The sequence below is a fragment of the Antennarius striatus genome, chromosome 8, assembly GCF_040054535.1.
Source record: "Antennarius striatus isolate MH-2024 chromosome 8, ASM4005453v1, whole genome shotgun sequence".
NCBI lineage: Eukaryota > Metazoa > Chordata > Actinopteri > Lophiiformes > Antennariidae > Antennarius > Antennarius striatus.
This window is the reverse complement of record NC_090783.1, coordinates 19,079,694-19,151,782: the sequence shown is the minus strand read 5'-3', so window position 1 is coordinate 19,151,782 and position 72,089 is coordinate 19,079,694. Positions and strand designations below refer to the sequence as shown.

The following is a 72,089-nucleotide window of genomic DNA, read 5'->3' as shown; positions in this document are numbered from 1 at the left end:
CTCCTCTATTTCTACTACATCAATGATTTTAATTGACATAGAAATCACAGAAGACTTCCAAAGGCCAAGTTGTTTGTAAAGCCCATTTTTATTGTGGATAAGAGTGCTCAGTGATATAATCTATTTGTTGTTGGGGAAACATACAATTCAGCTTGATATATATTGCAAATATTATGTGTGTAAATTCAGGAGTATTCTATATTGTTTTGATGTTTTTCTAATGTTCTGTATAAAAGAAATTTTAATGGTGCAAAATAAGGGACTGTTTTCAGCTTACTACCACCTGTAACACTACCGCTCGATGTGCTTGTTGATTTATTTCTTGTCTTTTGGCTGCAACACAAGAGCCTTCCTATTAGATCAATAATTTTATGTCTAGGAAGCCACTGCAAGAGATGAAGAACAAGGGTTTACTCCAAAACAAACAATTCCCTCAAGTAGAAAGACATTTAGATAAAGATCCCATGATGTAATTAAAAAACTGATGAGGACAGATGTTTTCATAGTAAAAGAACAAAGCTGGTATCGCTAGGAGGTGTCAGCTCACCTCCGGAGCACTGCCGAGGCGCCCTTGAGCGAGGCGCCCTTGAGCAAGGCGCCGTCCCCTCTCGCAAGCTGCTCATTTGGGCGCTCCACAAAGGGGCTGCCCGCCACTCTACCTTTCATTGCATGCTTACAGGCCCCCTTGTGTGTGGTTGTGTGTATTACAGGGGCCTGTACACACTAACATGAATGCGTGTGATTGACTAACAAAGAAAACTAGAGTGTGCATTCTTAATTTCCCTTTGGGGATTATAACAGTGTATAAAAAAATTTAAAAATAAAATAAAATATGGCCACTGACAAACCAGTTTGTTCAAATATCGCCCTCTCGCACTCATTTAGTTTAGATGAGAAATGACAGAATATTGGCTGGACCTCCACCCAATTTTATTTTGTTTTTTTGTTATGCAAAAATATTGAGAATGCAAAAAGTGTACGGGTCTACAACAATTGTCTTAACACATCTGAACCTTCTTAGCTGTTAGAATTGATGCGCCTCAAAAATCTCAAATCAAAAGATGGGCATTTGCATTTATAAAAAATAAGGTAAATGTAAAGTAATTTTTAACTGATTTGATACTTGTACTTCTTTAAATGCTTTTCAAACTAAATTGATTTGAATGGCAACTTTTCCCAGAAATATTGACGAGCTTGAGTGAGTATTTAGTTGTCAATCGCTGTCAATGTCATCTGTGACATTTTTTCCCCACTTTTGACCAGGGAAACATGTTGAAACTCTGCCTCAGTTTTTCAGCTAGAAACTTGGGGAGAAGTGGTGGGTGCAAGATGTATAATTTATGTCTACTTTTGAGCAGATGCCTGTCGGAGCGTTGTATGTTTGTGCATATGTTTTTGCATATTTGTGTACTTTTTGGTAGATGTGTGTGTGTGTGTGTGTGTGTGTGTGTGTGTGTGTGTGTGTGTGTGTGTGTGTGTGTGTGTGTGTGTGTGTGTGTTTTCAAGAATTTTACACGTTTATGCGACAAATAGCATTGTAAATGATGAGCCACTAGTTCCTGGAAAGGCATATTTTAATGTCTTTTATTTACATTACCTAGTTATGTATTCTGTTTTCCTTTAACGTGGTCATGGCAACATTGTTTCCATGACAGTTGCAGATACCTCAAAGGCAGAGGAAGATGTAGAACTAAAGAGGAATGTGTTGCTGTGTTCCTTTATTTTATCAACCTGAAAATCATGATCTGTTATTGTTCGATGCCAGGAGAATTCTTTTCATTACAATGGGATGAAAACAAATAAGTTAAGTCCCTTCATAAACATAAGATACACAGTAAAAACATAATCATCCCCAGAAAAAAACATCTTTTGCAATCTTTTACACCAACTCACCTTCTTTTGTCAAACAAAATGATAGTAGATTTAATTATAATCTAACAATATAAGTTTTATATATTTATACTTTAAAATTTGTGGGTGTCTGTGTGTGAGTGTGTACATCATTATGCAGAATTTTATATTCACCCAGGTTTATCCAAGCATGCATGCATGCGTGTCTGCATGCTACATGTGGTAGACACGGAAAATGGGAAGGGGAAGGAATGGAGGGTGTAGAGATTAAACCTTCTTTGAAGTAGAAATACTGGGGTATGAGTTGCATTACTTATCAATGGTATGTGAATGTGTCTGGAGGGCCTCCGAGAATGCAAAAACATGTCGCATGATATTGCTCTCAACACACTGAGGTAAACAAGCCCACACAGCTATAAGGTCTTGATTGCAGAAATACAAAAAAATTTAAGTAGTCATTTTATCATTTATTTATAAAAAATTATGCTGGAAATAGAAAAATAACACAGTGAAGTCAGATATAACTAGATAGCATATACCTACGCCAAAACCACAAAATCTGGAATAATGAAAAAATATGGACTATACAATAAAATAAATCATAAAAGGATAACAGGACATTAAAACAAAACATAATAAAGTAGAACACAGGTACAGTTTGTTTTGAGTTAAATCATTCTTGATTATGCTTTTAAAAAAATACAAAATAAGAATCAGATTTATATCATTTCACTCGACTTTAAGTCTATTGGACTCTTAAAATCACTACAAAACAGTTAAAAGAACATAATATCATGTTATGGTACAATAAATAACAAGAAAAACATATAATATATTAAAATACATACATATAGTTCCAGTATCTACTGTTAAGTGTCACTTAAAATTCATGTGAGTGCTTTGAATTCAGATTGGTTTGCGCGCAGTAAACTTTTGTTCCTTATAATTTAATCCTTGAGAAGAAGAAGAAGAAGAAAACACTTCAAGGAACTCTGACCAGTTTTTAAGCTCACCCAACAACAGCCAGAGTCAGCTGCTGGTGTTCACGATCTGCTGTACAGTACTGTAGCACGTAGCATGAAGCTTACTTTTAGAGCGGAGGAAGAGGAGGAGAACAGATCATAACTCCTCACACGATCTTCACTAGCCTTTGCTTTATCATTCATGATAAACAGTAAAACATCTGAGGTACGAAGCCTGACACTCTGAGATGCTCACAGAGATAACAACAAATATCAAGAAGGCGCGACGAGTGTTGGAGGTGTGCGAACGCAGCAGTGCTGCCCGGTGGGAGATGGGGCAAGAGAGAGAACTGCAGGATATTCCCAATGTTTTTAAGTCAAATGTTCATATGTTAAGGACTATATATATACAATCACACACACACACACACACACACACACACACACACACACACACACACACACACACACACACACACACACACACACACACACACACACACACACACACACACACACACACACACACACACTGCCAGACTTCGGAATTGTGCATGTGTGCAAACAAACAAACATGAGTGACCACATGACCTCATCCACTTTCATGACCCAACTACCATTAGTTCCGTAGACACAGACATTTGCAAGTGCTCTTGTAAATCAACAGCTATGAAACCCTACCTATCATGCCCAGCAACCTACACACACATGGCAACAACATATACTGTAGACGCAAGGCCATAGGCTATTCATCTGTCTGGAACAGTGGCTTATGAAAGGTCAGGTTTTGAGTTATGACAGGATCTCCTGGCCACAACAACCCATGTGTGGGTGGCAGAGCAGTTTTTTACTCACACACACTGTGTGTGTGAGGTAGAAAGAGACAGAAAGAAAGCGAACAAGGGCAGACCTTTTCTGAGTGCAAGGGGCTGTCATAGGGCAGGAAAGGTGAAGAGAAACAAAATGTGCACCTAATAAGTGTCTATAGTTACAGTTTACCTCTGTGTGCATGAAAGGGACAGGTGAACAAAAAGACAAAGAGAGTGGAGACCTGACAACTGAATATGAGACAGAGACAAACAGTTCATGAGAGACAAAGCTGTGATGGAGACAGAAGAGGAGCAACTAAAATGCCAGTGGAGTGCCAAGAAAGAGGATAGACAAAAGACCAGGGATGGGGCTAAATGTGAGATTATGAATTGTCAAGTGTGTGTCAATAGACGGATGTCAGTCTGACAAATGGAAGAGAGACAGAGAGAAAACAGAGAGAGACAGAAAGAGAGGGAGGAGAGAGAAACAGAGAGCGAGAGAGAAACAGTCAGTGCGCGCGCGCGCGTGTGTGTGTGTGTGTGTGTGTGTGTGTGTGTGTGTGTGTGTGTGTGTGTGTGTGTGTGTGTCTTGGCAGCAGTGGAGGGGCAGATGCTGCCTACACTCCAGGCCTACTGCTTTACGGCCTTCTGCGGAAATATTGCTGTGCCAACCTTAGCTCTCATTCACAGCCAATCACATGCACGGTCCTGGAGTTAATGCATACAAAGACACACACTTATACAATCACTAGCAGGAACACACAAGCACACACACACACGCACACGCTCACACACACACACACACACACACACACACACACACACACACACACACACACACACACACACACACACACACTAACAGGAGTATATGCAAGGAAATTCCATAATGAGAGACAAGGCTAAATAAATGGAAAGCGTGTGTCAGTGGTGATTCCTTTTATTAAGGTGCAGGAAACAGTGCCTGTAATCTGTAGGAGGCCTTTAATGCATGTGCAGGTGCATGCAATCAAATACACACATGCACACAAACACACACAAACACACACAGTCGAAGACAAGCAATATATGGTCATTTTAACTGAAAAAAAACTTCTGTAGTCGAATCTTACACATATAGCTTTACATATAGAACTAGCAGGAACCTGTGGAAATTCCATGATAATACAATAATATCAGACTTCAAGGTATTATAAATCAAGCGCACGCAACGTAGTCCAGAATCAGCATGGTGACGTAACGACTTTGTGTTGGTGACAGCGTGAGACTTTTCAAGTGAGCTTATTCAAATATATATAGGCGGGAATAGATTGGCTCTAAGTATATCCAACAAATTATATCCTTCAATGTGAAGCTGTCACTTTCTTCTCACAACAGAACACAAAGTAAAGTAATGCAACATCCCAACAAAGAAGACTGATGATCCACGTCTTTCTTATTACATACTGTATATCACTAATGCATATCTAGTTATCTGCAGCTTAGAAAATTGGAAAGAAAAACCATCTTCAATATTTTAGCCATTAATATAACAAACACTAAGCCATGTTTAATAGAGGCCATAACTTTTGTACGTTTAATATTTAATTTGATATACATACATATTCTCAACTAAGAACCACTTTAAAAAATCAAGGAAGCATTTTAAGAATGGCCGAAAGTTTAAAACCAGGGAAATAGAAGAAAACAATGGTGGTGGAAGAACTCAGAGGAAGGGATGAAGAGGGCACCGGGGGAAAGATACAGGAAGATGTTGCAGAATAAAAAAAAGAAAACAAGGAGGCAGTAAATTAAAGACAATGTTAAAACAGTGTAACTGAAGATCAGAGGGATGCAGATGAAAAAGACAAGAGAGAGAGAAAGTGAAACAGTAGGAGAGGTTGAAGGTTTGGAAGTAGGCAGGCAGATCATGACGAAGTTGAGACTCGTGACAGCTGTGAGAGCAGAATTTGATACTGCGGCACAGACACACAAACACAGACATGCACCAAAGCACATGTGCAGATGCAGACAGGCATCGGTGTGTGAGTGCACGCACATGCACAAATGCAGACTCACGGGAGCACATACACAGCTCACACTATCCAAAAGAGCCATATTACACATGAAATATTAATGGTGGAAAGCAATCAGCAAAAACAGAGATGAGGGGAGACAGAAGGAAGAAGAAACGGGAGTCATACAGGGGAAGAACCAAAGACAGATTAAAGCCATATATCTACATTACCAGAGTGACATGTGAACTACCAGCAAAATTATATGCATTTTGAATCATCAGTTATACCAGGAATCTAATGAAACTGGAGGAACACAACTTGTTTTCTCCTATCTTGGTATTCCTTAATGTATTCATAACATAGAACAAACAAGGTAATCTGGAATTCTCAAGCTTTTAATGCAATTCCACAATTCATACAAATATATATTACCATTATTTATACAAAATCTATTTTATTGTAATATATACTATATTAAACAAGCAGCTTAGGTGAATTGATGCTGCCAAATTGCCCGTAGGTGTGAGTCTGTGTGTGTGCATGTTTGTCTGTTTATGTGTGGTTCTGCGGTGCACTAGGAGTGCACCCGGAGTGTCCACTGCCTCACGCCCCCAGTCGGCTCGGATAGGCTCAAGCACCCTGCGACTCGCTACAGCGGAAGAAGTGGGTCTAGACAATGGGTGGATGGATATAGTATACTGTATTATATATTACCACTATTGTATATAGAATATATACAATATTCATTCATTCATTCATCTTCCAACCCGCTTAATCCGCTAACGCAGGTCGCGGGGAGCCGGTGCCTATCCCGGCAGTCTCAGGGCGTGAGGCAGGGGACACTCCGGGCACGACGCCAGTGTACCGCGGAGCCACATAGAAACAAACATACACACACACACTCACTCACTCCTATGGTCAATTTGGGACCGGCCAATCAACCTGAAGTGCATGCTTTTGGAGGTGGGAGGAAGCCGGAGAACCCGTAGAGAACCCACGCAGACATGGGGAGAGCATGCGAACTCCGCACAGAGCGGGACTCGAACCTGGGTCCGCTGTGTTGTGAGGCTGCAGCGCTAACCACTGCGCCACCGTGCCGCCTTATATACAATATATTATATGGTATTAAGTTCTGTATTCTATATTAGCTAGATCAGTATATCAGGTCATGTTTCCTGGGAAAGCAAGAGAAAATATATTACGTAAACTATAACCACAAAAAAACATCTAACGTCAGCAACGACGGGTTGCAACAAACAATTAACTAGTATTGCCATATTGCAGGGGTATTCAATTAAAAGTCACGGAGGTCCAGTTAGAAAAATTTCCTCTTAGTAAAAGGTGCAAACTCAAGTCCAGTTTGTGTCTTATAGCTGCCCCCTATCTCCACATTTTCATTTATTATCAATTTTCAATGCAGGGTATGTTTAACTGAGTGCACAGCTAGCTCTTTTAACATAAACGTCTATTACCTGGGTCTACTATAAAGTAGACCCAGGCAAATAAATTTCAAGCCTTTATGTTAGGCTGAAGAACAAGCAAACCTCTAAATTAAAAATAAAGTGCAAACAGAGCTGAATAATCCTTTTTTCTTGTAAATTAAAGATGTTCCAGCCTAAAGAACTGAAGGCCTAAACTTCAAGTAAAAAAACATTAACGTCTTCAGAAAGCATAAAAATAACTGGCTCATGTAAGCATATACTGCATGCTGTATTTCTGTTTATCATTACAATGGTTCTTTTTTACTCTTGATGTATGGTATGGGTGATTATGTTAAAGATGATTTATCCTTGAGATTCCTGAGCTGGAATGTGAAAGGAATGTATAGTCCTGTAAAGCGAGTTAGAGTGTTCTCTCACTTAAAACAATTGAAGGTAGATGTAGTTTATCTTCAAGAGACTCACCTGCGTGTTAAGGAACAACTTAGAGTAAAACCCCCTTGGGCTCACCTTTATTTTAATTCTAATTTTGATTCCAGGGCCAGAGGAGTTGTCATCTTAATCAAAAAAAAAGTACACTTTTCTCATATTAAGGTTAAAGCTGATAAGAATGGCAGATATTTAATTGTGGTGTGTTTTATTAACCATACGCCTATTATTTTGGTGAATATATAAAGACTTACACATAGGTGGAGTCTTTGGTAGTTTTGCAGAACTATCTGCTTCACATAAATTGCCTAAGACACACTTATTCAGATATTTACAATGTAGAAACTGTGCTCTCAAAATGTTTCATGGCTTCCCCACCCAACCCTCTAACAGCCATGGGAGAACCTCTTTAATTTCTGACCAAACCAGAAGTCACTTGTCTCCCATATTTATCAGGGTCTTCTATCATTCAATCCAGAGTAGTGCTCTAAAAGCGCTATCGCATGGGATCAGGAGTTGGGTGTAGAATTCGAGGAAGACTTCTGGGAGACAGCCAGCAACACAATACGTAACTCTTCATCATGTGCTCATTTGAGTTTGATGCAATTTTAAATTGTTCATAGATTACATCTGTCAAGTTCAAGGCTATCTAAAGTATATTCTGACACTGAGGACATCTGTGTTAGATGCAGAGGTACACCCTGCCACTTCACCCATATGTTCATATCTTCTCCGAAACTTGATCATTACTGGATTTCCATCTTTAAAATCCTTTCAGAAATTTTAGGAGTCACTCTGGAACCATGCCCAATTACAGCTATATTTGGTGTTTCACCCATACACGCCCTTAGCAACATCCAGGCAAATGCTGTGGCTTTTACCACTCTACTGGCTAGGCGTAGAATTTTACTTAATTGGAAATCACCACAGCCCCCCCTTGTATCTGTCTGGTTGAAAGACATTATGGTTTGTTTATTTAAATTAGAAAAAATAAAATTTACGCTACATGGGGACACAAGTAGATTTTTTAAGCAGTGGTGTTCTTTTATACAATATTTTACAGATTTACAAACCCTCCCATAATCTGAATTTTCTTTTTTCAATTCTATATGCCTAGCATGTGCAGGACATATACCCATATTAATTATTGGGCAATGTTAACCCCTCAACTAAGGGCCACTGTTTTCCAGATTTTGCCATATACCATCCCGTGGCTGTTATGTAACAACCCACCAATGTAATCTGCTTAAATTCATCTTTTTGTTTTTCTTTATTTTTCATTACTGTTGTTGTTGTTGTTGTTGTTGTTGTTGTTGTTGTTGTTGTTGTTGTTGTTATTGGGGTTTTTTGTGGGTTTGAGTTGTATTATTATCGTGAATTTGTGAGCCTGTTATGTGAAGGGAAGGGTAAGGGACGTTTGGGTGGGTGGGATTTTTTTTTCTTTTTTTCTTTCTCTGATTTACATTATTGTGCAAACTCTTTTCATTACTTGGAAAATTAATAAAAATACCTTGCACAAAAAAAACCCAAACTGGCTCTTTCAGGAGAAAAATGCAAACAGAATTTTCTTCATGAGAGAAAGGGGCTTGTGGCCTGCCAGTAATTTACTTGTGCACAAGGTGTGCACACCATGACTGTTTGAAACAGCCCCCCACTGTTTGGTACAGTCCCCCTCTCTTTTCCCACCATGACAAGGTCCCCATCTGTGGTGTCTGAGACCACCCGCTTCAGATCTATGTCCCTCTTTGTCAGCATCTCTCTTATTGCTGCATGTATGTCCTCTCGTCTTGTGTGTGTTTCACAGTGGTGTTACACTGAGCAAAGAGTTCCTTATCTTTGTGAAGGAACCTGAAACAACTATAGCTTCAACTCATCAATGGCCAAAGATGTGCAAGCGGCTCTCTGAATAGTTGCATTAAGCTGTTTATATATCAGATTTTCTGGTTGCTGTTGAAGCTGACATCAGGATTTGTTTGATTTTTTCCACACATGTCATCTTCCTGTTTTCTCTTAAGCAATGTCTCAACAACAAATGTTAAGCACTCCTTCACAACTCTCCCATCACTTAAAGATGTTTTATGTTACCCCAAAATCCACTATGCCTTTAGTGAACATTCGTTTGAACTTTGCTTGGTAACTTTGCCCTCAGCTCAGACTCGAGGGGATAATTCTGCTCAAAACCTTTGTGCTTTGTTTTATAGTATCGCTTAACATTACAATTTTTAATTAGTGCTACGTGTTCAGAACATATGAGGTGAAATGGTTTTGAACTGCCTGACGGAAGAATAAACATACATTTCTCCAACCACTCATTGTTAACCAGCAGTTTTCCTTATGAACCTCCCTTCGTTTGGAGCAAGGTATGATGTTCTCACTGTCTCCTGTAACGGTTAAGCTCACAGTGGTAGCGGCACTTACAGGTGCGTTGATCGTGCAGGTAAACAAACGATCTGATTGGCTGGACTGAGTGGCGCTACTATCATGTTAACTGGAGTAGCAGTGGCCCACGTCTATGGCCGCAACCATCAGTAAAAATGCGCCAAGAAAATCTATTCTCATGAATTTATCATAGAGTGGTCTCGGGTCTGGACAGAACCATCACGCAGTCCGGATCCGGGCCACGGTCCGCCATTTGGTGATGCCTGCCATATTGCATCAACAGATGAGGTGAGAAACAAAGATGCTACAACTTAACCAATCATTGTCCTCAGAGAGAAGATAATACTTAGATATTTATTTGTATGGATTTCCTTCCCCTGTTCTCACAGACAGAAATGCCTCTTCTCCTTTGGAAGAGATGTGAGTAGAAGTACAAGCAGCTGTCCTCATCATCGTACTCCCAACATCATGAAATGAGCTCATATATGGAGACACCTTCTTCTAATATTATGAAAAACACTTGCAAAGAGTGGCATCATAAAGGTCGGAACCCAAAATCAAGAAGGTTGTAGAAGGGGGAAAGGAAAGTTACTTTAGTTAAAAAAAGTACGATATATTCTAAATGATGCTGCGGGGACCACAAAACAAAGACTCAAAGCTCATGGTGCATTGCCAATCTGCTTAAGGGAACACTTTCAAATTACCAGCTTTGAAACAACATGGCGGCATCAGACGCCATAGCAACCAAAACGAATAAGCACATGATTTAGCACACAAGAATAAGCATTAATACACCAGCTAATTGTTGAAAGAATAATTTTCAAGACCCTGAGATTAGTCAGATCAGCACAAGCACCGCCTGGAATGATGACAAGAAAGCCTATGATTCACTGCCTCACACTTGGACGAATGCTGGAAAGTCTGATGCCTAATGACCTTCATCAAGAACTCAAAGTGGATGTTGGAAATAAATCTAGAAGCGAAATCCAAGGTCATCACACAAGTCAATGAGATGCACTGCGCTCACTGCTCTCCTCGGTCATTTGTGTGTGTGTGTGTGTGTGTGTGTGTGTGTGTGTGTGTGTGTGTGTGTGTGTGTGTGTGTGTGTGTGTGTGTGTGTGTGTGTGTGTGTGTGTGTGTGTGTGTGTGTGTGTGTGTGTGTGTGTGTGTGTGTGTGTGTGGTGGGTGGGTGGGTGGGTGGGTGTATGTTTGCACTGTGGTGCAAATGATTGTGACCTGTGTATGTGCACACGCATGCACACACAAAAAACTTGATTAATCCGCCAAAGCACAGGCCTGGTGAGGGTCTCAATAAATCATTAATGAATAATTTTCACAGGTGAGAGTGTGCGCCAGTTAAAGCTGAAAACACACTTAGGTGAGCACATACTGTCTTCCCTTGCTGAATAGTAACTTTTCAAAGAACGCTGCATATGTTGGATGTGTTTCTGCTAGTTTGTATCCATGTGTGTATGTGATAACACAAGTGCATTTGAGTGTTAATTCCTGCTGATAAAGCACAAACAGTCAGATGTGTTTGTTCCCCGAAACACCTTTCTGCCCCTAAAAGCTTCAGGTAATAACACCATCTATCACCAGCTTTCACAGACATGTACATGTGAGGTTCGTGTACACCCATGTTGGGAAGAAAGGTCGAAATCAGGAAGGGTTGACAGAGGCATGGGGGGTATGGCTTCACTGTAGATGCTTAAACAGATGGAAAAAATGACAATGTTTGCACACACAGACATCTAAAATTACTGAGCAACAGACACAAATACCCAGAACTTCAGCCAAAATCATGCATTTGTGCACAGCAGTCACTTTACAAATATAGAGGGTAAACATTGTGGAATGGCATGCCAAGGCAGGTGTGAGGAGAAATAGACAAATGTAATCAGACATGAGATCAACACTTCCAAAATTACAGTACATTCATTATCACCCTTAATCTGTTCCCTTCAAGCTTTCACTCGTTACTTCATCTCTTTGTCAGACAAGAAGATTTCATTAATTTTGCTTTTGCATTGTCTTTATATACTATCTTTCTCTTTAATTTAATACACTCTAACATGTATTACTTCATCATTCACTGCAGGGCAACATGGTCCCCATGTTTCTCAACATGGACATATAACTGATATTCAAGTGCTGTCAAAGAATTCCCTATAAAGACGTCCCTATAAAATCAAATTATCATATCCTAGACGAGGAGCATAGAGCTACCTTTTTCAAGTGGCAAATTTGAATTAAAATTGAGTATCTTCAACCACATTGAGGTCAAATGTGCCCATTGCCAGCACAAAAAGAAGAAAGTTCTTAGATATTTTGGTTCCTGAGTCAGTTTCTTTTCTCATAATATTTTCCAAGATTTATATTACATTTAGATTCTGCTCTATGCCTTGTTGAATCTGTGATATATAGTCTGGTCCACACAATGTCAGAATTTCAGTAGTTAACTGCAAGGTAGTCTCATGATTTGTACAAATATCAATATTTCCAGCCAAGTGTACTTTGTTTCCTCTTGCCTCAAGGGATTTGGGTTAGGATAAACTGATTTCAGCTGCAAAGCAGAGCTGTTACAAAAGATTTAGAGCCTGTTGGTTTGTTTATAGTCTTTCTCCTGGTATTACTTTATCAGCTGTAATATGGTCATCCTGAATGTTTTGGCTCAACTATATTCTTGCAGATTTTTGAACAACTAAATTATTTGTTAAATTGTATAGAAGAGGTGAAACCTGACAAATAAAAGTGATGTACGGGAAGTATAAATATGTTCTAGACCTGTCTATTATTTGCACACAGTCCATAATTTTTTGACAGATACTGCTGTAGCAGTAAATTTCCGGAGGGTTAAGCCCATGCTGTCGGTGCCAGCAAGCTTGTTATTCTGATGATGGAGAGAAAGAAGGAGAGAAGGAAAAGCTTCCTGATCTTCATTAAGAATGACTCAGCTGCTTTTTCATTCAGTCAGCATTTCCAAGGCTGATGGTTTTCCAGCAGTACTTCTCGGAGAGCTATTCAACACAGGGGATTGAGTGTTTAAGAATAAGTTATTGCTTCAATGAAACAATGACTACAATACGTGAGGAACATCGTACATTGTGCATACGCATACAGATAGTCCTTAAAATACAAACCTCCGGCTTATGAACGTTCGTAGTTATGAAAAACCATCTACTGTAATTCCACCTTAATGCCACAACTCCTGCCAAGCAGCACCGCTGCGTGCGCACATCTCCAGCATTCATCTTCCTCGGTTTGTTCTTGTACCTTTCTCTGTGATCATCCCAACACATCAGGCTTTGTATGCCCTAAGATACTTCATGGTTTATCGTGGCTTTTAAATCAAAGGCTAGTGATAGTTGTATTGGCAAAACACGTAAGGTAAGTGGTAGTGGCGACAATCAGATGACAACTCTGCCTCTCACTGACAATAACTCCTCCCTTCTCCTCTTCTTTTGCTCTAAAGCTCTTTTACATTAATGTACAACAGTACTGGTATACTTAAACCTACATTGTTAATTGGTTCCAGGAGACACAACTCCAGTCAAAAAATAATGTTTGTCGAATTGACTTGTCTCCAGGCGAAACCAAAAATAACCATTTTCATTTCTGCACTTTACTGTATTTGCAAATATATTTTCAACAATTTATGGTTAATATCAATCTATTTTAAGCTTACAAACAAATATTTTTTAATATAGTTCAGGAAAAAGATCAGGTCTTTTCTCCAACACCTGTCCTGTCAGGGACAGGACAGGTGTTGTTAGGGACATGACAGGTGTTGGAGAAAAAGCATGTTTGCTTTAATGCAAACCTGCTTAATGTTATGGATTCTGTTGCTCCCACTGAGATGATGGTTATTTCTGGAAGGACAACATCTCCATATTTTTCTGACACCATCTCCAGAAACAACGTATCCACCTCTGTCCTTTCGGTGATGACCCAAAACTCATGACGATAGGTGAGAACAGAAGCGTAAATTGACCAGTAAAGATTTGTCTCTTAACTCAGTTCCTTCTTCACCACAACAGACCTACCCAATGACTGCATCCATGCAGCCGCTGCACCAATCCCTCTGTCAATGTCACATTCTGTCCTTCCCTCCAACCTAGAGAGGGCAGACCACATTTTTCCATGGCCTCAGATTTGTACTCTTCCAAACTGCCATGGGACGTGAGGTAGTCAGGGCCAATCTCATCCACCCCCGGTGTCCTGCCACCAAGGAACTTGGCAACCACCTCGGTGACTTCGGCTTTGGTGAGAGACATATCCACCTCTGCAACCCTGGCCTCTGCTTCCTCCATCAAAGACATGGTAGTGGGATTGAGGAGATACTCAAAATATTCCTTCCACCACCCAGCAGTGTTCTAAGTCAAGGTCAGCAGCTCCCCATCTCCAATGTAAACAGTGTTGATGGTACACCGCTTTCCCATAACACCTGACACTTGGGTCCTTCTTATTCACACACATGTACTCTGTCTTACTACGGCTAACCTTCATTCCTCTCCTTTCCAGGACAAACCTCTACCGCTCTAGCTTCTCCTCCACCTGTTCCCTGCTCACTTCAGATCACAATGTCATCTGCAAACATCATAATCCATGGAGATTCCTGTCTAACCTCATCTGTCAGCCTGTCCATCACCATAGCGAACAAGAAGGGGCTCAGAGCTGATCCCTGATGCAGTCCCACCTCCACCTTGAATTCCTTTGTCACACCTACAGCACACCTCACCACTGTCTTACAGTCCTCATACATGTCCTGCACCGCTCTCACATACTTCTCTGCCACTCCAGACTTCCTCATATAATACCACAGTCCCTCTCTGGGCACCCTGTCATAAGCTTTCTCCAGATCTACAAAAACACAATGCAGCTCCGATTGGACTTCTCCGTACTTCTCTATCAACATCCTCAAAGCAAATACTGCATCTGTAGTACTCTTTTTTTGGCATGAAACCATACTGATGCTCACAAATGCTCACTTCTGCCCTTAGTCTAGCTTCCACTACTCTTTCCTATAGCTTGTTGCCACAACTCTGCACATCTCCCTTGTTCTTAAAAAGAGGCACCAGCACACTTCTCCTCCATTTCTCAGGCATCTTCTCACTATCTAGGATCCTGTTGAACAACCCAGTCAGAAACTCTACCGCCACCTCTCCTAGACACTTCCAAATCTCTACAGGTATATCATCAGGACTGACTGCCTTTCCACTCCTCACCCTCTTTAATGCCCTTCCTCACTTCATCCTGACTAATCTTTGCTACTTCCTGGTACACAACAGTCACTTCTTCTAGTCTTTGTTCTCTCTCATTTTCCACGTTCATCAACTCTTCAAAGTACTCTTTCCATCTTCCCATGACACTACAGGCACCTGTCAATAGGCTTCCATCCCTATCCTTAATCACCCTAACCTGCTTCATGTCCTTCCCATCTCTATCTCTCTGTCTTGCCAACCTGTATAGATCAGTCTCTCTCTCCTTACTGTCCAACCTAACATACAAGTCATCATAAGCCCCTTGTTTGGCCTTTGCTACCTCTACTTTCACATTAAACTGCATCTCCCTGTACTCCTGTCTACTCTCCTCAGTCCTCTCAATGTCCCACTTCTTCCCTGCTAGCCTCTTTCTCTGTATACACTCCCGTACCTCATCATTCCACCACCAAGTCTCCTTATCTTCCTTCCTTCCAGATGACAAATGATTTCACAACTTTTTCCATCTCTAATATGACATTTAACCTGTACAAGGCAAATGTAAAACAAACTGAAACCTTTAAGAAAAAACATAAAATAAAAAACGTCAAATATCCTGGTTGCATAAATATGCACACCCTCACACTAATACTTTGTTGCACCAACTTTGACTTTTATTACGGCACTCAGTCGTTTTGGGTAGGAGTCTTTCAGCGTGGCACATCTTGAGGTAGCAATATTTGCTAAGTCAAGAAAACTACTCCAAATCTTTTAGATTGTGAGGGAAAATCCTTTGAACAGCTATTTACAGATCACCCCACAGAGATGTTCGATGGTATTCAGGTCTGGACTCTGGCTGAGCCATTCCAAAACTTTAATCTTGTTCCAGTGAAGCCATTCTTTTGTGAAATTGGATGTGTGCTTTGGATCACCGTCGTGCTGAAACATGAAATTTCTTTTCATCTTCAGCTTTCTAACAGAGGTCGGAAGGTTTTGTGCCAACACGGACTGGTATTTGAAACTGTTCATAACTCCCTCCTCTCTGACTAAGACCCCAGTTCTAGCAGAAGAAAAACTGCCCCAAAGTATGATGCTGCCACCACAATACTTGGTGTTATTTTGGTGATGTGCTGTATTGTTTTTTGCACCAAACATACCTTTTAGAATTATGTCCAAAAAGTTAAACCTTGGTTTCATCAGACCATAACACATTTTCCCGCAAGTGTTTAGAAGACTGCAGATGTCTTCTTGCAAAATCCAGCAGGGCTCCGACATTTTTCTTTGTTAGATAAGGCTTCCGTCTTGCTGCCTTACCCCATTGCCTAGACATATGAAAAATACGGGAGATTATTGTCACATGCATTATACAGCCAGTACTTGCCAGATATTTCTGAAAACTCCTTCAGAGTAGCTGTCGGCCTCTTGGTAGCCTCTCTGATTAGTTTTCTACTCGTCTTATCATCAATTGTGGACAGATGTCCTGTTTGTGGTAATGTCACTGTTGCGCCATACTTTCTCCACTTGATGATGATGGTCTTCACCGTGTTCCATGGTACATTTAATTCTTTGGAAATTATTTTGTAGCCTTCCCCTGATTGATGTCTTTGAATATTAAGATCTCTCTGACACTTTGGAAGCTCTCTGTGGACCATGGTTTGTGCTGGAAGATCTGACTACAAATATGTCAGGAAAAACCTAGAACAGCTGAACTTTATTTAGGGTTGATCAGAGGAAAATTCATTGGTGACAAGTGAGTTCTGACACCAGTTAAACATGAGTTTGAATGATACTGATCCAATCTGAACACAGCCACATCCCTAGTGATGACAGGGTGTGCACACTTATGCAACCACATAATCTCAGTTGTTTATTTTTACTTCACCTACCTGAAAGATTTTGGTTTGGTTTTCAATTGCCTTGTGCATCTTAAAGGTCAATTTAAAGGTGGAAAAAGTTGTGAAATCATTTGTCTTGATTAAGTTTTTTTACATCACAAAAACCTAGCATTTGAACAGGGGTGTTTATAGACTTTTTATATCCATTGTAGCTCAAATGTACACAGAATTCTCACCAGTTTTTCACCAGAATTCTCATCAGGTGTACTCGCTCATCCCTAATCCAACACAGTAATCTGTTCGTATCTCCGAATGTTTGTAAATCGAATGCTCGTGTTTTGATTGCAACCTGTACTTATGTTAGTATGAATTCCTGTGTTTCTAGAAGGATGGCAAGCTGTACTTCAAAACATATAAGTCTAGACTGGTATGTATTAGTACTGAAATAAGACATTTGAGTTTAAACTGCAGAAATTAAAATTGTCTGATCATGTCTTCTGGACTTTGGTGAAGTAATTTATATGTTTTATGGTTTCTGTAACATCTATGCTATCTCCCATTCCACACTTGAGATTATAGATGGATGGATGGATGGATGGATGGATGGATGGATGGATGGATGGATGGATGGATGGATGATGGATGGATGGAGCGACAGAGGGATGGATGCATTCATTTTTATGTGAAAATTTTAAGTGAAATAACTTAAGGAACTTTGTACAAGTAAATGGATAAGGATGTATGTATGTGATTTCTTTGAATGTTGGATTTCCTTTTCAATCGTTGACAGCATAATTATCACATTGTATACTGTGTGTTTGAGGAAATTTATTTTATTCAGGATGACCTCGAAAAGAGAACTTGCTGTCAGTGGCCCTTCCTGTTTACAAAGGAATGAAAAAACATCTTTATAAAGTAAAATGCATTGAATAGGGTTCTATTTGTTTGTTCTCTCCATATCCTCAACAAAAGCATATTTTCCATAAGGGCAGCTACAGATTGATTTTATATATACCTACATTATAACCTTTCAAAAATATTTTTCATGATACTAGAAAATATTCCCTAACTGGCCTGAACTTACAGTAATGAACAGTTAAGTGTAAACATGACCCAGAATCTGAGTTCCTGCTTTAGTCTACCTGAAAATATAGTTACCACCTCCTTTGCCCCAGATCATGCACAAAATATAATCAACTTAAATTATTCACTCTTCTGACATTTGTCAGGTTACTTCACAATATGAAGCACCAAGTGAATTAAAATATGTGGTCAGTGAAAGGATCAACTTTCTATTATTTGTTAACTATTTTAAACATCGCAGATCCAGCTCTCACATCCAGCTCCTGTAATCTCTTCCATTTTATTCTTTATTCAGGAAATCACTGGCTGGAAGCTCCAGTTTGAGACCTTGCACCCACCTTGAGTAACTTCTCTCTGAGCTTCATCGCTGTTTTAACCCACACTGCTCTTCATATCATCTTTAATGACACAGCCATACAGTGCCTATAGACTGTCTAAAACTGAATTCACAGTTCCTTTTGAAGGCTATATTTTTTCCAGTAGCTCAGAAAGTGCATTCTCTACCAGACCTTGTATTTCTTATTTGGAATTTTTTACAACAAAGACCCATGATCACTAAACCTAACCCTTGGACACTGTTGGGGCCTAAAAGTGACTTTTTTTGTTGTTTTTATATACTGCTTTCTATACTGATTTTAGTCCCTGCAGGGAAATTAGTGGCACACTCTACTTAGTCGAAATCATGCATATATATGTGTGTACAGGCCCTGAACACACAAACACAGACACAGGGGGCCTGTTCGCATGCAGGGGAGGCAGCTCCTTTGCGGTGCGCCCAAGTGAGCAAATGAAGGGGGGACGGGAAGGGCGCCTCGGCAGTGCTCCAGAGGTGAGCTGACACCTCCCACTGTCAGCTCACCTCCGGGGTGTTTTTTAGACGGGAGCGGGAATCGAACCGCCGATCTTGAAACATTGGACGTCCTGCTCTACTGCCCTCTCTACCACTGAGCCACTGCCGCCCAATAAATGTGTGTTTCTCTCCCAATAAATCAGTCAGTTAAAAGGCTATTTATATGAAATTTTGCTATTAATTTTCTTTCATCTTTTATTTTCTAAATTCCTTAATGTCTGTTATCGGAAGTGAATGAAATAGCAGATATTCACTGTCTACACACAATACCTGATAGGGTCAAATTGGCTCCCATTATAACCACATATTTTTCATATATACCAATATATACGTATATATACGTATATATATATATATATATATATATATATATATATATATATATATATATACATATATATATATGTGTGTGTGTGTGTATATATATATATATATATATATATATATATATATAACCTTTTTGTTTCTATGTGGCTCCGCGGTGCACTGGCGTCGTGCCCGGAGTGTCCCCCGCCTCACGCCCTGAGTCTGCCGGGATAGGCGCCGGCTCCCCCGCGACCTGCGTTTGCGGATTAAGCGGGTTAGACGATGAATGAATGAATGAATGAATGAATAACCTTTATATCTATGGATAGGTCTGAAGTAATGGAAAAAATCTGACACATTGAAAGAAAGAAAAAAATTCTGTATTACTTTTTTTTTTACACTTTTATGAGACGGCCCTTTTGTGACCTGATTGTGTAGCCATTTTAATAGGTCCCAATTAAACTGTGGTTGATGGATCATTTTACTTAAGGATTTTGGGATTGTCAGAGCCTTTTTTTACTGGTACTATCAAATAATTGCAATGCATCAGATGAACCCTTTATCTGGCATGTGACTATTTTTAGTAATTTCACTTTATATCACATGATATAGAAAATTTTTGAAAAATGTTACAACTGAAATAATGTTATGTGATATCCTCAAATAAAATACTTTTTCAATGTATTTCAATGAATGCCCTATTGCAATGGGTTAAAATTCCTTATACAGGTATTCCTCGACATACGAACACAATTGGTTCCAAGAGATTGTTAAATTGTTCGTAAGTCATTATTTATTAAATTAAATCTATAATCACAATTTGAGGTCAGTTAAATTATTAAATTATTATAAAATTATAAATTATCACTCTAAATATGAAAGTCCTTTTCTGTAGGATTTACCAGAAACAATAACAGGACATTAAACACAACACATAATAAAATAAAATTGTTCTTGATAATACTTAGGTTTTCCAAAGAAGGATAAGAAGAGGAGGAAGAAAAAGAAGAAGAAGAAGAAGAAGAAGAATTTTTTTGATTTTTGCAAAAACACTTTAATCTCATTCAAACATTTTGCAGTTTTACATTAGATGAAAGCATTTAAGTGCCTCAGAAGATCTTTTCCAAAAAAACTCCAATCACATTTAACATTTAGAACATTTAGAACATTTTACAATTTTTCATTAGATGAAATTTCAAAAACACTAAGCACTCAAAAACATTAAACACCAAGAAACAAAGGGAAATACAATATAAAAATTACTGCATTATAACAGGAAGTTTGCAAAAGTGAGGTGGTCAGAAGAAGAAGAAGAAGAAGATTTTTTTTTGATTTTTGCAAAAACACTTTAATCTCATTCAAACATTTTGCAGTTTTACATTAGATGAAAGCATTTAAGTGCCTCAGAAGATCTTTTCCAAACAAACTTCAATCACATTTAACATTTAGAACATTTAGAACATTTAGAACATTTAGAACATTTAGAACATTTAGAACATTTAGAACATTTAGAACATTTTACAATTTTTCATTAGATGAAATTTCAAAAACACTAAACACTCAAAAACATTAAACACCAAGAAACAAAAGGAAATACAATATAAAAATTAGTGCATTATAACAGGAAGTTTGCAAAAGTGAGGTGGTCATCAACTACAATCACAATCAATCACATTTAGAAGAAGAAAAAGAAGATTTTTTAGCAAAAAACTTCAATCACATTCAGAACATTTTACAATTTTTCATTAGATGAAAGAACTAAAGTGCTTCAAAAACACTAAAAACCAATAAATGAAAGGAAATACAATTTAAAAATTAGTGCATTATATCAGGAAGTTTGCAAAAGTGAGTTGATAATCAACTAAAGTGCATAGAACATTTTTGTGACACCAGATGGTCCTAAAGTTATTTAGGTCTTTTGTCATTTTATAGAAACCAAATTCTAGTTTTAAGTGAGTAGAAGATTTTTATTTATTTATTTTTTTGCAAAAACACTTTAATCACATTCAGAACATTTTGCAATTTTTCATTAGAAGAAGCAGAAGAAGAAGAAGAGATTTTTACAAAAACACTTTAATTACACTCAATTATTTTACATTTTTACATAATATGAAAAGTGCTAAAATACTTCAAAGTACAAAAAAACATGTATAAAAATAAATACAATTTAAAAATCAGTGTTTTCCATCAAGAAATTTGCAAATGTAAGTTGATCATCAACTAAAGTGCATAGGATATTTCTGTGGCACCAGATGTTCTTAAAGCTGTTCAGCCTTGTCATTTTATAAAAACCAAAATCTAGTTGTAAATGACATCTGATGTTGCAACAAAAAACTGCACCTGCTTCTTGACCTATATTGTTTTCAATTTTCTTCTTCCTGGTCACATAAATTGCCAGTTTAGCTTAACTAGAAATGAAATTTGAAAGCTGCCACTTTTTTGATTTGCTTTGTTGTACACAGCACCATAAATAAAATTTCTGATATTAAAACTTTCACTGAACAAAATAAAAACATTTGTTATAAGAGTGAAGAACACTGGAAATCTTTTACACTCACAAAAAAATGAAAGATTGTCTCATGAAAGTTACAGAAGGGACACTGGCTTGACAAAGCAGGGTTAAGAACAGAGATATAAGCAATAGAACTAATGGCACTGTAAAATTCTCCACTGGAGGTCGACCTGTATTTTAATGAGGGGAGGCTTGTATACAAGTCTCCATTGTCGGTGTGGTCCATTCCCCATCATCCTGTCCTCTCCTGTTAGTCACTTTCACGGTTTTTATACAGTATTTTTTTGTTGGCTGTGTGCAGACTGATGTCCTGTAGGTCTCTGAGGAGAGGACCCTCAAGCTCTCCAGGCAGGGGACTGATATGGACCTCCAGGAAAGGATCTTTGTTGTCCGGCACGGTTCCTCTACTATAATGCAGGAGGAGGCCTCTCTCCCTCCCAGAGAGTCTTTGCCCCCACAGTTCTAGCACTCTCTGAGACCCCCTTGTGGACTGGATGTTCAGCAGGGAGCCCACAGCCTGGGCATCCGCTAACGCCGGCCTGGCGTTGTCCACCAGCTGTTTGAGGGTGAGGGTCCTGGTACTGTAAAGCGATGTCAGCAGCCCAGGTGTGGCTCCACTGCAGACATCCAGCCTGGATCCATACACTAGTGGTTCCTTTAATAACCAGAACAGAGAGTCAGAGCTTTTTCCTAGACTGCATTTAAAAAAGGCCCATGACTCAAAAAACACCATGATAAAAATGAGGCAAACCATTTAACTTTAGAAATTTAGAATCAATTAAAAACAGTGCAGCATCCAGCGCCAGGTTACTCGCACATCTGAATATGCAGCTGGCCACCTCTCTCCACATCAGACCAGCTGGTCCAGTCAGAAAATGCTAGGTGAACTGTTATCTGATCGTGGCTGTTCTACTAGCCAGGTGGATGAGGCCCTGTCCCCCCTCCTCTCTTGATAAAAACAATACTCCGAGGCACCCAATTTAGCCCATCCCAGAAAAAGTCAACAAGTTTAATTTGGACCTGGGCTTAAAAACCTGATGGAGGGTACACACAGGCTAATCGGTGCCACAGCTGTAAGGCCATCAGGCTGTTGATGACTAAAACACGGTCTCTGTAGGACATCCGAATGAGCAACCCTTTCCATTTTTTAAGTTTCCCTTCTGTTTTATCAATGACGCCCTCCCAGTTCTTCCTGGATGTTGTCTCATTTCCTAGGTGCACACCGAGATATTTGAGATATCTGTTTTCCAAAATAAGCTTTGAGGAAGAACTGGATCCGGACCGCGGTCCGCCATTTGGTTACCCCTGCTCTAAAAGAATCCAGATGAGGGAAAAGTTAAAAGTAAGAACCTTAAAATAAATAAAAGACAGTGATGTGGTTTCCGACCGGGGGGGCCGCAATTCACCTCCCGTTTCTGGCACGAGTTCTGCAGTATGCTCAGGGCCAAGGTCAGTCTTTCTTCCGGTTTCCACCCACAGTCCAATGGTCAAGCAGAGAGAATGAATGAAGAAATGAAGACAGCACTGCATTGCCTAGCATCCCGAAACCCATCTTCTTGGTCGAAACAACTATTTTGGGTGGAATATGCCCATAACAGCCTGCCCACCTCTGCCACCAGCCTCTCGCCCTTCCAGTGTGCTCAGGATTTTCAACCTCCACTCTTTCTTCAACAGAAGCAAGAAGTCAGTGTCCCCTTAGTCCAGGCGTTCATTCGACGGTGCCGGCACACCTGGATGCAGGCCTGGAACACCCTAATTCGTTCATCTGATGGCTACAGACACTCTGCCAACCGTAAGCACACACCAGCTCCACAATATGTCCTGGGTCAACAGGTTTGGCATTCCACACGGGACGTTCCCCTCAAGGTGGCATCCAGAAATTTGGCACCTCGGTTTGTTGGCCCGTTTCCCATCTCCAAGGTGGTCAACCCTGTGGCCGTGCATCTCTGTTTGGCTGTTTGGCCCGCTCCATGAGGATGCATCCCACCATTCACATTTCAAAGTAAGCTGGTGAATGAGAACCCCTTAAAGCCCTCCTCCAGACCCCCGCCACCCCTGACTCATCAATGGTGCCCCTGCCTACACCATCCATTGCCTCCTCAGATCTTGTCGCAATGGCAGAAGTATTCAGTGCCTGGTCGAGAGGGAGGGGTACAGTCCAGAGGAACCGGCCTGGAGGGACGTCGAGGGATGTCCGTATAGGGTCGGGGGGTTCTGTTATGTTCCCGAACGATTAAGTTTCCATTTGTTGTTGTTGTTTTTCTAACATATCATTTCATTTCAAATCCTACCTCAATTGAAATAAAATTAATTCCCTTCACCTGCCTTCTCTCCACACACCTGCAGCCACTCCCCAATCTGCATCTACCCTTCATACAGTATATCCGGTTCAGCCCTCAGCTCTCTGCCAGATTGTTTAGTGTTCACCATGACCTTCCATCCTTAGTATTCTGCCTGTTGTTCTGTTTTTGTGATGGACTCTGTCTGTTTTCCAGACCCTGTTTGATGCCAACCCCCCGTCTGATCTGTCTGCCTGGTTTCTGGATTCTGCCCGTCGCCTGTCATTTGTCTGATTCTTGGACTGATTACCTGATACCTGACCCCTGTTTGTCCGATTAACCCTTTCTGAGACTTGACCTTCCTGCTTCCTTGTCGTGCTTTTGGGTTTCTGCTGCCAGTCGTGTTTGAGTCCTGACATTCACTCCTTTAAGTGCCCGCAGACATCCATTTAAAAAAGGAGACTTCCGCACAAGTGGAGGCAGATGGTTGTGAGTCAGAGAAGCTCAGTGTGAAGATGTTCATGGATCAAAGAAATCAATGCTGAGAGAAAGTTCAGCTCCAGATAGAATCTTTCAACGTATCCTTGGGATTGTATAAAAATAGAAGTGGGTCTGCGATGTGATTCAGGTTAACCAAAAATGTCAAAGGGGTTTACAGTGAATGGCTCGTGATCATTAAGATTTGACACAAACTATTCCCTAAGACTGGGGTTGAAAGCAACTCATTCGGATATTATTGTAGTTACAATAAAGATTATCATTTACTGTACGAAAAATAAATGACATGCCAGCTCTATAAAAGTGTAGCCTACATAAGGGAAAATATGACAGTGAAAATTTTTTTTTCAAGGAACTGAACAATAGAGAGCCATTGCAATGAAGGTAGTAAATTGTACTTGAGTGAGTGTGGCAACTGCTCATGTTTCAGCTGAACTTGGGCTGACGTGAAGTCAGTTCTGAACTTGAATAGCCTGAAATGTAATAAAACTGATATTAAAACAGTCATCCTTTAGCCATGTCAAGTAATACAATTTTTGGTTCCCCCACTATTTTTGAGTATATTAGTTGTCTTGCTCACTCCTCTACTGTCAAATCCAGTATTTAAAAAAATAAGTCATATTTAGAAATAATAGCAATATTTTACATCTTGTGACTGAGGCTGTGGTTTATTTCATACCATTCTGTCATTCACACCTCTCACTTGTGAGTAGTCTTAATTTCCTGCAGTCACTAATTATGGCTATCAACTGGATTATCAGCTGTTCTCATCAGCTGGTCACATATACAGGTACAATTCACAGTGAAACATCTTCATTGTCAGTCTGTCATCTACTTACTCTCCTTTTAAATCAGGTTCTCTGTACCTTCCATTAATTTGTACAATAAGTGCCAAATACTTCCTGACAGTCTAATTATCACATGTCATCAGCTGTAATAAATGAATTATGAGTGAATTAGCTTCACTTGTCACTCGTGATTGAAACATAGTGAATGCTAACTTAAGGAAAATGGCTTGTTCATTTATTAATGAAAGAGGATCCATGTTCAGCTGCAATTAAATGGGGTGGATATAAGAACACAACCAGGAAAATGGTCATTGTTGGAAAAATAATTAATTAGGTTAAATCTGTCTCACATGGAAGACAAATAAATTCTCCCCAGTCACAAAATGCACTCTGTCTTCATTTCAAATTTGCTTTCATCTTTGCTTGTTTGAGGGTGGGACAAGTACAGTATGGGCATTTTTTGCAATTTGTACACTAACCCATGAAAAGTCAATGGATGTAGGCCATGTCAGGACTGTTTTACTTTATTTCATCCATAATCATGAGAGACCATCTGTTGATGTTGTGATTGGCTTTGGTGGTAAGACAAACAATAAAATACAGGTCTGTAGGCCATGATGCATGTCAGGTTACGTTTCTTCGGTGTTTAACAAGAACACACAACAACACCACTTTTCATTCAATATGTAAATTGAAACTGCAGTTCATTCACTGGTGAAAGAGGATTCGTGTTCAGTTATATCTTAATGGTTTAGATATATGTTCAGGCCAACAGACTGCTATATGAGTTTTTTTAATTGGTTCAATTCAAATAAAAGTGAACTAACTTGATCCAGACAGCAATTAATAAACGAGCAGACAATTCTTTCTTTTGAAAACTTTCTTGCCTATAGTCTACAAATTCACATGCAAGTACACCCGCAACGCAGAGGCGAATCATGTGAGATTGATTTTGAGGGAAACACAAGCGCACTCAGGTCGAACAACAGAGGGCGTGGGCGCGCTGGAATGCTAATCATATGAAGCCCATTATCACTAACGCGGGAAAAGTTCTTCCTCGTGCATCCGAGATAGAGAGAAAGGGGGTAATGGAGAAAAAGTTTAAGAGAGAGAGAGAGAGCCATGAAGTCTTTTCCTCGTGGCTGGCAGGCGGAACTCTTGTCGGTAACGTGCATTATGCTGGGGAAACTCCCTTCTGTCTTTAGGCCTGACTGGCTTGCAAATTAGAAATAGAGAAGTGGGTTTAGAAGAGCAGCAGCATGGAAGACCAGTGTTCATTAACAACAGACTGATGCTGCAATGCGCTCCTCACCGAGCAGCACGACAGTTTCTGTCCTTGTATGAAGCAAAGGTTACCGTCGACAGAGATATGTCCTATTTTTTATACAGACATGAAATATACAAACACCATGGAAACTACTACACATAGTATTTTTAATCTACCTTTGAATTTTAATGTTGCAGCATCCGAGGAAGGACTCCCATTAGGCAATTAAGCGCGCTGCACCATTACGTCACCGGTTGGCCATAAATTCACATGAATTAATATTTAGATGAATTAATAGTATTTTCTTAATAGGCATATGTCAGAGAGTGTGAGACAATTTATTCCACAAAAGAATGAATGAAGCTCTTGCTTGAGGCCTGGCAAAACAAAACTGCTGTAACAGCAGTTATATGACTGAGCACTGACTGGATTGTATTAAAGCAAGATTATTTCCTCTCTCTCTTTCTCTCTACCCCCCCCCCCCCCCCCACCCTCTTCTTTATATGTGTAAATTAAGATATTTCCCCACCACGAGGTGTCAGCAGCCGGGGCATCAAGCCATTGAATCTTCCTATATGAAAGGTCTGTTCGTGGTAGGCGACAAACACTCACAGCGACCCAACATCGCCTCTGTTGCCTCTCCTGCTTCAGTTCGGCTGTAGAGTTACGGGGCCGGGGAAAATGTTGCAGTGAGCGTGGAGAGAGGGAGGAAGAGAGGGAGGAAGAGAGGGAGGAAGAGAGGGAGAGAGAGACTGCAGCATCGGTCGAGACAGCAGCAGTCCCGAGTAGTGCAGGTGAGGAGTGGAAAAAAGCCAGAGGAGGAGGTGCATGTGAAGGAGAGAGAGAGAGAGAGATATAGTGAGTAGAAGAGAATGCGGGACTCTTGGAAAAAGACGCATCTCCTCTTGGTCCATCAGCGAGACATCTGTCCCGAACACCAGATGTACGGGATTACGCTACGTTAATGACGACGACGGGATCTCCCTTTTTTTAGCGCATCGGGACATGCTTTTATTTTTGTTTTGTGAGGACATAAATATTGTGAGAAATTTGCTCTGAAAAGCACTCTGGTCTCATCCTAACTTGCGCGAAGGAATCTTTGGCACGTTGCTTCATTGCGGGAAAACCAAGAGGCACACGCCGCTGGATTTTAAGGTAAGAAAAAAAAAAACAGAAAAAGCTTTTCATAGACTTTTACAAACTGGGTTTTATTCCTCTGTTAGGGACGGGATATTTGCAAATTTCCATCGGCGTTTTGAGAGCCGAGCAAGGTTTTTTTTTTTTTTTCTATACCTTTTGTGTGGTGCTGCATTGCAGTTTCTTACTGTGCGAAAAGCAAGTCAAGCTGCTGTCCCAAATGTGACTGGAATTTTTAAAAAAAAGAGCTTATAAATGGCGTTAAGAACTGATAAACGTTCTCTTTTTGTCAATGGGTTGCCACCAGCTTAAGAGGAGGAAAGGAATAATGCAGTCAAGTGGATTAATCAGACATTGAATGAGTTTCTTTCTTTCTTTCTTTCTTTGCAGCAGAATGGATTTTGTCATATCTTTCATGGCACGAATCACCCAGTAAGACAACGACATCATATATCCTGTAGAAGTTGAACAAGCACTGCGGAGTATTGAGGGAGAAAAAGCGAAAACATCCTGCACCGCTCAAGTGAACTACCGTGAGAGTGCGGAAGCTTTTTTCCGGACCTAAGGCGGCAGTCCGCAGAGAGCGGGGATAAGGTAGGAGAAGATAAATTAAACACCCACGCTGTGAGGTGCACCGCATCACAAAAACACCAATAAAGAAGAGGCAGACCACAGCTTAGACGCAAGGCAAGCCAGAGCGGGTGGGAGAGAGGTGAGAGGAAGACGGAGCCATGCAAGCGCTTGGTGCAGTGCACTCCTCCGTGGCGCAGGCTCTCTGCCTCGTGGTGTTGCAGCTGCTGACTCAGCTACCGGTTGCCGACTCAGCTCTTCGGTACCGGGTGGCGGAGGAGGGCCCACCTGATGTCAAGATAGGAAACGTGGCTGCAGATCTTGGCCTCACAGCTGGTACAGGCAGCGGGGATGTCACCTTCGCCTTGGAGAGCGGTTCAGAGTATTTTAAGATTGACAATGTGACAGGTGAGCTGACCACGGGTGCACGGCGCATCGACAGGGAGAAGTTGCCACAGTGCCAGATGATATTTGATGAAAATGAGTGTTTCTTGGACTTTGAAGTGTCAGTTATTGGGCCCCTGCAGAGCTGGGTGGATCTGTTTGAAGGCCGTGTGGTCATAACTGACATCAATGATAACACACCTTCCTTCCCCTCACCTGTGCTTCAGCTCTCTGTTGAAGAGAATCGACCAATAGGAACTCTTTACCTGCTGCCCACAGCAACAGACAGAGATTTCGGGCGAAATGGCATTGATCGATACGAGCTGATACAGGATGGTGGAGCCGGGTCAAGTTCAGCAAGACGCACTGCAGGAGGAAATCCCATCAGAGTAGATGGACTTGGAGAACGGAGGGGCAGAAGTGGAGACAGTGGAGGAGGAGCCAGGAGTACAGTGTTTGAATTACAAGTAGCAGACATACCAGATGGCGAAAAACAACCTCAGCTCATTGTGAAAGGCACGTTGGATCGTGAGCAAAAAGATTCATATGAGCTCATCCTCAGAGTTCGAGATGGTGGGAATCCACCACGTTCCTCCCAAGCCCTGCTCCGCATTTCCATCACTGACATAAATGACAATAACCCGGAATTTGAAAGGTCCACCTATGAGGCAGAAATGGCAGAAAATGCCCCTCCAGGTACACCTGTCCTCCAGGTGAGAGCCTCAGACAATGACATTGGAGTCAATGGACAGGTGGAGTATGTCTTTGGAGCTGCGACTGAATCTGTTAGGCGACTCCTGCGGCTGGATGAGGCAACTGGATGGCTGAGTGTTCTACACAGGATAGACAGGGAAGAGGTGGCTCAACTGAGGTTCACAGTAACAGCCAGAGACCGAGGACAGCCGCCCCGCACTGACCGCACTAGTGTAGTTCTGGCCGTCCGAGATGAAAATGACAATGTTCCCGTTGTAGAAATCAGAAAGATTGGACGGATTCCTGTTAGAGATGGAGCAGCATTAGTACCAGAGAATGTTCTGGTGGACACACCAGTAGCTCTGGTGCAGGTGTCAGACCGAGACCAGGGAGAGAATGGGGCTGTGACGTGCACAGTTGTAGGAGATGTCCCATTTACACTGAAGCCAGCTGGTGAAACAGCACTTCCACCCCTACCTGCAGATGATGCCTTTGACAGGTAAGCCAAACAAAAAGTAATCCTCCACAATAATTGAAATAACTTCTCACTCATAACACAGGAAGGAACAAAGTAATAGTTCCTCAATAGGTCATAATTAAAAAAAAAATCCAGAGTAGTCAGTTAGTGTTTATACTTTAGAGCTGACTTCATGCTGTCTAGATTAAACAGTATAATGTAACCATGAAGTACACATGAGTACAGTGTGATGCACAACTTTTTAAGTGAGGACAAAAATATGAACTAAGTATGCACAACATGATAATTAAGATTGTTCCTTTACCTCCTGTACAGTTAATAGCACGTTACTAAATATAAAGCTTATCTTCAGCATTATTTTATACAATATGTTGATTTTGACATCTACACACATGCGTTTCTCACCCACACTACAGCCTCAGAGGTGTTGCTACAATATTTTTCAGATGAGCAGTCAGAGATTTGTGGCAAAAGTGTTATTCCATGCAATATTCATTTAAGCTTCTTTCGAGCAGTGTCTTATTCACTAGTACTATGGACCTAACAAGCACTGAGCATAAATGTTCACTAAAGTTAAGACCTACTGAAATGATATTCCAGCCATGCAGTCTGAAAATACCAATACCCCTAAGTAAATTGTAAAGATACTTCCTAAACCTGAATGGAGTCAGTGATAAAAAAAGCTGTGTTAACATTTTACTATTACCATGTATGACACCTATAGAATATTGTTGATTGTTATTGCAAAAATAATTCCAAGAGGTTTTCAGATATTTGATAAATTTAAAAACAGTCATAGTTTGTACAGTTTTGTTTTCCCTGCAGATGACTGTATTTTTGAAGATTGCTAAGAGCCAAAACGACTGGTTGTTCATTATCAAGTAATTAACCAACAATCAGTTGGACGATTCATTGTTTTATTGAGTACTTTTTAGCAAAAAGAATATTCATTCTGTTACTTAAAATGTCAATATTTGTTTGTTTTTTGCTCCAAATCTTTGTAATTATAATCATGATATGCTAGTTTGACTCCAGAAGAAATCTAAGATTTGGACTTTTTAGTATTTAATAGCCCAATGGTTATTGACAACAGATGTTTCTGCCACCTGACACCCTTTTAATTGTTAATTCAGCTAATTTACTAAGAGCACTTATGTTTTGTGTGACCACTCTAGGGCTAGGAGAAGGAATACTTCTGTGTAGGGCAGTAACTATATTTACAAAAAATTTCTCATTATTTTTACAGGAATAAGAAAAAATACTTCTTACATACCTCTGCCTTGCTGGACTATGAGGCTACCAAAGAGTACAGTGTAACCATCGTGGCAGTAGATTCAGGCAGTCCCAGCCTGTCTAGCAACAGCTCCCTGATGGTGCGAGTGGTAGATATCAATGATCATGCCCCAACCTTTGCCCAGAGCATTGTGGAGGTCCACTTTGCAGAAAACAACTCACCTGGTGAAAGGGTAATCACTGTGGTAGCTACAGATGCAGACAGCAGCAAGAATGCAGAGCTTATATACTCCCTGGATCCTGCCGCTAATGGACTATTTTACATAGATGCAGATAATGGAGATATCCGTGCCACTGGGGTTCTGGATCGTGAGCTTCGACAGAGGTTTGAACTCCGGGTTATTGCCAGAGACAAGGGTACCCCATCTTTACAAGGCTCTGCTACTGTTGTTGTTCAGGTGACTGACCGTAATGACAATGCTCCAAATTTTGTTCAGGAAATATTTACATTTTACGTGAAGGAGAACCTGCTCGCCAACAGCCCTGTTGGTATGGTTACAGTCACTGATGCAGACGAAGGGGAAAATGCAGAACTTAGTTTGTTCATAGAGGTAGATGGAGTTGATGAGAAGAAGATGGGAGAAAGGATAGAAGGAAATGACAATGAGAAAGATGAAGAGGTGTTTTCCATTGAGAATAATACAGGAACTATATTTTCTTCAGCATCTTTTGACCGCGAAAAGCTTTCCACCTACACCTTCCGTGTCCGTGCTGTGGATGGAGGAGAACCCCGCAAAACTGCAACTGCCACTGTGTCACTTTTTGTGACAGATGAAAACGATAATGCCCCTTCAGTCACCTCTCCAGCCAATGAATCCTACACTCTCCTTCCACCTGCCAGCAGTGCACGGACCATTGTCAGGACTGTAACAGCGATAGACTCAGATACAGGTTTAAATGCAGATCTTTACTACACCCTTGTTGGAGGAAACCCCTTCAGGTTGTTTGAGATTGGCCACACCAATGGAGTGATCACCCTGGCAGAACCTCTGGAGCGGCGCCACAGAGGTCTGCATCGCCTGGTGGTTCGGGTTAATGACAGTGGGATACCCTCTCTCTGTGCCACAGCGCTGGTTCACGTCTTTATCAATGAGAGCTTGGCAAATGCCTCTCTCGTGGATGCACAGGTAATACACTAATAGTCTTTATATTATGTAACATTTTGCTGCATGCAACAGCTGTCACTCTACACAATTGGAAATGATACGCAATAATCACTATGATGTTACAATTCCTTGAACCAGTTTAATGGCCACTATGATCAGACATTACAATAGAAGAATGAGGTAATGACAACTGATTGCAGCTCTCTAAATTAAACTGATGACATTATTTTCTTGATAGGATAAGATAAATGCACAATATCTGCAGTATGATGTTGCAGGTTCCTGCTGGATTGTGAGGAAATAATTGTGTCTATATTTGTCCCTGATAAAGAACCCCATTTCTCTTTGAGAGCTATTGGCAATGCAAGCTTCTTTGCAGTTTTGGCTGTTCTTTGTCCAGCTACATTTTTGTAATGACTATGTGGTTAAAATAATTGTTATTACTGAAATGGTTCCTTCTTTTATGGTACATTGAACTCAGAGCTTAGAGTATTAAGTGTGTGTGTGTGTGTGTGTGTGTGTGTGTGTGTGTGTGTGTGTGTGTGTGTGTGTGTGTGTGTGTGTGTGTGTGTGTGTGTGTGTGTGTGTGTGTGTGTGTGTGTGTGTTAAAGAGGCAGAGAGTACATACCATTACTAAAGAGAGGGAAAAAAAGGGCTGGGCCTGTCCCAATTTGGGCATGTAATATAGGGTAATAGTTTAACATAAGCCTTACTTAAGTATGTGTCAGTGTGTAAGTCTGAGTTCAGGTTTAGGCATTTACTTTGTGTCATACATCAGAGCAAATGAAGTCACACTTACAGCAAAAAAACCCAAAACTTTATTAGTAATTATTAATGGTGACAAGGAGAATGTGAAATATATGTGTACTTAAACATCTTGAATTAGCAAATAGTCAAAGATTAGATTTTACTTAAAAGATCCAAACTTGGGAAAAGAAGTAATTGACCAGTTTGAAGAATGACATTTTTTAACTTCAGTAATAAATGCAAGATCATGAGTTGAATTTTTAGAGGAAGTTTTCAATCAAATGGACCTCCTGTTATACCTTGTTTCAAACAAAACTATGACTGCAAGCATATATTAATTTCTGAACTTATTGTTTTAGCATAAAGTAATTTTGTATCGACTCATCATTAAATTGTCTCATGGTTTAAGAGTTTTTTCTGACTCTTCTGACACTGACATAGTTTGTGTTTTTTTCTTTGAGAAAACAGTCCTCAGTTGTCAGGTCCATGCATGTTGCATGACGTGAATGCTATAACCCTAAATTAGTGGTTTAAAAAAAATCAAGTAACTTTTACGGCCTGATGTGTGCAGTAAATGTAAGCTATGCATATAGTCATTTTGTAATACTTCCCTGGGTGTTTCAACCTGTGCCAGTGAATAAAATTGTAGTACTTGGTGGAATGCATATAATTTCCAAGTGAGCAATGTAAACTGTAGCTTCTACACAGTCGCATAGCAACTACAATAACATTGTGCCTTGTGAGTTCTCATTTGGAAGAGCAGTTAAAAGATAAATCCTTTGTTATTGCAGAAGAAAAACACATCCTGTGTAATCATAGTCTGGGATTTTTGACATGCCTTATTTGAAGACATCCTGCCATCCAAAAGAAATGGCACTTTTATTTAACAATCGCAAGCAACAGGAGCAGGCATACCATTTGAGCTGCACCCAGGAGGCACAACACTGCATGCATGTAATGCTGTCTGTTGCGAGTAGATTGAAGAATACAAATTGAACAATCCAGTAAGTGAATAATATAACGGAACAGTAGCAATTAAACTCAACGACAGGGTGTAATATGTCCAGCCTGGTATAAAGACCAATATTTGACAATATACAGTGTTTTGTTTCAGTGTAGGGAGGAACTTGCAGGGTAACTGAGTAGAAGTCATTGGAGAGAGAATACCTCCATCATATAATGAAATCAGCCTGAATGGTGGATAGATGCCAGATGTAATTAGAGAAGGAAAACAACCGCTACTGATGCAGCACTGTGGCAAAAAATGACTCGAATCATTTTAATCTAACTACTGACTGAACCACATTTTGGGTAATTAGCTGCAATATGATGCTATGGAGTATGAGCTAAAAGAACAGAGAATTAAAAGTTGTCATATTTCAGATTTTCTGGTCATTTGGGATTTATGGTCATTTGTATGTAAGATGTTCATCGTACTTTGAATGTGTCAGGCATTTTCTTACCTTGGGTTAATAGTGTGATCACGAAATAAGTCTGTGTCTTAGTTGCAGTATTGGCACCTGGAATGAAGTGCAGATAACAGAATCCTTTGGAGAGAAGAACAGATAGATGGTGGTGGTAAACCCATCTTTAACGAAGCTCATGCAGCAGAATAAAGGATTCCACTGGGAGTTTATGATGCATCAGAATGGGATTCGCTCAAACATGATGGTAGACTTTGCTACCCTTATCCTACTGAACAATCATTTCTTCTGTGTGTGTGCGCACACAGGCCACACAGTTTATACACCTACAATTGGCTTGCACCCCATAGGATATCTTCTCTCATTTACACACACATACAGTATACATGTGACGTGACTCCCAACTGTTCAAGCCCTTAACCCACAAAAATTTGCACTGTAACAAAGCGAACATACGGCACATGCTCTTTGTTTCCGTGTTTCACGCACAATTCAACAAACAGAGCTGGGATGCATTAAGCCAAAGACATGCTCAGAAGACTGAGAATGGAAAGAAATACTGCAGCCAAAAGAAAAACAATGGAGGCTGAGGGGAGAGCCTAGGCTAGTGGAGAGACCTTCTGCAGTGGAAGCACAATAATGCAAAATAATTTATACAACTAGCGCAAGAACAATGAAACTTAATCCAGAGATGGGTGATGATGAAGCAATGTATTATTATACATAATACTGTATAATAATAATAATAGTAATAATAATAATAATAATACAGTTATATTTTTTGGGGGTGGCAAGACCTGAATGACATGGCTGTCTATATGAGTAAGCCTAAAATACCTCAGATAATGCAATAAGCATGTTACAGTACAATTCTATGAGCATCACACTTTGCAGTGTAGCAGGTACTCTAGGTTCCATATACAGTACTCTACACTGAAGTACTGTATTGTACTTTATGTACTACAGACCATGGGTCAAAATGAACTCATCCAAACTTCAGACTCAGTGTCCTGTTCATTCCTGCAATCTTTATTACCTACATTCATAAGGTGACAGTCAATATATGAATGTATAATTTCCAGGATTGACAGGTTAAAGGAATTGTCATATGAGCTCCTAGACAATGTGTCAAAGCTGCACAGGTTGTCTCAATAACAGACAACCCGTGTTGTTGTTTTTTTTTTTTTTATTTACTTGATTACAGTAAGGTGAAGGGAAATTAGTTGCACAAACTAGTTAGTCAAAGCACAATCATATATATATTGGTGTGTACAGGCCCTGAACACACAAACACACACAAGGAGCCTGTATGCATGCGGGGGGAACTAAAGTGGCAGGCAGCTCCTCCTTGGTGCGCCCAAAGGAGCAGCTTGTATGAGGGACGGCGCCTTGCTCAAAGGTGTCTCAGCAGTGCTCCGGAGCTGAGCTGACTATTCCCACTGTCAGTTCACTCTCTGGGTGTTCTTGGAAAGGAGTTGGTCTTGGAACATTAGACAACTTGCTCTACTGCCCGCTCTACCACTGAGCCAAGGCTGCCCCTTAGAAACTGAACAACACACAGTTACAGTAGATATGCAGATATAGATACAGATATATGTTTCAATTTATGTACAGTATATGTTTTTGTATTTTGTCTCCTCTGACAATCTGGGCTTGCACTAGCCATTCGCCACTTCGCCATAGGCGAAGTAAATTCCAGAGTGGCTACAAGGTTTTTAGCCTGTGTAGCCACAGTGGCATTCTTACTTTTAGGAAAAAAATGCTAAAACTTGCAACTTTTTTGGACTTGTGCAAATCCCCGAGCGATAACATAAGACAACAAACTTTTTCTCTCGCTAAGCGGCGCGCATCTTCTTCTTCATCGGCGCGCATGCCGACAGAAATAGCTGAAGTGACCCGAACGCTACCGATCATTAAATATGCACTCGAGTCATGACCTCCTCTCGTCCAATGAAGAAAAAAGGATTATATTTTTACAAGCTAAACCCGCAAATTGGTGTACGACAAGGCGAGGATGATCGATCGAAAGAAAATGAGAATGTTTTGTAATAGATTTTGTGTTAAAATTCTAATTGAACAACAAATGGTGAATGATGGGAGGGGGAGGAGTGGTGACAGACCAATCAGAAGGTAAATGAAAGATTATCAATACTTTTTTGTAATCTTAGACTTTTGATCCCTATGACTGGCAGGAATAACCAGCGATGTATGTAAATGTGTATTCACCTCACTTGCTATAATAGCAAGTAAAACTTACAAGTAAACATTGAGTCATACCAAGAATCAAATATATTAAAATCAAAGTGTCTAAGTCAAAGTTAAAATGTCTTCTAGTCTAAGTAAAACTTACAAGTACAATTGAAAACTTGCATTCACTATGTGAAGATACAGTCATACAAAATATTACTCAATGTTTACTTGTAAGTTTTACTTGCTATTATAGCAAGCTGCTGTCGTGGACACAGAATGTGGCTTTTTGTGGCTTACTCAATTCTTTTACACTGAGCCACAGTGGCTTAGTCATACTACCTCCTAGTGCAAGCCCAGATAATGATTCTCCCAACATAGTTGCTATGTATTGATTAATGATATTCAGATTCATTACCCTGCTCCGTATTACCAGCAATTCTCTGCATGCCATAACACCACAGCCTCATTGGCTCCTGTCAAACAAAGGCCCTGTAACCATTAATGGCTGTGTTTGTGCTTCAACACAAGCCGCTATCTTGTAACGATCCATTTATTAGTGTACAAGCCCAGAGAATATGCATGTGTGGTTGTGTGTGCATATGTGATTATGCATGCGCGCGTGCATACGTGCATGTGTGTGCCTGTATGTGTGTGCGCGCACCCGCTTGCGCACTCAAAACATATGTATCCGTAATGAAAATTGCATTACAAGAGAAACACAATCAGGAAGCTAAATTGGCAAAGAGAAAATGACTACAAATTTTTTTGTAGCATACCAACCTTCCGTCTGTCTATTAATTTAATTGTCAGTGAAAAAAAATGAAGTAAAAACATTGTTCGTTGATGAAACAGTAGCTGCTTGGTGTAAACATGCAATGTTGTCTTGCCTTTATTGCAAATGTTCAAAATTTTCTATTCGTTCTTTCAAAAACCTTTACACAAAACAATCCTTGACATTTCCTTTACCAGTGCAGATGATGATGCGAGATCATACATGGAGCATTACAGGCACAACTTGAAATGCTGCAACTGGGAAGCAAGAGCAATGATATATTTAGCGACACTCTGTGTGTCTAGCAATAACAGAGAAGCTCTTCCACTAAAACACAGTGATGAGTTTAATTAAGTTCAAGATGCTGTTTAATGTTTCTCTGTGAGCCATAACCACTGTCTCATACTGGATTTTTTTGGCCTATATCTTCATTAATGCATTTATGTTTTTTGTTACTTATCTTTCACTCTGTATCACCACTCATTCTTTTCCACTCTATCTCCTACTGTAGGTGGCCAGAAGCTTGATGGCTCCCTTGTCGCAGGACATTGCAGGGGACCCTGACAGTGAGCGGGCATTAGGAAAACAGCGCCTCAGTGTAGCTATAGGTGTCCTGGCGGGGGCTGCGGCAGTCATAATGGTCATCCTTCTTGTCGTCACAGCTCGGCAGTGTGGTGCTCAGGGCAAAAATGGCTATGAGGCTGGCAAGAAGGAGCCAGAGGAAGACTTCTTCAGTCCTCCTGGGGCTCAGCCACAGACTGGCCGCAGCAGAGGATCAGACCGTGGTCGCAAACCTCGACGGGACAAACGTAATGGAAGTGGCATTAGTGCTGCTGCTGGAGGCGGGAAGTCTGATAGATCACTTTACAGCGGTATTGTCACCGTCAATGGGCTGCGTCGCCACACCAATGATGATGATGAGGATGATTTGAGCAGTGCAAGTGAACGCTTAGCAGCCCGCTACTGTGTTGTGGACGGTGACCCCGGAAGCCCACGGATGGGTGGTGGCAGGAGACATCAGTCAAGTCCTGATCTAGCAAGACACTACAAATCCAGTTCACCTCTGCCCGCAGTGAATCTACAGCCCCATTCCCCCCCAGCTGAAGGCAAGAAGCACCAGGCAGTACAGGATCTTCCTCCCTCCAATACCTTTGTGGGCAGTGTGAGCTGTGTGGGGAGTGCTGGCTCCAGCAGCAGCAGTAGTGGGGCCAGTGGCAATGCAGATGCAATGTCCCTTGGGTCTGACCAGTGCTCAGATTATGGCTGCCAGACTGGGAACAAGTACAGCAAACAGGTAGGAGCTTTTTATTTGTATTTTGTATATTTCTATTGTATTTTCTCTATGAATTGCCATTGTGGTCTGCTCTGTCCCCTTTTTATTTACATTAGCGTATTTTCAAAATCTTGGTGTGCGTTACTCTAACTCCTTGGCTGCTCTGTCTCCTCCCACCTCTTCTCTTCCTTATTATGAGTATAATTTTTTTGTTTTCTCATTCAAAAACTTGTTGACACGCTGCTCCACATAACCTTTTTCTCACTCCTAAAATCTTGTCTTTTTATCACAAAGTGATTGTCAGTGCATGCACATACAGTACAATTGTGTCTATACACATCATCACTCTCTGAGCAGTGTGACGGTACCCTGCAGTATGTTCTGTGTGAAAAACATCAGCCCTCTGTTGAGCATGAAGAACATGAGTCGATCCCCACCTGTAGACAAACAATACAGTACATGCATGTGTTATGGGACTTCAAGGCGCACCTGTGTGTGTGTGTGTGTGTGTGTGTGTGTGTGTGTGTGTGTGTGTGTGTGTGTGTGTGTGTGTGTGTGTGTGTGTGTGAGAGAGAGAGAGAGAGAGAGAGAGAGAGAGAGAGAGAAAGAAAGACCATGTCTATCAACCCCTGGGGAGATCAGTTGAAGAACAGACAGAGTCAGCAAATAGAGTAATTATTCATTTTGTGTTCCTGTTTCCATTGTCAAGCTGTTATTGTTCTTCTCAATTAGCATATATGTTTGTTCCATAAACAATATCAGTTGCATCATTAATGGATGCACTGGCTTTATTGTAGGCTCAAGAATTTGCAGCTAAATGCTGACATCCTGCTGACAAATAAATATAGCAGAGACCATCATTCAGCCCTCTACCCACATCCAAACATTAAAACACACACAAAGAGTCCATCTATCATCTTAGACACACTGAAACAGCAGGGTCTCTCTAGACCCCATGGAATGCTTCCCAGAGATGTTTGAGTGACAGCTAACCCGTCTTAAAGGGGCGGTGTCTCATTTGCTTGATGGACAGCTCCACATTTATCCTCCCCATGGTGAAAACTTGCTGATGTGGTCATTAAAAGTGAAGTAAAGGAGCTTCTTATCCAAATCAATTCATACATGGGCTCTCTGATCCTGCACAACACACATGCAGTAACATGCACACATCCACATACTATACACACACTGCAGAGGTTAATCTATTACTGAGTCAATCCTCTTAATCTGCTGTTCCCAGGGAAAGAAAATGCTTACTGGGAGAGTTTTGGTGATCATGCATACGTGCTGGCACATATACTGAGGCACACCGAAACTGACAAGCGTAATGAAGTATTGATTGTATGGGGTAATTAACTCCTCTCCTGTAGTCAAGTGTGCACCCTCTACTCTTCCTCCTCTGTGCTAATTTTATGTGTGTATAAGACTCTGGGTCTTGGTGTATTACTGCATTTGCACAAGAATTTGTTAACTTCACTCACCATGAGCAACTTTGAGATGATCGGTGTTTCCTTGCTTATTTCATTAACACATATATGTTTTATACATGAGTAAATGTGAGTGATACACTCAAGAGTCAGAATTGGGAGTAGATTATATGAGGTTAGAAGGAGAGGAAGACCAAGTATGTGAGTTTAGGGGGTAGGACTTCAAAGGTACTTTACTAATTTGGTGAAAACTCTGAAAACAGTTCATATGAAGTCAGCACATCATCAACCCAAGCAGAGAAAATTAAGAATGGACTTCAATGAATATAAAAATGAAGAAGACACAGAACGAGAACTAGATGTTAGCTTAACGGGAAGGAAGAGCTAAAATAAACATGCAGAAGAGCGGGGTAGAGATGTGAAAAAGCAATGAGAGTAAATTAGAGAAAGTGAAGAAAATTAGGGGTGGAGAGGAAGGATTAGGAAAGAGCTTTTATTCTTTTTATTTCAATTAGATAGGGGTTTGATGTAAAATATGGTTTATTTCAGAGTTAAGACACTTAAATACGGAACTATATGATATATGAAAAAATACAGAAATTCAGTGACCCAACACAAGCACATTTCTTAAATACATCAATGTTCAATTTCAGAAAAAGAGTAAAGCAGAGTATAAAACGGTTACTAGGAACTAGGAGAGATTTTTTTTTATTTTTAAAATCACATTTATTCATAAAAGAAAAATAATCACGTTGACACAAAATCCAAAAGAGATTCACGGAAAGATTTTCAATAGTACTGTGCGTTTTCTGAACAAAGAGACATCTAACCTTTTAACATTTATTAAATTTAAAAAAAACCCAGACAAAATTAAGGAAAAAAAAGACAGTTATCTGTTCTCCAAAATCATCTCTTCTACAATCACGTCTTTTACTTTTTTCCTTAGTTTTTTTAATCTATGAAACTCTTGGTCTGTAAAAACTGGCTCACCACTTCTTGTTTTACTTTTCATACAAAAGCTGACGCTATCCAGAAACATGTTGAGGTCAGGGGAAAAAAAAATTCTACTTTTGCCCTCAAACTTTTTGTATCTTGCAGGAGAGATAGAGATAGAGATAGAGATAGAGAGAGAGAGAGAGAGAGAGAGAGAGAGAGAGAGAGAGAGAGAGAGAGAGAGAGAGAGAGAGAGAGAGAGAGAGAGAGAGAGAGAGAGAGAGAGAGAGAGAGAGAGAGAGAGAGAGAGAGAGAGAGAGAGAGAGAGAGAGAGAGAGAGAGAGAGAGGAGTTTGACTTTTAAAATTAATTAGACAATTATGAAAACTTTACTCTCAAACAAAAAGACTCAGGTATTCAAGAAACTCAGAAAACTAATTATGGAACAACCAACAAACCTTGTTGACAAGAAATAGCAGTAGCTGTCCTGCACCCCGTACAGAACACAGAATCCCATTCATTGCTCACTGGGTTCTGAAGGTCTCAAGATTACCGACTGCCTGTTAGTAGGCATGTTCTACCCTCAGATGGGAATCAGTCCCTTCATTAACTCCACACCATCGGAGCAACCAGCACCTTTAATATGGTTCTTATAGGAGATCCAGATTGCCATCTTCACCACTGCAAACAGAAAGTTCAATCATGTGCACACATGCCTTTTGTTGTATATTTGGGGCCATATAAGAACAGATCCAGAGAAAAAAACTCTCCCAAACCCATACACTAAGACCCTAATACCTTCAGAAGGTCGGCAAGCCTTGGACACCCAGTGAAAAGATGTTCTAGGGCCTCCTCTTGAGCAAAGGACAATCCACCTCATGGCTGTGATCGAGGTGTGCTATGTGTCTGTAGCTATTACTCTCTGTATTATCCTCCACTGGAGGTCAGCTGCCCACTTTTCAGCAGGCAGCTTGTAGAAGGACCTAAAGCTGCCTTTTGGGGACTTGTTTAGGCCAAAAGCCTCAGACCACCTCAACACTTTTACCCCCACCAAGGACCTAAAATGGCATGTCTTTACACAAAGTTGGTATACTGATTTCTTCCTCAAAGACTCGAATGTTCCCATCTTTGGAGTCACAAAAGTCAGCAGCTTGTCCTTCTCTTCTTACCAGTCTCCCACCATCGGGCCAACTGTCAGAGAAGGAAAGCTGTAATGACTACCTTCATCCCACTGACCATCGCGGATACAGCTCTCAGCATAGCATCTCAAGGCTCTTGGCAAAGATGAAAGGACCTCCTTCATCAGGTGGTCCAGAGTCCTGGAGGACCTGATGTTCATTTTTTGAGCCAGAAAATCCAGAGACACCATTGCACTCTGTAACAAATGTCCAACTTTGACACACCCTGCATTCTGCAGAGCAACACGCAGAATGATGTATGACAGTAGCCGAGACTCGATGAGGCGGCTGTACAGCAATAGTTCCTCTAGAGGCTGTACACCGCACGATGTACCAGCATCTCTTATGTGATGCAGGCCTTGCCACACATCCAGGACTGAGCCATAGAATGGTGACAGACCACCTCCTTTAGATGGACTAAAAACTGCTGCTTACTATATCCCAGGCGGTCCACTCTTCGAAGGAGCACCTTTGCAGTCTCTTGCCATCTAAGACCACAGTGGTACAGGAGCCTCTTAGCAGTCTGCAGTCTGAAAGGCATTTTTGATTGTATTTCGACCAAGCCTTGTCCTCCCTCTTCTACTGGAAGGTAGAGCAGCTGCACGAATTCAATGCTGGTTGCCTCAAAAAATCCACAAGCAGCTTCTGGATGTCACCAACCAGGCTCCCAGGCGGGGATAACACTTTAAGTTTATGCATTAGTGTTGAGGCAACCAGATTGTTCACAACCAAGACCCAGCCCCTATATGACAGCTGAGGCAGCAGCTATTGCCATTTAGACAGCTTTGAGCACACCTTTTCAACTAAGCCCTCCCAGTTCTGTTGCTCAAAAATACAATTCCCAAAATAAACACCTAACACCTTCATCCCATTATTTTTCCACTGCAGCCCCGATGGGAGTGTGGGCATCCCACTGAAGTCTCTAGTCCCACAATAGAAAGCCTCACGCTTATCCCAGTTAACCTTAGCGAAAGAAGCTCTCTGATACAGACAGAGATTATCCTGTAAGACAACACATCATACTGACTAAACAGAAAGATATTCAAATCATCTGCACAATCAGACAACAAACCCAGGAAAGACAGAAGATAGATACCCGTGATCAGTCTGATCAAAAGCTTTCTCTTGATCCAGAGATTAAATCCTAACTTTCAAACGAAACAGTTTACCAATGTCAATTACCTCTCTTAAAAGGAAAAGATCGTCCATGATAGTCCGCCCTGGCACACGATAACTTTGGTCCATGTGTACCAGTAGTCCAAAGTATTGACTCAGTCTGTTGGACAGGGCTCTGGACAGAATCTTGTAGTCCGAGCACAGAAGCACTACAGGCCTCCAGTTCTTCAATAACGCCAGATCTCCCTTCTTCGGCAGCAAGGAGACCACAGCACCTGGACACGACCCCATCAGCTCCCTACTGTTGAAACAGTCCAGCAGAACCCAATGGAGGTCCCGACTCAGAACTGATGATAGAAATCAGCAGACAGTCCATCTATTCCCGGAGCCCGTCCTTTTGGCTAACTGCTGCTCTGCAGTGGTCAGTTCATCCGAGCTCAGTTCTCATTTCAGCTCTCTCCCCATCACGAAGTTGAGGAAGCCCCTTCGAGAGTTCATCCACAGAACCCTGATCACACTCCTCAGCCCCAAAGAGAGAAGAATAAAAATCCACTTCATGAGCTCTGATTTCAACTGGATCCGTTGTAATCTGTCCATCAGGGAGACACAAGGAGGACATGCACTTCTGTCTTGCCTCATTCTTCTCCAGGTTAAAGACAAAAACTGTTGGCGCATCCATGTCCTTTAATCCAGTGGTCCCCAACCTTTTTTGCGCCATGGACCGGTTTCATCTAAGATAACATTTTCACAGACCGGTCTTCGTGTGCTTGAAAACCGTTAATGAGGCCAGTACAGCTGTAGTCTGATAATTAATCATCTGCAGTGGTTTTGTGTAAAATGAAGACATCAACAGGCAATAAACAACCTTTTTTTCATAAATTCATAATCAACATCTCTGTAAACGAAATACTTGTAAAAAGTAATAATATTAAAAACTCGATTGAAGTAACTGAACTGATGAGGTTTATTTTGAAATATAGCAACTTACAATCAGTGCATTCAACGTAGGAGAAATACTAATCATTTCCAATAAAAGGGTGAATAGGCCAATCAAATAATAAAAATTACAATAATGAAAATTAGTGGTTGGGGACCGCTGATTTAGGGGTAATGGGAGAAGGTGAAAGAAAATTTGAAAATTCCCACCAACATGCTCCACAAATCACTCACTCCACCATTCACACAAACTCCCAGCATGCACAGAGAGACAGAAAGAGAGAGCGATTTGATTTTTAAAAGCAAATTTATTCATGAAGTCGATATTAAAAGACAGTTTCATTAAAAACATCCAAGAGAGATTTACACAAACAGGAACAAACACTTCAAAAAAACACATCAAAATATACTTGAATTAAACCAAACACTGACTGAACATAAGTTCCTCACTTAACACGGAACATAAGACACCTTGGTTCATAAAAATATCTAAATCATTCATAGCTCTGAAATGGTTAAGATTAACTCTGATTCTTGTTTGATACATTCTTTGTAAAATGGTTTCTGCACTGCAGTCAGGCAAACCTTCAACCTTTTTCTTCCTTCTTAGATAAATCGCCATCTTTGCTTGGCCCAGAAGAAAATATGGAATCTGCCAATTCTTTTTTTGATTTCTTTTACGTTTCAGACTAAAAATGTATACCTTCTTGTCAATAACAAGACCGAATGAGAGAATTCCCTCTAAAAACAGGACTAGATTGAGAGAGAGAGAGAGAGAGAGAGAGAGAGAGAGAGAGAGAGAGAGAGAGAGAGAGAGAAAGAGAGAGAGAGAGAGAGAGAGAGAAAGAGAGAGAGAGAGAGAGAGAACAAGGTTTGGGTGACAGCCAGTGAGTGAAAGCGGACTGCTGAGATGTGGGTCATCAGGATACACATTGGCATCAGGACACGTTAGTGATCCCAGCAGTCACATGGCGCTGCAGTCAATATTGGTAATGGCCTCGTTCTATCCTCTAACCACTACCACACACACAGAAAACATACACCACCACCAAACAGCTTTTCCTATGTGCTATCGTCAGTCATCCAAAACCAAAGGTCACAGAGTTGTTTGACCTCACTGAAACATGTAGCTTTTAGTTTTGTCGTGTCTTTACTTGCCTGTTTATCGTTTTGTGTATTTATTCTCAAATAGCCTTTAATCCTATCCTATTGCCGCACATCCTTTCTTTCATTTATTTACCATACAAGTTGTTTACCATAAAACTAAACACCCTGCATTGCTTCCTTTCTATCTTGCATGCATCACAGTGACCTCTGAGAAAAGAATCGACTCAGCTTTTCCACTAGTGTTGACTAAGGTGACACAAAGACCAAAGACGGAATCACACACACACACACACACACACACACACACACACACACACACACACACACACACACACACACACACACACACACACACACACACACACACACACACACACACACACACGTGCGCATGTTCACAAGTCTAATCAATGTGCCATTTACAAGGCCAAGACTGCAGTAGAAAAAGGTGGGTTGACAGTTTTTTTGTGCATTGCGCAGCTTCACAATGCTTGCTGAAGGTCATTGCTGGACTGTCCCAACATGGGGTTCCAAAGTGTTTCTATATAGCAGCAAAATGGGAAAAGGTTTGTGCAAAATATGATTCATCCAACCAGTCTTTTCTAATTGGACAGTATAGAAAGGCGCTCATGGAGAGATTAGGTCTACTGGATTATAAAATTGAAAAGCAGCTTTTCATTTCGACGAAATCCTTCCAGGATTAAATATGACGAACGTCTGTCACAGACTCACTCTCACTCCACACACTCAGGCACAACATATGAGCATGTCAACGTACACCTCTTGTAATAACATACAGCAGGCATTAAGGTCATTGGGGTGAAGGCACTGCCACTGATGTATTTATTAAAGGCGTAGCAAGTTCAGGTTGCGCAGCAAGCCATATGCTCATGGGATGAGGAGCTGGGGGTAAGCAAGAGGTGAGGCAGACAAGGTAACCATAGCAGGGATCACCCGAACAGCCAGACTGAAAACTGATCTACTGACCTGGAGACAAAGAGAGGATGAGACTTTGCAGGCAACCGGAGAGAAGACATGAGCGACAGAAATAGTCAATGGGAGAATCATATAAAGGTTTAAATGATAAGACAGGAAAAACTGACTTTCAAACATTACTGAAAAATGGAGGCAGGTGTGTGTTTATGTTAGATACTTATGTTGCGGAGGCTGAACACATGCTCAACCTGTGAACATTAATTTTCTGCTTCACCAGCATCATGCGGATACTTTACAAATGTGCTGTTTAAAAGTGCTGTCACAGCTGCAGTTCAGAAAAAAATAAAAACAAAAAAAAACAAACGAGCAAACGAAAAAAACACTTTTGTTCCAGGCCGTGCTCTCAGCATCTTATTAAAATAATAAATTAGAATACATATAATAATTATTAGAAATGCTTAAGTTGACTCATTCGTAATTACAAAGCTCCATGTACGGTATATAGGTGTTTGAGTTACCATGATTATCAAGCAATTTATATCTAGTAGATGGAAAGTGTGATAGCTACGATGTTAATTATTTTCAATTAAGATTTGGTATTTATCTATAACACTGTGTAAAGGTAAAGAAAACGGCGAAATGTGTATTTATGATCATAGTGTTGCGTTTAATTATACACTAGCAAGAATAATTTTCAATCTTTTAGTTCAGTGTAGAAATAAAAACGAATAAACAAAGGGGGAGAGTTGTGGGAGGTTTAATGGAGAGAAATTGTCTATTTCCTCCCACATCAAGGTCACCCACAGCTGAAATGTGATTGGAAGTCCCCAGTCTGTCTTGGCTGTCTACCACGCGACACAAGACAGACGGGCCGTTTAGCTGATAATGTTACTGTGTTAACAAATCCTCCCTTCAGCTTTTGTTTCAAGCTTGTTGTGAAATGACAGGAATGTGGGAATGACATTACCACACATGCACACCATCACATGCAGACAAGCTGAGGCAAGGACAAACACAGCATACACTGTTAGACGTGCAATTTTAAAACACAGAGACATGCCCACTGAAACACACCCCAGCCTGTGCTCAATAGCACATAATTACACAGTTCCCCGGATACTTATGCACATACGCTTTTCGCAGCAAGCACCCTGATAAGAATACGATGACACAGTAACAGAGAGGAAAGTTTTCTGGCTCTTACATCAGTTTCATCTTCCATTCCCACTGGATTGGATCACATCCACAGGCCCAGGCACACTCTGTCTCCTAGAATCATACACATCCGTAGAGTCTTACAAACACATTCTCTCTCAAGTCCCTGACACACAGGCACTGAAACAAACACAGAGACCTACATAACAATCGCCTCGCGAAGATGCTTCCTTTTATTTGACTCTTGAAGACTGTGCTCTGTAGCGCGCAGTTCTGCATTCAGCTCATCTGCCTTACAGCATTTACCTTAATGGCTGTGTGTGGATTGAGCAGTTTTATCCAATATTGCAATACAAAGGCACTTGTGCTCACTCGAGATAGGGATTCTAGACAGCTTAGTAGACTTTTGACTGGTTTTATCCTGCCTACACAAAAGAATTCAGTTGAGCTGAATAAAATTGACGTGAATAGATTTTTAGTCGAATCAAACTCTACTCAGTTAGGTCATTCAAATTGTAAGGAATTGAATCAGGTTGAGGTAATTCAAATTCAGGGAAATAAATAAAAAATGATTTCAATGTTTACCTTGTTCCTGGGCTTAGCTAGTTTTAATTCTTTTATTTTAATTGGCTGACCCACTATTTTATGTAAAGTATTATATTAGCAGGAAATGTTTTTTCCCATTTCATATCTGTAATTTCTCATTTAGAATTTGTGTTTTGTACTTTGTCTGCAGCTGGAGTACTATAAACTTTTAGTGTATGCTCTGCTCAACTATTGTATGCTGTAAGGCCAAATTATTCACACTGATCAGTGTGAGTAATCACTGATCACTCTTTGAGAGCATAGGGGGAAATCTATCTGGTTAATCAAAAGTGTTGAACAAAGCGTGTGCACATTTAGAGTTACTTTATGTTTAACTTCAGTGTGGAAAATGTCATGCCAAGACTCTCCAGGTTGGACCTAATAGGGTGAATAGATGTTGTAAGGTTGGACAGCAATAAATTGTCATCCTATAATGAAACTTTTTGCTCCCTCCATCCCCAAAGTGTAAGTGTCTGAAACACAGATATAAATTTCTGGTTGTTCAGTAACGACTGAGAAAAGAAGCAGAGGAACAGGGGAGTGTGTTTTGGACAAGCGACCTCAAGGGAGGAAATCTGCAGAATGGCGACTAACGATGGAGCATACATGTAGATTCATAAAACACAGAGAATAGAGAGTGGGACTGAATATAAATTTCAAAGCATTACACTGGAAGACAGATTATTATGTCTAGTGACTCCTATTGCTACATGATTGGCAGACGCATTAGTGGTTTAGCATATTAAAGCAAGCAGTTAAACATGCTGTACTGTCTTCTTGGACCTTGTCTTGCTTTATAGTAAGAGGTCAGATTTAACCAACTTCACAGCCAAATAAACCTGTCAGAAGTATTCAGGCATGCATGGTATTTATTCACCTCTCATGCAATGAAAAGAATTTTAATGCTATGGAACTAAATGCATACATTTCAAAAACAACCATACTTGTAGAGTCCCAATGTTTGAACTTAACAAGACCAATCTTTTTCTTTTTTTCTATCTCCCCCTCTCTCACACCACACACTCAAACACAGACACGCACACACACCCACATACACCCACACACTCTCTTTTTCCACCGTCTGTCCTCCCTTTGACTGATCTCTCTCATGTCACTAAGTGGTTTAATCACTTCTCATCACTCTCCATTTGGATCCATATTATTAAAAAGTGTTTAAAAGCTTCCAAACTTTTCTTTAATAACACTTAATACTTTTTTAAAAAATTTCAAATGTCTCTTAACAACCCTCCTCATTACCCTTTTCATAATTTATTCATCTTCCTTTTTAGAATGCAGTTAAAGTCAACTTTAATCTTTGCTTTTCCTCTTTTGTTGATTGGCTAAAATTAAGCATACTGCCAAAGAATGAGCCTTAGTGTGCATATCAGTACTATGTAAAATGGTTTATGCATTTTTGCTACTGGCAAATCAGAGAACATCTCTCCGGAAATCGGCTTATTAGATCTCACATGAGTGTGAAAGACTGCCCCTCATAGCGGCGTAGTCCAAGGCCAATGTGCTTGCCTCAGGCTAAGTGTAGCCATCTGTTTTAGAACTGTGGTGGAAGATGATAAATCGGAAGATAAAGATTGAGGTAGAGGACAAGAAAAGAGAGAGAGAGAGAAAATGAACGGTAGAGAAGAAAAGAAATTCCTGGTCAGCAGTCATTGCCTAGAAAAATGGATAGAGTGGTGGAGTAGGAAGGATTGGGTTTAGGAGAGTTGGCTAGGAAGATGAAGAGAGAGGCAATGGGGAAAAACGGCAACGCTTGAGTGAGTGGTAGGGGTAGATGTGGAGTTACAAAATGAGAATGTGTTCTTTGGTATTGCCTGGAGGAAAACTGATAGAGAAGCAGAGCAGAAGGAGATCGGTTGAAAAAGATAGGAATTAGGTGTATGGATTCAGTTAGAAGACGTAAGAGAAGGGGAGGGATCTTCACTATAGGGCACTTTGGGCTATTTTGGTGTGTGTGTGTGTGCGTGTTTGTGTGTGTGTGTGTGTGTGTGTGTGTGTGTGTGCGTGCGTGCGTGCGTGTGTGTGTGTGTGTGTGTGTGTGTGTGTGTGTATGTGTGTGTGTGTGTCAGGAAGAAAGAGATATATTTTCTACCTGCGTTATTCAGTTATATAAATCTAAGAGGGCAGGACTCTGCCTACAGCAATTTGTCAAATCCCACCAGTGAAGCCTACGTCGATGTGTATGTGCATTTATTTGTGTTTTGATCCTTGTTCAGAAACCAATTCTTGTCAGAAATAGACCAAATGAGAGATGTCCACCCATACATGCACACACACAGAGACAGGTAGAGCTGAACTGCAAGAACTGGAGGGAACCCCCCCCTGTGCCTTCAAGCAGAGACATTAAAATAGTTTGACCACTTGAAGTGTACTGTCTACATCATTACACACTCACACCATGCTCTCTTTAACTTTCTGACATTGACATTAGAAAGAACTGAATTAATCTGCAACCTAGGTCAATGCCATATAAGAAATGATTATTTTTCATTCATTGATATATAAATACAAACAAAACTGTACACAAATGAATAGTACTGCCCTTCCAATCAATGGTTCACTCCAAATACGGTACAGTAATTGCAAAGCATTACAGTAAAGCTGGTTCTTAATGGGTCAAAGCTGCACAGGTACATGTCAGACATGAATTATTCAAGAAGCTCTGCACTCCTATTTCAAAAATGAAGAGACATTATGAAATGATAACTAACAGCACTTGTGGAAAGGGGAGGAATGAAATCAACATACCAAGACAACACACTCAGATCCACAGACATGCAAACAACCCTGTATTTAAAATGTATTCAAAGCCATGCAAATCTATCTGAAAATTAGAGCTCCAAATGGGTTCCAGTGGGGGATCATCTCGCAACCTGTAATTGACTGGATAAAAGAATTCTTACATCTGAGCCAGCTATCTCAGAAAGCTTGGAAAATATGCACATCCATATCCTGCACAAACACATGGGGTAAGTGAAGATCACTGACAATTAATGCATGGTTGGGGGGAGTCACACAGAGTATCACAGGTAAGATGAAAAGCGAGCATGGAGTGTCTGACATAGATATGGTGTGTGTCAGGTTGAGACGCATATACAGTATGTTCTTAATGACCAGTCAATCTTTTTCAAAACCATGAATAATGCTTTGGTTGCAATGCCGTGTTAACATGAAAGCTTTCACAGCTGTTTAAAAGAGCAGGCTTTGATTAGAGTTAGATGTGTAAGAGTGTTTCTTAATGCCAGCTTTCGCTGACGACAGCTCTTTAAAATCCAGTATAGCCCTTGCAGAGAGGATTCCATCAAAAATATGTTGAATCGATGATTTCACTCAAGCTGTGCCTCACTGATTTCAATACATTTTTCTTCCTTCACCCTGGATTTTGGATTTTCTAAAGTTTAGTAGTCGAGCATACTACTCTGCAACATTTTAAGATGCTCTTAAGCACAAAGCACAAACTTTAAAATTATTGACTAATTTACTATTGAGGAGGTTGGTGTTCTTTACACGTGCATAACTTTTTTCAATACAACATGACTCTCACATCACATAATCATTATGAATGGTTTAATAATTTATTGCCTATTCCCATTCCTAGTAACACAGGTCAATACTACAACCTTGGAAGTGTACAAGATACTGGTCACATTTCTTCATTGAATTTGCTACATATTTTCTGTGTTTGAGTTGTGTTTAAAACTAAAGCTTGTATTCTGCATTGAATATATAATAATAATGTTCCAGTAATTCTAGCAGTCATAAAGTACATGTAATATACTTATTTAGTACCTTTCTAGTCTCACATTTCTACTGCTCCACACAGGCCTATTCACCTATTGACACAGAGAGGCTACCATGTCAGGCAAGGTGCCACCTGCCCGTCAGGAGTGATAATCATTCCTACAATTACTCAGACACTAATGAGGAGCTGAGGATCGAACTGCTGACCTTCCAATAAGTGGATGACAGCTCTACTTCCTTTGCAACAGTAACCCTAATCAAACTACCAAACTACCAAAAATAAAGCTAATGCTTATACAAAAATACGAAGGTAATACAAATATACAAATATAAAGCAATACAAATGATAAAATTTGTATACATTCTTTGCGGTCAAAGTGTTACAGGAACCACACTCGATTGAGGAATTCTTGATCAAGATCGCAATCTACTTATCTTATTATATATGGGAATTTAATCGTTTATGAACCCTCCCCATACTGATATTAAACCACTTTCTATCTGTATTTCCTTTTTCACACTCTTACCGACTGTTTAAAGCACTTTTTTGTCTCAAGTAAGTCCAAGACTGACGGAACAGAGCGCACTTCTGGATGCCGTCAGCCAATAGAATGCTCCAAGGTATTCACGTGACTGCCTATTTAAAATGTTAAGGTGGAGTCTCAATCGTTGATGCGCGAATGCGTGAGGGCGCACTGTATGTGTGTGTGTGTGTGTGTGTGTGTGTGTGTGTGTGTGTGTGTGTGTGTGTGTGTGAATACATGTGTACACATACAGTGTGTGTGAATTTCTTTTCATACATTATCATTGTTTACATAACATATATGAATAATTATGCCAGGACTTAAATAGTAATCGTGACTCCTCAGCAAAGCCTCATCAAACCGTAATGTTGAACCTTTTTTCAACGGGTTTTTTCTTAAACAGATCCAATGCACTCATGTCTCATGTGTGGTGTGACGTTATCAATAGGATTTTGCTGGATTCTTCTCTCAGTTACTGTATTACATCGTTTTTCTCCCGCTCAATGGCCCACAACTACATTCACTCTCTGGGGTGTAGGGCACACACAAAAACCGATTTACAGACACACACACACACACACATACATTCACACATACACACAAACACACACACATAAATATCGGAAATTTGGTTGCAAATCACCATCCTAAATTGTAGCTCAGAGATTATATCCATAGTCATTATACAGCCTGCAGTTTGCAATGGAAACTGCAGGCTGTTGATTTATATTTTTATTCTGTGTCAAAGTCAGAGTTTTAGAATTATTGAATCTCTCTGTATCAAGGAGAGAGGGAATGAGAAGTAGCACAGAGGGAGAGAAAGAGTGCACTGTCTCCCCTCTTTAATGTGTCTGTGTGAGCATGGATGTCGTCTACCCAGTATAACATCGCCTCTGTGTCTCCAAGTCGCTCAAACACACTGAGACTATTGTTAAGACGTTGGGCGAGGTGCCCTTAGACATTTCTGTGACACTGCGTCTGTCATGGGTGTGATGGGGCAGGAATTGGGTTCACCCACACTGATGCAAACACACATGTGCTCACGTATATTTCCAACACTCATTAACATTAGGTAACATTCTTACGTAGATACATGACCTGTATTTGTACTTCAAGCATTCCTTATCTCCTTTATTTGTGAATGTATTTCTGTAACCGCAGTATGAAAAGTGTGATGTGTGTGTTTGCTTGTGCCTGACAGCACATTAGGCAAAGCTATCTTTAACTTTATAAAATGAGTGACACTGATTCTAAACTGACTGGATGGATTTCAGTTTGGCTTGATTTCCACCGTGTCAGCCTCTGTCAGCTTTGCCTGTCCGCCCATTTTACAATAGACAGGAGATGGAGTACATGCGATACTGGGACAGAGACGGTATGGAGACAATGAGAGGATGAGAGTGGTTAGAGCAAGCTAGGGTCAGATACGGTTAATGAAATAGTTTTTCAAAATGTAGATACAAAAGAGCATACATTGTAGAGTAGAGATGTACTGACACAAGATGCACAGTATGCAGGGAAAGAAAATGTGGGGGAGAAAAAGGAGATGGAGGTGGAGCGGGGGATGGAGGGATGGAGAACTTGCTGGTGTATTCAGATGTCTCTGAGGTCCTTTATTGACTCTGTCTATTGTTCACAGCACCACTCTAATCATTCTCAACAGAGATGTTGTGTTTCTGTGCGTGCATGCATGTCTGTCCACCAGCCCTGTGAGTAAGAGTATGTATCTTTAGACTCATCCTCACTTTTACCCTTTCATACACTGTTCCCCATAGTGAAGCTATTGTTCACGCTCCTCTGGTCATTCTTAATGGACAATATCAGTGGGTGGGAAAAGCCTGTTCCTGACACACATACTATTAGTTTAATGGTTCACATAGACACAAACACACAGAATGGACAGTAAATGGCAACTAAATAGCAGCCATACATATTTATGATCGGCTTTACTCACGCACACACAGACGGCTACTTGTACCCTGCCATCCTGTTTGTGTCTTCCTTAACAATGACTGCTGTCATGGATTTTATAAGAGATTACTGTTTTAGAGTGTAGCTGTGGAAAGTGATGAATATCAAACACGCACACACATGCACAGCAACAAAGGAGCTAATCTGAATCATAGAGCATTGTCCGGTAAACCACGTTTCACTTTATGAGCTTTTGTTTCAGTTTTGTTTTTCCTCCCCATAGACATCCACAGCTTCACAAAAGGATAAACATTTCAAAGGGCCAATGCTGTGAATAGAATCAGTGATTTTCAATGTGAATCTGCAGGGTGGAGTGCCCAGATGGAGACAGGGAGAAGGCAGAAAGCTCAATGCCAGAGTGGACAGATTGATGCTAACAAAGCTGTGGTGGATGACGATGCAGCAGGCATGCATGCGGATAAACTATATCAGATTTTTCCTCTCTATATATCTCTCTTTGCCTCTACATAAACGTGCAAAGAGTATACACAACAGATGTACAAAAAACAGACAAACAAACAATGCCATACACTTAAAATAAGGACTTATGGAATTGATAACGAGAGGCCACAAGATTTGGATTAAACTTTGCTGAAATAATAAATATATATTGTTTCCATATTACTTGCATACATACTGTACATATATCAGACTTTGCAAAAACTGTTTATTGGGACAGGTGTAGTGGTCGACAGCATGGTGGACAGTTCCGCTGCTGGCCACAGGGGGGCCGGCAGACTGCAGCAGTGTAAAGAGCAGTGCAGAGAGAGAGAGAAAGGGGACTGCATTGTGCCGATCAGATGATCTTGCTGCTGCAGTTAATGTTCTCTGGTGTTCAGACACAAGGCTAAGGCTCTCCCTTATTCCACGGGGCTGCTGTACTACAAGCTATTGTGTTGGTCAGGGTGGTGATGTGGGAGGTGTGCGCAAGTGCACGTGTGTGAGTATGTACAGGAGGCAATGGAAAGAGGGAATGGAGGAAAGAGAAGGTGTTTATGAGAGGAGGGAGAGGAAGCACATATGAGGTTGCCTCTATTTTCTTTTTTATTTCTTACTTTTTTCTTGCTTTCTTGCTTACTTATACTCCTGTCTTTGTACCATTCTCTTCCCCTCATCCTCATATCCCATGTTACTTTGCCCCCTTGCTTCCGATGCCGTACTTGTCCCCCTTTCCTTCTATCTCATGGCCCCCTCCCTCCTTCTCTTTTCCTGTCTCTCCCTTGTTCCCTCTCTTTTTTCTTTCTCTGCAGTGCAGCACAGTGATTATCATTCCTCTCACAGAGTCAGGCCTGATAGTCAGATACTGCTCTGCACCCTTCTACATCACCTGCTTCTAGAGAGAGCAAGGGAGAGAGTGATTGAAACAGAGAGAAGGGAGAGGAGAAGGTTGTAGTGGAGTCTGCAGAATAAGAGTGATGAAAAGGGAAAGAGGACAGGAAAGTAAAGGAAAGGGATATGAGAGAAGGGAGAGTGAATGAAGGGGGCAATGATACAAATATGGGAGGGAAAAATGGGGCAAAAGCAGAAACATGAAGGCAGAGGGTGCTTTTACTGCAGAGGTGGTCCCACTGCAACATACAGACTGGATAGTTATAAATGTTTGAGTATGTGTCTATGTGCACACCTGCTAGTGAAGGGACAAGCAAGGAGACGTGAGTAATGTATCTGCATGAAAGCTGTGTCAGTGTGTGCTCGTGTGATAACAAGGTGCACCGTCTCATCAACATCTACGAGTCAGACAGCTGAAGAAATACGTCTCATTTGGGCCGTCCACCCCTGAGCTACATTTCAGCCTGCTCAAAAACATTCTCTGCATTCTTCAAATACCACAAGAGTCTGTTAGCTCTCCCCAAAACAGGATTCTTTGTGTCTTCATTTGTGCATTGGACAGTCAGGTAGCATTTAGAAAGTTTTGTCCTTTTCTCCTTTCAACATTCTGTGGATATACTGATTAACAGTTTTCTTCTAGACTTTGTCTTTCTTTTGGAAAATACTTGTTTTATTCATCATCTGTCACCATAGCTCCACCCTTTGGTCTCACAACACCTGTCTTTGCCTGTTGGTTTGACCTAATGGGTGTACTGTAAACAGGATGTCTGCTCCTCTCAGCATCGCCTCAGGAAACTGCATTCCTACACTGCACACGTCACTCCATTGCGGCACAAGGTCTTGATTACAGTTTTAGATCAGTTCTATATTTAAATAACAAGTGTAAATATATCATCGTCAGATGAATTGTTAACACATCTCTCCTGTTCACACGGCCCCTGCGAGATGCTTTCTGTCAGCGTATTTTTCAACTCCTCGCTGCCTTTGATGCATAACTTAACAGTCGACAGCAAGCAGTTTCAAAAGATCTCTGAGCAAACGGTTTGGAGGATTGTGAGTAACTCAAGAACAGAAAAAATTTACCACTTGAGTCAATCACTTTGTCAAACTTCAGTTTAGTATTGTTTTGTTAATTGGACTTGTTGGCACAGTGATAAAACACTGAGCCTTGAATAGCAAAAGCAGCATTGATACATGATGTTATAAATTATTGATTGACTTGGGTGTCTGTGGAGATCAAATTTAGAAATAACATGTACATAAGCAAAAATATTCATGATAGTTTTCAGAAATTAGATTTACACACACAGAAACACAACAGACTTCCAAATTTTCTAAATGGGATAACAATGGAACATGTTAATCTCATTCATTTAAATCTGAATTCAATCAACCAACAAATTAAATGCAGGTAATGAAAAATTTCTCTTTGAATATTTGATTTAAGCAGTAGTGTGAAATGTTCTGTGCTGCATCTCCATGTAGGAGACTCTCAAATTACACTTAATCATGCTGAGTGACTGTTTTTAAACTCAAAAATATGGGAAGCAAAAGAAAACAAGCACAAAAAAAAGATGAAGGACATTATATTTTTCAATAATGTTTGAAGATGAAGAAATAAATATTCATACATCCAATCCAGCTCTCACTCCTCTCACTATTTATAAGTACATTCACACAAAATTTTCAATATGGTTGTAAAGAGAGCAGGAACAAACTCCTTACTGATCAGCAGTCCGGGTGTGAAGTCAGGCTATCCACAAGCGATGTCAACAGACTCGTATCAGTTTCCACTCTGTGTTATGATAGTATACTGTAGTGCAATATCACCTTACATATTATGTATGGTTGTAGCTATAATATGTAAATGGTTGATATTTTATCAGCCCAAGCATTTTCAAGTTGTAAAGAAGGTCTAACTTGATTTCTGCCATCAGCCATCATATCTCTAAATAAAACTTAAATAGCCTATTTTAAGTTTTAATCATTCCACAAACTGGATTTGCAAGGATATAAGCAAAAATGCACCCTTTATTCAGTGTCAGAAATATTTTAGTCATTTGGGCAGAGTGATTACAAATATAAAATATGGTTCCTGTATGACATGTACAGTACCTCACAAACTTTTCTGCTTTAAGGTAAACCACAAAGAAAATAAAAACTTTTCTACTGCTACACTAATAAATGCAAAGACGATTTATCTCTCCTTAAAATGTCATGAAAAAAATGGTGGCTTTTTGAGTAATCCTGCTAACAGTCAGAGAAACAAAGCAATGCCAGCAAAAACATCACCTCCCAGTGGAAGAAATAAACAAAAGCTAGCCAGATAGAGGAAAAAATGCAAGTAAATTAAAATAATACGTTTATGTTTTGAATATAATTACTGAAAATTCTATATTACTAAATTTCTGATTTACACACTTAGTGATTATTGATTGCATTAAAGCATTGTTATCACCCTAAAAAGCCGTTCATCCAGTCAGATTTTGGTGCAGAAACATGTTGTGCTTATAACATGTGTAGTTTGAACTAGTGATGTTCGCTTTCACAAACAACGCCCTATGCTCAGTAGCATTTTTTTTCTGAACTGCTTCAACGCCTGCTTCAAACATGGAAAAACCATGACTGATGATGTTTGAACCACTCAAGTGGTTCATTCACATCTGAAACACCAAAGCGCTTCATTCACCAGGTGAACCAGTTTAGTGGTTCAGATTATTGGACAGGGATTCAGGGATCTCTTAATTGCTTTACATAACCCTGCAAAGATCAATGATCATAAATCAATTTCCTATAAATAAAGGGTGCCATATAACAAGCAAGGATTAACACATTAATCCATCCATCCATCCATTTTCTTCCGCTATATCCACCGCAGCGGGTCATGTGGAGCTGGAGCCTATCCCAGCTGGCATAGGGTGTGAGGTGGGGAACACTCTGGGCATGACGCCAGTGTGCCGCGGAGCCACACACAGACAGACAACCATGCACACACACACTCACTCGGGCAATTTGGAACGGCCAATTGACCTGAAGCGCATATTTTTGGAGGTGGGAGGAAGCCGGAGAACCCGGAGATAACCCATGCAGACACGGGGAGAACATGCGAACTCCGCACATAGCGGGACTCACACCCAGACCCACCGTATTGTGCGGCGACAGTGCTACCCACTGCACCACCATGCCTCCCTTGACAGATTAAATTAAATTAGATTCAGTTTTATTCAGATAATATATGCAATACAGGAAACGTCAAAGTTCTATTTTCTGGGCTCATCAACCGTTGTGTGGCTGCGGTACAGCCATCCTATCAAAGAGGACACCCACATGCCCAATGAATGAAGCTTTGAGTAATGGACCAGTTTTCAACGCAATTGTCCCAAAGGGTTCGAAGCCCCATGAAGCCTCACTTGGACATCATTAGAGTCCAAAACTGGGTAAGTAGAAGATAAGGTAGACAAATCAGACAGGGATCAGACAAACAGGCAGAGTGCAGGAAACAAGCAAAATAAGTGCACGGTAATCACAGAAACAGGAACAATGGAGAGTAGGACAAGTCACTAACAATCTAGCAAAGAGTGAGAATGCAGGAGTGGCTTGTATGCAGGGCTGATTAGGATGAGCAGCATGTGTGCAGACAGGTGAACAGACTTGGGCTGATGGGGTGGGAGTGGAGAGGATAAATACTGACGGCAGGAGAGAACTGGAACTGGAGCTGTGTCAGCTCTTGCATTTTTAAATAATAGGTAAACATTAATATGCACCATGCTAAATGTTTAGTGTAACGTGTTCTATATCTACAATAGGATAAAAAGGTAGTTAATGTATTGTTGGCTGTGGATTATTCGCCACATGCTGACTTATTTTACACACAACACCACTCAGAATCTAGCAAATGGGTGAAGAAATGTGCGCCCATAGTAGGAATCTTAGTTTCAAATTTTAAACAGAAACTATACAGAAACTTTAATTACGAATACTTTTGTTTATTATTACAAAAACTATATAATAGTCAGCCATTACAGAGTGGCTCCCATGTCATACCCAGATAATATCAAACAGAAATGAGACTAAGCTAAAAGGCAAAAGGATATGCAGCCCTAATCCTTGAACCGTTTTTGTAGTTTTGTTTTATGCATAAGGCGTATCCTGTCAATTAATTATGTAGACCAGAATGTAGCTGGGCACGGGCAAACAAAAACACATCCGAACGAGCCCGCACAAGCACGTTCTGATGTGCAGATGCACGTTTATACACACATGTTGAATATGCAGACACATGTATTGAGAAGAGAGGGAGACTGTTAATTAACTAGAGCTTGTTAATTCTCTTTGAACCAACAGCAAAAGGGTTTGCACACTAATTATCTTGATGACTGAGCCGACCTACACAAACACACACACACCTCACACTTCAAGTGCACACATACACGTGTACTCTCACAGGCCGCCATAACACATCTTGCAGGCTTTATAAGTCTCACTCTAACATGGCAATAAAAAACAATCTTGTGAACTCTGAGTCATATGTATAAGTGTATTCACACATTGAAATCCACTTTGTGTCATTCACACTGATATGTCAGAAATAACTCCGCAATACCTCACAGAGTTGTATTGCATGCAATCATAAACACACACACACACACACACACACACAGACACACACACACACACACAAACACACACACACACACACTGTGCTGTGGAAATGAGTGAAGCTCCCGTGTCAGTATTGAACTGTAATGGCCTGTGTCAAATTAAGGGGAAGGTTTTTTATGTCCTCTGTCAAACTCAATTAATATTCCATCAGCCATGAATTCATAGACCATGCTGGACCACAGCCAATTCATCTGGAAGTGTGTGTGTTCAAGTGTGTTTTGTGTGTCGGAGCGTGTCTCGACACTCAGGAGATATTTGGGATATGTGCTAATCAGTCTTTACTGCAGGTGCTAGACAAAATCATGAAAGCCATGTACACAAACACTAAAGATGCTTTGTGCTTCATGACTCAGTTTGAAAAACATTAAGGAGGTGCTTTGGTGCTGAGAGTGCCTTTTAAAAAAAATGTTAAATGTTGCTGAAGCATGTATTAAGTAAAATGAAATAAATGCAAGGTATTATAATGGATGAACAAAAGATAAATATAGGGGGAAATTATGATAACACAATGAAGTTAAACAAGCCAAGGCCTGCATGTGAAGAGTTTTAATGACTAAAATGTGCCAAAAAATAAAATTAGGCATGAGGACTGAAGTTTATAAATTTGTAAAGCAATTTGCGATACAGAACACAAATGATGAGGGAGACAGAAGAAAAATGAGGATTAGGTAGTGGAAAAGAGTTATAGGTCAATAAAACCTGGGGTGGGGAAGAGGCGAGGGATTCATAACGAGGTCAAGGAGACATCATCGATCACCACATCATAAAGCTGACTGGCAGGAGAAAAAAAAGAGATAGAAATGGGGGGGGGGGGGCACAGCAAAATGAGATGTGGGAACAGAGAAACGAAGGAGCATGGACATGGACAAACTCCAGAATAAGGAAAATAAAAAAGATTGTACATTTATTAGTTTGAAGTAATAAAAAGGACAGTTCTGATTAGAAAGAGAGTTATTGTGAAACTGAATCAGATGGGTTTGCAGATGAATTACAAATGCCAGCAAAGCTAATTTTAGCCCCAGCCTCAGCCTCATTCAGCGCTTACTTCTGAAGTGTGAAAGGACAGCATTCTAGGGTAGTATGTATCCTACACTTACTGCAATGTCAGTAGCAACTCCACCAGCATTTGGATTGTGACTCAGAATTATGTTTAAATCAATGTATTATCATTTGAAATTAACAACCACTGGATTTTTGTTACCTCAGAATGAGCCTTTTATTTTTTATAGATGGAGTTGGTCCATGAGTTTTAATTTGTATACTTACTTATATTACACCTGCTTGGCATGATCATGGTAAATGGTAAATGGGCGGTATAGACTATGGCAAATTTGCAGCCTTCTTAGTCTGACTGACAGCTCAAAGCACTTTGTAACACAAGAATTTCGCATCCACCCTTTTATAAAAATACTTACGCAGCAGTAACAGCAAAGTCTATCGACACTTGGAGCTTGAACTCTTCACATAAACACACACACAAATGAAGCGGCCAAAATCTGGGATCTGATATCTTCCCCAAGATGCTACACCATGTAGAACGCATGGTGACGATTGAACACGACCTTCTAGGAATTGACAGACAAATTCTGAGCGACACTAATTTCTTTATTAGAATGTTAGCCAGCTGAAATTAGCCTTCAGTTCAAGGCATGGCTGTACCACAGTTGAGCTTGCATATCTGTACCACTGCACTCTTACAACACTTGATGTGAAGTTTCTTTCAGACACCTGAGAAGTCTTCTGAGAAACTGTTGATTCTGTCCATTGTACAGTAAAAATACCAGCAGAATGTGAATGCCTTATACTGCATTAAAACACAAAACATAAAATAAGTTTAGTTTATTATCAAAATCCCATATTCTGCTATCATCAGGCTGAAAACTATTTTTTATAAAAAAGATTTTATTCAGTAATAAATTCAGTTTTAAATCATAAAGTTATGATTTAAATGAGGATATTTGAGATCATAGACAATGTTACAGCCGGCTCGTGGGGTTAAGTAACCTGGGAGCACCGACCAGGTGTTCAGTTCCTTCATGTTAATGCTACACAGCTGAGGACCTGCAAAACAAAGCAAACAGTGACCCGGAAGGACCAAGACCCTGGGGCCGTGACAACAGTAATTGACAACTCCACCATAGCATATTTTTCTTTTCATTTTATATTGTTTCTCTGACCAGTAAGAGATGATGTAACTTAAGGCCATTTCTTTTATTGCCTTACGGTCAGAAATCATTTTAATTTTATCAGCATGAAGCAATTGTTCTACAAATATGAAAAACTTTTCTTTCTTTTTTTAATTGTTACTATTATTCTATGATGATGAAAGAACCTTTTTGACAGCCTGTTAAGTTACTAAATACAGGAATAATTTGTGATGTTGACATCAGTGAACTCAAAAAACAAACTGAAAATGCTGAGACAACACAATTAACCTTTTTTTTTTTGGTAACAAGAAAAAAATATGTTCTCACCGTCACCGATTTTATGTTTTTTTTCACCCTCTTCTTCCCCTCTGTGCCATTGCCCCTCGTCTGAACATGTGAAAAAGAGGTTGGACTGCTTCATCTGAGCTAGTGGTCTAAAAATACATCTCTTTCCCTGTGGAGAGTTAAACTGAAGCCACTGAGATTCCAAGAACTGCTGCTTTTATATTAGTCTCCGGTGTCTCTTCCTTCTCCACTCTTGAACAGTTTTGCTTGTGCATACCATCCTGTCTAAGGATTTCTTTCATCCCTCTTTCATCTAAACATTGTTAAAATATGGCAAAATAAGCGTCTGTTCCGTTTCCCACGTCTACAATTAACTGTGTTTCTGAGTGCTTTTGTGTTGTAAGTTTGTAAAGTTTTTCTTTTCTTTAGGAAGTTGGAGGAAAAAGAATCAGTTCAGTTTTGGCTTTTATGCCTGTCCATCAGTTTCCTTCCAGATTATTGTGAGACAATGTTCTAAGCTGAAGTTTTTCTATCCTAATCCAAATCTCTCAATTCATTCCTTTCTTGTTGGTACACTGCGTTTCAAAGCAGATCTAAATCAAAACGGTTGTGATTTTACACAAATATTAATGAATAGGAAAGGGTATACCCCTGCAAACCAGACACTGAATTTTTTTGTCTCCCATCCACTAACTGGACCAGACTGGTGTGGTGCTCAGTTTAAGTGAACAATCTGATTAGGGGGTGTGACCTGCAAATAGAAGGATCATAATTATTTGTGGAAATTTTCCATTGGCCAAAGTGAAATTGAAAAAAATTGAAATTTAATTACTTAGTTTAATTACTTTGCTAGCACATTAAAGATTTAAAATGTCATAAAGTGGTCTCACTTCATCATACCAGTAAGGATAAGACTGATAACATTATCAGTTATACTATTAAAAATATTTAAATGTACATTCATTTTGCATTCATTTTTTAATTGGGGTTGCTGGCGCCTACCCCAGCAGGCAGGGGTTGTGAGGCAGGGTACACTCCTGGCACGATGCCAGTGCACCACAGAGCCACATGGAGACAGACAAACACACACATACACACTCACACCTACAGGCAATTTAATGCACGGGGAGAACATACAAACTCGAGCTGGGAACCGCCTTGCTGTACGGTGACAGCGCTACCCATTGCACGAACGTGCCACCTAAATTTAATATCAAATATAAAAAATATTTAAATTAAAAGTCATTTTTAGCAGTAGTAATGCATTTCTCAGTCTTACATTTTTGACCGTCTGTGTCAGTCAACCCACCCAAAAACCGTTTGCTCCTTTTGAAAATGGAAGTACAGTATAATCATGAAACAGGTTATAAACACACAATTTCTCATTTTTTTAATGGAGAAAATTCCTAAACCTGCTGGACTCTGAAAATATCAGCAAACTGTATTAAAGCCAGCATAAATCAAATTTTTCTTGAGGATTATTTTCTCTGATTGTTATTAAAATGGAGTATTTACACACATCTAACCTCCATACAGAGGAGGATGGTGTAGACTGCATTAAATTAAAGGCCTAGTGTGTTGGATTTATACAAAGAAATGTAAGAAGGTTTTCACTATCATTTTTATTAGTGCCTTTTCAGCTGAAACACTTAAGAATCAGACATATATTTACAGAGGAAGTGAATTGTTTACCATCCAATCATTAATACAATCTTACTGTGCTCTTCATATATAATACATTAGTATTATATATGAAGAGTACAGTAGGATTGTAGCATCAATAACAAATGGGTAGCCCCATTTGTTATTGATGCTACATCAACCATCTGTTACTAGTTGGTGTCATTCTACCCAAAAGATAAGTGTCTCCAGGCTACCCAGAGGTTTGTAAACATCAGCCACGTTCAGAAGTGTTAATCCAAACTGAGATTAAAACACAACTGGAGATGCAGTGATTGGTTGGTGACTATTACCCTGCATTGTAGCAGTTAAGCTCATAATCAAGGCTAACATGATCAGATAATCTCAATATGTCTTTGCAGACTCCTTCCCAAGCTTAATCTCCAGATTTGAGATTGAAGATTAGGAATCATGGTTGATTAATCCTATATTTTGTGTCCTGCAGGGGACCCTTCGCCGGGTGACCTTCTCAGTAGTCAGCCAGCCCCAGGACAACGGTTGTTATGACAGCGGCCTGGAGGACTCGGAGACGCCGAGCAGCAAGAGTTCATCAGCACCACGACTGGGAGTCCTGCCACTGCCTGAGGAAGGCTATGAGCGGACCACCCCGGAGGGGAGTGTGGGGGAAGAGGACCATGTGGAGAATGGTCAGACACACATGCTCAGATGCATACACACATATGAAAATTCAATAAATTGAAAATAAAATTGATTGCTCTTCTTCAGAGTTGTCATCAAAAAGGTCCCAGATACCTTTGGTATTCTGAGAAAAGGCTTATATAATTTAGGATTATTCTCAATAACATACACATACTGTACACACACAAACACACACACCCACACACGCACATATACACACACGTACACATACACACACACTCAGTTGCATTGAAACCTTTTTGGCTCTAGCCTTTTCACTTGTCACAGAAGAGGAATATAGTTGAGTTATATGAATAGCTTTTAGGAAAGGGTCGTGTGTAGCAGTATTTTGTTGTCAAGGGCTCCTGTGTCCTTCAATTTAAGGCCTGGAACTTCTTTTTCACCATCAAAATTCAGTTTTTAAATTTTTTTCTGCCAGGTCAAATGTTTTCAAAGGATAGAGTCAAAAAGAATATTCCTTCTGTTTATGGTGTGGAAAAACAACAAGATTTGTATGGCCTTGTTTACTGGCTGTGATAGCTTTTGCCTTTTCACCATGTGAGGATTTTCTGTTAGGTATTTCAAGAAAGAAATTTAGAAAGAATAATTGTTTTGGTTCTAGTTATACTTTATAAATACATGCTTCTTTCACATGAATACTGCTGTATGTAGGCAACAAGACTGCTCACAGTCTTAAGAAATGTTTCATGGTTTTCTGAATCCAAAATCAAATAAAACCAGAATGAATGTAATGAATGTATTTCAGTTTCTCGTCAGATATGTATGAATTATATTTAATTAGTCTATAATACCACAAATCCAGTCTACATTTAATGTGATGTCAGTACTGATTCATAAATGAGAAGGGTACATAAATATAATGTTTGACACTTCACATGGGGTCCGTTTCGAAAAGCAGGTTTAGTGAAAACTGTGCATAAGTTAACCCTGAAATGAGGGAAACTCGAGTTTCCGGTTTCACAAAGAGAGGTTACGTAACCCAGAGTCAGAGGATTAACCCTAGCCTGTTTCACAAAGTGAGGTAACTGAACTTCTGTATGTGTTACCGCAGTAACAGAGACTGTAGAACTAACCTGATCAGGATAGGTTTTACTCTACAAACTCAGGATATCCCACTGACCTCAACCTCTTTCAAAGCCAATCACATTTCTTTGTCTCATTCTGCTGGACAGAAATTTTTAGCAAAGTTCTGTCATTAAAAAAACTCAGTCTGTATTTTAGAGGTATTTCAGAGCCAAACGTGGCATGTCTGTTTGCCAAGTATCCCATTGATGGAGGTGCAGCATCAATTCACAGACAATTAAATATTCGTTGGGAGATGATTATTAGTTCGCATTTCAATGTCCTGTCAGGTTTTACTCAGGGTTTCTTAACCCTGCTTCATGAAGTGAACCTCTGCTTGAACATCAGCATTTGATCGCTGGTAATCTCACAAACTTTTTCCATTAACACTATTGTGAAAATATCACGCTGATACCACATAGACTTTCCCTTATAGGTGAACATACAGTATATTTGTCATTCAAATTGCTGAAAATCATTTCATCTTTGTCCCTGATAGTTGTTTGTTATGAACTCACTTTTCACCTTTTGTGTAATGCCCAACACTTCTGGGAAAACAGTACCTCCAAAGTCAGCAATTTCTATTTTCCTCTAACAGCAGTTTTACCTCACTCAGTTTCTATTATGACCTTTGTCCTCTGCTTTGTAAAATCACTTTATTCTCACCCAGTGTCTATCTCATTCCTTCTGTTGCAGGCCCCTCTATCCTCTTTCATTATGCCAGTGGCTGTTCCTGACTTAATCATCCTTGTCTTTTTTATGTGTGCAGATGCTAGACAGCTGCCAGATGTAGCTCTGACAGGAAAGTGTACAAGGGAGTGTGATGAATTTGGCCACTCCGACGCTTGTTGGATGCCGGTCCGCCATTCACCTCACCAGCGCCAGCGCCATGGCAGTGACCCCACACGGCTTTCCACTTTTGCTCCAGGAGATAATAACAACAATCTTCGTGGTCATGACCATGAGAGCGACAGTGAGAGCGCTGGGAGTGCAGGGAGCTCAGAACCTGGCGTGGTTGTCAGCGGAGAGGGTCAGAGATTACCCATGGCGAATGGAGATCCGCTTGGCACCCTAGGTAGAGGAGACCGCAACAGAAATATGGGAGACCACAACCGTAACCTTCTGAATCGCAAGATGACTTCAGCTTCTTATGACACATTTAGCAGTGCAGGCTTCGCCAGGTGCAAGCAAGAGGAGGAAGGAGGAGAAAGCCAGAACCCACCAGAGGTAATACCACTGACACGGACAGGAGGGGACTACAAGACCACATCCTGCCTCACATTGTCGCGCCGTGAGGTCTACCTGTGACAGCCTTGCGATAGAGAAATCGTCACCACATCACTCCCTTTTCTTAAAAAGAGGAAAGGTTAAAACTTTACTGATAAAGCATCAATATGGAAGGCCTTCTGAACCTGTGAAGAAAGTATCAGAACAAAGTATGTTTTCAAAAATCTGTAATTAAATCGGCAATTTGGATTTTGACTAATATTTATAAGCACTCCAACCAAGCGATGGATCAGTTCTTTGTGGAGCTCTGACTGGGTTTTTCTTTCAAAAAAAAAAGTACTGTTTTTAAACACTGGAAAAAGTTGCCTGAAGGAAAATTCTAATTAGTATCCACATGGAGGAGGACAAGTTCATCTCTTCTTTTTACCTGAAACTCTTCCTTGCATGCCTGGCCGTTACTGAGGAACCAGTGTGAAGAAGAGAAAGATTAAGGCAGAGTAAATCCTGATGCTATAAATACTGCGCTGCATATGAAAAACCTTCGGATGCTACAGGAAGCAGGATTTGAACTGGTAGACTATCTGCTGAAAAAAACAAACAAAAAAACAATGAGATGTCATCCAGATAAAATAGTCTAAAAATGGTTCTTTGCTTTATCTGGATGTACTTCAAAACTTCAACTCTATTGGCACACAAAATGCTGATCTTGAGAATCTTAAGAAGTCACTCAGAGAGTGTTGAAACATCAACAAGTGTATGGTAACCGCACAGTTTCATATTAGAAAAAGCTCATCACAAAAAAATCAGGTATTGTCATTTAAAAACATGAATCATTTAGAACAAGATGTGACAATGTGAAAGACTTTACACTAATCAAATGTAATCATTCAAAATCATTCAGGTTCTCATAGAGTGTCAGTAGTGCTACCATATTCTAGTGTGCTTGAAAAAATGTGTTCATGATGGCTTCACACCCAGCCCGTATACTGTATATTGTGTGTGCGTATTTGATAAAAGGTTTTCTGCTGATGATCAGGTGCTGAGTTCACTCACACCTACAGTATCATAACAGTGTTCGTGTATCCTAAATGTTCTGTCACACACATGCATACTCACACGCACGCATGCACTTACAGAGACTTACATAAACATATGCATGTAAACACAAAGTCATACAGAGCATTTACAGAATGTGAACATGCATAGGGCCACTGTTTATGTCATGATTCAGTGGCTGTGTAACATAAAGTATTTAATAATTTGCATTAACTTAAAGAATACAACAGGCACATACATACTGTCTGACTACGTATTAAAGTAGAAGGATAGATACAGAAACCCATATTAAGATTTGTGCAAAGCTCAGTTCATAATCAATACATGTGAATATGCTCTTAATCATGATTTTTTTTTTTACATATTTCCTCTCATTGAATTAGTTGTAGCATTTTTGCCTGCTCCCTCCCAACCAGTATTTAAACATGAAATGTATTTGAATAATAATTCATCACTCTGACTGATGTGCTGGGACTACATTAAATGGGATTAAAGATATGACATTTACTGTATGTAATGTAAAGGAAATGTGGGGATAACAGATATTTTTCACAGTGTACGTAAGACTCTGAAAAAAAAATACTCTGCAAAAAAAAAAGGACTGCATGAAAGAAGGATAATGCTAACTGTTTTCTCTCTTTTTGAACAACTTTTTGGATACTACACGTATTCGAATACATCTATGCTATATGTGTGTGTGTGTGCGTGTGCGTGTGCGTGTGTGCTAATGGGAAAATGGAGATAATGATGGCAGCAGGGGAGTCAGCTTCAGCGGATTAAAGTGGTCTTTCCTATTGCACAGCAACTTTGGGATAACCTTGAGCATTTTTCTCCACTTCCATGGCCCAGAGTTGCATTAACAGTGCTGCAGGATGGAACAAAAAGAACACAATGTCGTTGGAACACAGAGTTCTCCTGCACGCTTCTCACCACAGAGTGCCAACCCGAACACACCCATACATTTGTGCTGCACTGCATAGACTCCTTCACACCTGTCCTTCCCAGCAGCTACTGCAAGACTCCAGACACACTGCTGTACTGGGCTGACAAGTGGGTGAGGATCGAGGCCAGCACATCTTAATTTCCATCATCAGTGTGTGGTTGTGTAGTGCAAAAGGGATAATAAGGTTAGGTCGTCCCTGTGGTCTTAATGAGGTTTCTTTCTCCTCTCCTCCTCTCTTGATTTGCACTGATCTCATTAATGTCTGGATAGGCACATGGTAGACTGTTGAAAATTGCCAGTAAATGTGTCTCTTAACATTTCCGGCTATTTTGGTTCAGATGAAGTGAAAGACAAGCCTGATAAAGTTGTGCTACATTTAAATTGACACATTCTTGTATTTATTCAGAAAGAAGAACAACACTCAGGTAAGTTGTGTAATGACGTTTAACTTGTTAACCAACAAATTGCACACTGCTGCTGCTTACCTGTCCCATCACTGATAGATGACTCGGCACAGAAAAGTTAGGTTGTAAGAACCATGTCAAAGCATGAAATTCACAATGATGAATAGGTGTGCCCCACAATGTGTGTGTGATTACACTTTGTATACCTGTATATATTGTCAATGTCATAACTCTGTAACTTGATCCCATTTAGCTTTAGTTGTCGATCACTGATGTACTTACTCCCTTAGCCTACATTACTCCCCAAATCCCTGATGAGTCTGTTTACTGAACTCTGTTATAGATGAACTGTTCTGAGGATGTAATGCAAATTAATGTGAAAGCATGGAGATAATTTGTTCACAGAGTTCATGTTAAAAAGGAATGGTGAGAACAATCACAACATCCAGCAGGGTACATGCAGGAGACATGAAAGGACACATTTTCTTTCTCTGGGAGAAAGAAATAGGTATGTCTCGATCCCTTGGATGTCATAAAAGTCTTGAACTAACATTCGGTTTGTCAGTTTTGGAAAGTGACTCTCAGCGCAGCCCTACCACGTCAAAGTGGCAGATATTTCTTCAAGCTGCTGTTTTAAGGCAGTTCTGTTATAGCACCTTTCAAACCCTCCCATCTGAATTGATGGGAACTTGCTGTACACGAGTCTGTGTGGGTGTTAACCTTTTTTTATACTGCACGCTTAAGTAGAAATATGTTCGGACTGCTGCAACACAGAGAAAGGAGATGGACAGTGGAGTGCATAACATCGGTCTATTACCCTCTAATAGAGACATTTTTTTTTAAATAAGACTTTTCAGCACTCATCATACCTGTCATTCCCCTTGTGCTGTTATCCTTATAGCCCTGAATAGATACAACTACACTGTAGAAAAGACAACTGGAAACCATAACAGGCATGCTTAAATTCTACAATCTGCACTTGAGGAAAAAAAGAAAAAGAAAAAAAGTGTTATTTTTATTTTCCTCTTCTTTATTTTCTTTTCTTGTGGGAAAAGCTCTGTTTTTTGCTGCTCCCTTTCTGTAAATACAAAAAAAAAACAAAAAAACAACCAACTAATTGCATTTGCTATGATGGGAAAGAAGAGGAGCTGCTAAGGAATGGTTTGGTTCGAAGATGAATCATGTAAAAGTCTGACTTTGACATTAAAAACTTCAAACATTCTTTGTCTGTTAACATTTTTCAAGATGAATTTTCACAATAACTTGGAGATAAAGAATATTCTTGGCATTTCTAATTATTCCAAACAAAAGGTTTGAATAATTAGTCATTAATGAGCTTATGGAAGGCTGTGAAATCCTCCTCCAGCTTGCTTTTTTTAGGTGTCATTAAGGAGAATCTTTCTACACTTAAAACCACTTGTTTTCTGGAGAAGTACTGTACTGTGAGCATCTAGCTCACTTTAATACCATTTACAAATGCAAATCCAGAAGACTGATGTAAAATCTTTTAACTGATATTTGTGGAAGATGAACTCTTCAGAGTAAGAAACTAAGTGGACTTTGGGTGTAAAGTGTCTTGACATTTACTCTATGTTAAGAAAGAACTATCAAACACAATATTTATGTTTTCGTATCCAACCAACGGAACCATAATCCTCTTGATGTTATTATTTCAAAAGGTCAATTTGTGTCTGAATGAAATCATTCAAAGTTATAAATATATTTCAAGATCACTACAATGTGGCACATTTACAATCTTTATATTTGAAAGGTGAATAGTTTGGCCTGGAACCTCCTCCAAAAAAAAATTCTCAGATGTGGGGCAATTCAGAATTAGACTCATCAGAAAACGTTTTATGGGCATTTACACAGATTCAAACCAGAGGTGTGACGAACTTCAAACGCTGGAAAACCCGAAATCTGCGTTTCATTTAGTCCAATGTACAATACTGCCACCATGTGGTCACGACTCTGTATTACTTAAACTTCCATGAAAAATTACTGCATCTTATTGTTTATATTGTTTTGTATAGATTGTTATTGTTTTTGTGTGTGTGTGTGTGTGTGTGTGTGTGTGTGTGTGTGTGTGTGTGTGTGTGTGTGTGTGTGTGTGTGTGTGTGTGTGTGTGTGTGTGTTTGTACTGAACTGTTATCTTGCACCTAAGTTAGGTTAAAGGACACTTTATTGGAGATAACATCATGGAGATATGCGTACCAGTTTATTTTATAGCAGATAATATCTTCCTACTTTAATGCCTATGTATTACATGAAAGATATTAAATGTTACATTATTGTTCATGTCATAAAGCTCATATTTCATATATTATATCAGATAGAGACAAAATGATATCATGTGAATAATGGCTTCATTGTAATATTGCTTTAATCTAAAGGAGAAAATGAGAGGAAAAACACATTTTATCAAACAAAAGAAACATGGCAAAAGGTGAATAGTGGTTT

The 72,089-nt window shown here is 40.1% G+C and overlaps 1 protein-coding gene across 1 annotated transcript; it reads left to right on the top strand.

Moving 5' to 3' along the window:
* The first annotated feature begins 27,405 nt into the window (after positions 1-27,405).
* On the top strand, positions 27,406-70,771 carry pcdh7a (protocadherin 7a). The gene is made up of 6 exons (XM_068320543.1): positions 27,406-27,638; positions 28,011-29,766; positions 30,992-32,165; positions 37,789-38,571; positions 64,722-64,923; positions 66,768-70,771. The coding sequence occupies exons 2-6, from the start codon at positions 28,352-28,354 to the stop codon at positions 67,304-67,306; spliced, it is 4,113 nt and encodes a 1,370-aa protein (XP_068176644.1). The 5' UTR covers positions 27,406-27,638; positions 28,011-28,351; the 3' UTR covers positions 67,307-70,771.
* Positions 70,772-72,089: the final 1,318 nt, after the last annotated feature.

What these genes read in the sequence shown, in the direction of transcription:
- pcdh7a (XM_068320543.1), top strand. Translation starts at nt 28,352, where the DNA reads ATGCAAGCGCTTGGTGCAGTGCACTCCTCCGTGGCGCAGGCTCTCTGC. An exon ending in GCAGATGATGCCTTTGACAG is followed by an intron (nt 29,767 to 30,991) that starts GTAAGCCAAACA and finishes TTATTTTTACAG; the next exon opens with GAATAAGAAAAAATACTTCT. An exon ending in GGAACAAGTACAGCAAACAG is followed by an intron (nt 38,572 to 64,721) that starts GTAGGAGCTTTT and finishes TGTGTCCTGCAG; the next exon opens with GGGACCCTTCGCCGGGTGAC.